Raw genomic sequence first — 72089 nt, 5'->3', positions numbered from 1 at the left:
GGAGTTTGATAGTTTTCTCTGTCTAGAAACAGACACTGAGGAGGGTGATGTCCAGACAGATGGACATTCATGGGGACACGATGATAAAGAGGTAACAATAATAAAGACCATTGGTTGCCTGATGCTTGGTAATTTGCTAAGTACATTTTATACACTATTTTTCATTTTGATAGAATACTGAGGCTAAAGAAATCTAACTTTCCTTTCTTGTTTCTACATCATGAATGATTAAAGATGATCCAACCATAAAGAAGCTATTGTTTGTTTGTTTGTTTAGAAGCTATTGTTAAATTTAAAAGAGTGTCTTTGGATCATTAGCAATGAAATGAGGACTTTTACAGAAACAGTGGCTGACACATAGCATGATTTCATGTCACGTGGCTCTACTTGGCTCGGATCACAGTTGTAGGAAGCAATACCATTTTAGCAAGGATCAGAGGTGAAGAAGCAATAAAGCTTTTAACAATATGAGGGAGTACGTGCAAAATTAGCCTAAATACAATTTGCTGTGAATAAACTGGAGGTGTATGACTGGATCCAACTACCTTAGAAGGTAAAAACACCTACCCAGGAACTAGTGGGATGACCAGCTCTTCTTAGAATTTTCTTTTGAGAAAAGAATTTTTTATTTCACCTATTAATTAAAAAAATAAAATAAGTATGATTATAAAATAAGCTTTGTATTAGTCATGTTGGGTTTTAAAAATCTAAAATGCTTTATTACAGTCTTTCGTCTACTCTAACAGGGACACATACTCAGGATTTGTTTGAGGTGTAATTGACATGCAAGCAACCGCACACTTTGGAAATGGCCAATTTAAAATTTTTGTATAATCGTGTACAAAAATAGTACAATTTTCAAGGTTTTGGCCTATGTATACAACTGTGAAGTCATTACCACAAACAAGACAGTGACCGTATCCCTTACTCCCAAAAGCTTCCTGTCATTCTTTCTAATCCATACCTGCCTCTCTCCGCGCTCTACTTCTGCCCCCAAGCAATCACTAACTTACTTTCTGTCAGCGTAGGGTAATTTGCATTTTTTTCAAGAATTTTAAATAAATGACATCATACAATATGTGTTTTTTCATGTCTGGCTTCTTTCACTCAGTATAAATATTTTGTGATTCACCAATGTCACTGCATGTGCCAGTTGTTTGTTTCTTTTTATTCCTGAGTAGTTTTCTATTACATGGATAAATCACAATTCATCTAGAGATGACATTTGAATTATTTCCAGTTTGAGGATATCTTTAATGGGGCTGCTGTGAACATTTGTATTTAATTCTTCGCATGGGAAAATGCTTTCTTTTCTCACAGGTAAAAATGTGAGAGGACTGGCTGGATCATATAGAAGGGGTGTGTTTATCTTTTTAATAAACTGATGAATTTTTTCCAAAAAGCCATACCATTTTATATTCCCACCAGCGGTGAATAAGAGTGCCCATTCTTCCATATTTTGTCAGGGCTTAACATTAATTTTAGCATTCTGACAGGTATCTAATTATGGTTTTAATTTGGGTTTCCCTGATGACTAAAGATGCTGAGCATCTTTCCGTATGCTTTTTTGCCATCCCTATGTCTTCTTTGGTGAAATGTCTGGCCAAATATTTTGATCATTTTTTTTAAGTAGGCTCCATGCCTAATATGGGAGTTGAACCCATGACCCCGAAATCAAGAGTCACATGCTCTACCAACTGAGCCAGGCAGGCATCCTGATCATTTTTTAATTGCCATTTTTTCCTTATTATTGGGTTTTGAGGATTTTCTATATACTGGATACAAGTTCCTTATCATGTATATCTTCCAAATACATCCAATCTCTAGTGTGTCTTTACATTCTCCTAATAGCATGTTTTGACGAACTAAGGGTTTTCATTTTGATGAAATCTGGTTATCATTTTTTTCTTTTATGTTTGGGGCTCCGAGTGTAGAATCTAAGAAATCTTTGTCTAACCCAAAGTCACCATAATTTAGCCTATGTTTTCTTCAGAAAATTTTATCATTTCAGGTTTGACATTTAGTTCCATGATTCACTTTGATCTAATTTTTGAATATGGTGTGACGTATAGCTCGAAGTTCATTTCGGCGGAGAGAGCATGTGGATGTACCATTATTCCAGCACGATTTCTTGAGAACAGTATTCTTTCTCTACTGAATTGCCTTGAACCTTTGTCAGATACCTGTTGCCCATATATGAGCAGTCTATTTCTGGATTCTCTATTCTGTTCCCTTTGTCTACTTATCTGTTTTTAGGTTAACACCACACTATGTTGATTACCATCACTCTATAAAAAAAATCTTGAAAAATTATCCAAATTTGTTCTTTTTCAAATTTGTTTCACATATTCTTGGTTCTTTGCACTCGCATATGAATTTTAGAATCCGATTGTCAATCCTTACTAAAATAGACTGCTGGAGTTTTGATTGGGATTGTTTGCAAACAATCCCGAGTTTGTTTGGGATTGTTCCCAAAATTGTTGCAATTTTGAGAGAATTAGTATCTTCATATTGAGTCTTCTAACACATGAACAAGGTAGTATGTCTACAATTATTTAGATATCCGTTATTTAATTTCTCTCAGAAACATTTTATAGTTATCAGTATACAAGTTTTGCACATATTTTGTCAGATTTATCACTAAGCAGTTCATGTATTCTTTAAAATTTCAATTTCTGGTTGTTCATTGCTTGTGTATACCAATACAGTTGGCTTTGTATATTGAGCTCATCTACAGTTGTGTAAAACTCAGTTCTTGTTCTAGTGATGAGAGTGGACATCACATGTGGTTTTGTTGAAGAATGGAAGATTGGTTAACATTTGAAAGTCAATCAATGTAATCACCAATTTATTAAACTAAAAATATATTCTCTTAAACGATGAAGGAAAAACATTTGACAAAGTCTAATATCTATTTCTGAAAAAAAAAATCTCTCGATACGCTAGAAATAGAAGGGAATTTCCTCAGCTTGAGAAAGAATAACCAGGAAAAACAAAGAGCTAATATCACAGTTAAGTGTGAAAGATTGAACGCATTCTTCCTAAAATCAGAAATAAAGGTGCTGTCACCTCCGTACTGAAACCACTACCGCCTTTCACATGGAGGGCTTCAATGACCTAACCAGCCTTGTTACTTCCACTATTTCTCCTTAAAAAGGATTCTCCACACAGCACTCAGAGTGATATATTTTAATTTCTTTTTTAAACTAACTCCAGAGTTACAAAAGAATTCCAGTAGTTCAATAAACTCCTGCTTAACTTTACCCCAATATATGAATTTACTAATATTTTGCCACATTTACATTCTTTCACTCCTCTTTATCCCCAAGTGCTTTAGTATTAGTTTCCTAAGAACAAGGATATTCTCTGACATAAATACTGTGCAATGACCAAATTTGGGACTTTTGCATTGATCCTATAATAGTATTTAATAATACATACTTAAAATTTGCCAGTTTCCCAGTGATGTTCTCTATAGCAACCCCACTGCCTTCAATCCAGTATCCAATGTCAGTACTGCACATTGCATTTCATTGTGTTGTTGTCTTTTTAAATCTCTTTTAATCTGGAAGTGTTCTCCATCTTCCTTTGTTCTTTGACTTTGACATTTTAAAAGATTACATATCAGAATCTGGGCTTATCTTTTCTTTCCTCGCAATTAGATTCAGGTAATGTATTACCAGCAGAAATATAGCATGATGTATAGTGACATGACACATATGTAATGACTCCACATTGGCTGGCTTCTTTTCCCTACTGCACCCAGTCTTGCTCACTCTACTCCAGCTGCCCTTGCTCTGCCCACCACAGAGCTTGGGTCATTAGATTCTCACTGCCCGGCCCCTCCTAGGATAGGTTTCTTGAAGTCCCTGTTTGAATATTCTCTCAGATCAGTATATGCCCCGTAATATCCAAGTAGCACCACCTTGCCCCCCTCCACCCCCCCCTCAGCCATTGCTTTCTCTCTTACCACCCAATTTCCTTCATGATGTTTCATATGTTTGAAATGATTGTTTTTATCTATGTGTTTACTTCTTCGCTGTCTCCCCAGATAAGAAGCTCTTCGGGAGTGGGAACTCCTCCGTTTTATTAACTACTGAGTTTCCAGCATCTAGAATGCAGAGAAAAAAAAAAAAAAAAGTTGTGACTTTCTATTTCTCCTTCTGCACTTTGCTGTCATTTTAATTTCAAATATGAAATAAGAATGGGCAATACATTACTGAAGCAAGATTTAGAGTTCGATGCCTAGTATTTTAAACATCAGGCAAGGGGCACCTGGGTGGCTCAGTCTGTTACGTGCTGACTTTGGCTCAGGTCATGATCTTACGTTCTGTGAGTTTGAGCCCCCGCGTCGGACTCTGTGCTGACAGCTCAGAACCAGGGGCCTCCTTCGGATTCTGTGTCTCCCTCTCTCTCTGACCCTCCCCCGTTCATGCTCTGTCTCTCTCTGTCTCAAAAATAAATAAACATTAAAAAAGTTTTTTTAATGTTTAAAAAAATTTTTTTTAATGTTTAAAAAAATTTTTTTCATGTTTTAAAAAAAAACATCAGGCAAGATATCACAGTTGTTCATGTAACCAAATTTGTATTTCCATGAAATTTTTCTCTTCTAGATGTTCCTAAGTGTCCTACAACCACTTCTTTTTCTACTTTGTGCCATAGCAAACACACACTTGGCAATGAAAATAAGACAGTAATTTTCTTTTTTATTTATTAAAAAAATTATTTTCTTTTACTTTAGGGAGAGAGCACGCACGAGCAGGCGAGACTGGAAGAGGGAGAGAGAAAGATTATCCCAAGCAGGCTCCAAGCTCAGCACAGAGCCCAACACGGAGCTTGATCTCACGCCCCTGGCATCATGACCTGAGCCGAAATCAGGAGTCAGTCGCTCAATGAACTGAGCCACCCAGGTGCCTCAAGACTAATTTTCTTACCCAATTCCGATTCTATTACAGACAAAGTTTTGAATAGTTTTATAGTTTTGAATAAGTTACTTTCTATAGCTTTAGTACTTAACTCAATCACTGGATTTGATGGAAGGAAGGAAGGAAAAGAGAAAAAGAGAAAGAAAGAAAGAAAGAAAGAAAGAAAGAAAGAAGAAAGGAAGGAAGGAAGGAAGGAAGGAAAGAGAGAGACAAAGAAAAAATAAAAGGAAAAGAAAAGAAAAGAGAAGAAAAGAAAACAATTTTCCCAATCATAGGTATAAACATTCATTTACTTTAAAGACCAGAACATTTTGTCTGTCTGTTTCAGGATAAAATCAGGCCCTCCAATCACTTCCTGGACCCAGAAGTTTCTTTAGAGTTTTAAGCATAGAGTATAGAATAGCAACCTGAACATATTACAAAATGTCTCTGTTGGAATCATTCTGGAAATACACACTTAATGTGATGGGAGTCATGCTCAGTTGCTAGGAAATAGGAGGTTTAAAAATATATTGGAATAGTGTAACTATAGAAAATTTCCAAATACTGTGTTCAAATGCTCATTTAAAAAAAGAAAGAAAACCTGGACAAAGATTCACTTATTTTTTTAAAGTTTTTATTTAAATTCCAGCTAGTTAACATATAGTGTAATATTGTTTTCAGGTGTACAATTTAATGATTCAACACTTCAATACAACACCTAGTGCTCATCACAACAAATGCCTTCCTTAATCCTGTCACCTATTTAACCCATCTCCCATCTACCTCCCTTCTGGTAACCATCAGTTTGTTCTCTATAGTTGAATCTGTTTCTTGATTTGCCTCTCTCTCTCTTTTTTTTCTTTTGCTCATTTGTTTTGTTTTCTGAAATTCCACATATGAGTGAAATCACATGGTATTTGTTTTTCTCTGGCTAATGTATTTTGCTTAGCATATTATTCTCTAGCTCCATCCATGTCATTGCAAATGGAAGGATTTCATTCTTCTTTTATGGCTCAGTAACATTCCCTTGTGTATATACCGCATCATCTTTATCCATTTATCAGTCGATGGACTTCTGCACTGTTTTCATAATTTGGCTGTTGTAGATAATGCTGCTATAAACATTGGGGTGTATGTATTCCTTTAAATTAGTGTTTCTGTATTCTTTGGATAAATACCTAGTAATGCAGTTGCTAGATCATAGGGATCTTTAATTTGGGGGGAACCTCCATACTATTTTCCAGAATGCACCAATGTGCATTCCCACCAATTATGAGAGGGTTCCCCTTTCTCCCCATCCTTGCCAACACCTGATGTTTCTGCTGTTCTTGATCTATTCTAAAGAGATGAATTTTAATTAAGATTGTTGCTTATCCTTTCATTTATAGTTAACTTAATCCATTTATTTCCTAAAATCACCATATAAACTCATCAGTACTCTGGGTGCTTGTGCATTCTTTAAGTCATTTCTCATTTGTAACTGCTACCAGTTAACGGAAACTGGACTAAAGCTTACCTGATTTTTTTTTTAGTTCTAGCATTGCAATTCTTTATTCACACACTGACCTGAGAAAAATCTCTTTAAGTTGATAAAATCATGCTATCTTCTCTTATCAACTTATAAACATGTTTCTAAGATTTTTTTTACCTCCATAGATGTAGATGGAGGCAACTTTTTTCCTCCTTCATTCATTATTCAACCAATCATTCAAGAACACGCGTTGAGTATCTCCTATAGACATAAGACCTAAGTCTGTCCCTTGTAAACTAAGAATCCAGGACAGTTCAGGCTTGTGCACAGCATGGCAATTACTATGACAGCACTATGGGTGAGTTACTCTGGAAAGTCAGGAAAACAAATGGAGCTAACTGAGGCAGGGAAAGTAGGAAAGCCATCACAGGGGAGGTACTGGACTTGACACACGATGTATGCGTTCATCAGAAGGGAATGAGGAAAAAGTAGTTCTGGCTGACACTGCATAAGAAAACAGACATGAGAAAGGGCAGTCAGTGGCACTGCCACTTACTGAAATTAGACAACAGATAAACTGGAAGATTAACATGTCAGTTAATCTCCAAATAGTTGTGTAACACCCACTAATTGAAAGCTCTGGGCCAAGTGCCGGGTGTGGGGAAAGTGGATTGTGGGAACCATTCCTGTCTTCCAGGTTATATTCTAAATGGGAAAAGAAGACATAAGGACATTAAACGTAAGCAATGACACAAGGCTATAATGAATGCTAAAACATTTAGGAAAATGGAAACTATACTGATTAAAGCAGTTGGTTCTCAATGTCCTCATTACTCATCCCTACCAGTAAGAAGTGTTTGAGGGTGCATGCCTTTAGATGCGTATTTATTTACTTAGAAACAGTGCACTTACACTATTGCCCCGATTCATTGAGATTAATAAAGTTTAGTTTTTCTTTTTAGATGAAAGCAAATAGAAATAGAAATTCTCCAATGGATGTCCTTGTACAACTCTTAGGCTGCACACACCTCCTTGGAAGACCACTAACTTTGAGCATTTAGACAGAGTTTCACAGAGAGCATATTTTTCTTTTTCACAGCATGGCATAGATTTGGCCCAGAAATGAGTGACATTTTTGAGGAAGAGTGAAAATGGGAACAGGGTGTGTTCTAGAAAATTCAGGAAGAAAGAACTTACTAGATCTTTGATTAAAAGAGCCCATTATATGAAGCATAGTACATGTAGCACAGGATTTCTCAAGTGCAATCCATGTACCCTCTGCATCAGAATGACTTGGGCCCATTTATGATACATGCTGACCCCTGGGTCCCAGCCAAGACTCACTGAATCAGAATATCTGGAAATGGGGACAAGGAATGTAATAAGCTGATTTTTTTTCATCACTAACATTTAAAAACAAATAATCTTAATAATTTTTTAAGTTTACTTATTTATTTTGAAAGAGAGAGAGAGCGGTGGAGGGGCAGAGAGAGAGAGGGAGAGAGAGAATCCCAACCAGGCTCCATGCCGTCAGCGCAGAGCCCAATGTGGGGCTCAAACTCACGAACCGTGAGATCATGACCTGAGCCAAAAGCAAGAGTCAGATGTCTAAACGACTGAGCCACCCAGGTGCCGCTAAAAACAAATAATCTAAACAATAAAGACTTCAAGTAGCCTAAATGACATTTCAGTTATGTAATCTTAAAGAGTCACAGAGATTATAGATATGTAAAAACAGTCTCTCACAGAATCCATAGGTCACACTCTATATCGAATCTGTGAAAAAGACCTCTTGTCATTGTTTAGTTTTGCCAAATAAGGGAAAACTTGCTATTTTGATCTTCACTCAAAATAAAAAATACTTTCTCTGAGAGTAGTGTGCACATTTGCAATTAAGGTTATACTTTTTCCTGCCTCCCCATCCCCACCCCCCCCAGCAGACAAGATGCTATATTATGCAGGAAAGTGGTTTTAAGTCTCTGGAGCTACTTGCTTTTCACGTAGATGAGTATAGACAAATAGTGATGCCTGATTGAACACTTCTCTGTAATGATCATTAGTAAAGCTTAGTCTTTGGTTTATAGCTCTTGTCATATTTTAGAAGTTCTGGTACAATTATACTTCAGATTCTGTGTCTCCCTCTCTCTCTCTCTCTCTGCCCCTTCCCTGCTTACTCTGTCTCTTTCTGTCTGTCAAAAATAAATAAATGTAAAATAAAAAATTTAAAAAGAAGTTCTGGTACCATTAGCTCTAAGGCTAATTATCTATGAGATAATGGAATTAGAACCAAAATTTCTGATTTGCTTATTTGATCAGTATATTTTGTTGCACATTGGAACTTTCACGCAATAATACAAACTGATCTTTTACCTTAAATTGAGAGGAAACCAAATATTCATGTTGCTATTCATGACCTAATTCTAATTTGTACTCTATGTCCCCTGATTGAATTGGAACACACACCTTGTTTGTGTCTCAATGACCCCATATTTAGATATATATTTTGTTGGGTTTAGAAAAACTGTGAGCAGCTTTTTAAAAAGTCACATCTGTACTACCTCCAACTGAAAGTAATGACTTTCTAAACTCCCTTAACACTTTATGTATACTTCTACGACACATGTCACGCTCTCACTTGTATGTCTCTGTATATATATGTCTCTGTGTATATCCCTGTGATGATGTATGCTTTACAGAAGCAGTGCTTGGGTTTATTCACCTTTGTAAATCCCACCATAATTAACAGTAACTTAAAAGATAAGTCTCAAAAGTATTTATTTAATATGAAATTTGCCCCCAACGTCTAATCAAGGGTCAGAGAAAATCAAGTTCATACCTACAAAAGTAATGCCTGCTTTTAGGTCCTATTTTGTACCCTCCAAGTTCAAACCATAAGCCTGCAGCTCTACGCCAGGCAAGGCAGGGACTTGAGTGTACCACGTACCCACTCTTGGCCACCCATTTGTGTCTTAATTACTAAACGATAATTAATCTTTACTGTGTTACTTTATAGAGTTGAAGAAACTGATACTTACGGAGTTTAAACAAGTTGTAAGGGTCACATAACATAAAGTGGACAGAGCCAGTCTTTCAAACCAGGTCTGTTTGCCACCAGAAACCACTACCATATTCTACCTGTTCTCTGTTGTTGACTCATCCATTTCTCTATTCTGGTCTCTGCTGCTTCCTAAATTTACGCAACAGAAGCAAAACATATTTACAGTATATTTACAGTGTTTAACACCGAATCATCATGGTCGGCGAGAAAATGTTATTTATCAATTAACTTGTGCATTACATTGGTTTGCTCATAAAAAGTGAAGAACGTTGGCCACATTAGACAAACACATAGCAGAAGCACTATATTATTTACACCCCGAAGTCTGAGAAACACCCCAAGCATTTGCTGGGAAGTTATATTTAAAGGTATGAACATTCTCTGAAATAACTATAGGTACTATTTGTTGAGCATCGATCATACATCAGGCATTATACTATCCATTTTCAGAGATAACAAAACTGCAAAGAGAGAGTGGATAAATTGCCCGTTTTATATAAAAGCAAGCAGACTCTGGTTGAGGGTGGGTTGGGAGAAGGCTTTGTGCTCCTTGAGGCACAGTTGGGAAGCGATTCTCAAATCTTTCCCCCTCCAAAGCCTTCTTCCCTCCAATAAACCACATTCTGCTCCCCCGCATGTGTTTCTCTTTCACTCCAAAGTCCTCCCTCCGCAGGGCGGAAAGGGGTGCCATCCCTGAACATTTGCTGTGCATGAAGTATCAAAACTCTCCTGTGCTCATTTCTTAATTTTCTACATTGGAGAAGTTCTGTAACTCTTTAGTTTGTACTTCTTTCCCTCTGACTAAGACATATATTTTCTCAATTAGCTGGGCATCCAACATCTGATTAATCTCATAATCTTGTTCTACTCCGTTTTTTTTCCTCTCTGGCACGTATTCCCCATATATTTATAATTCTGTGCCCCCCCCGCCCCCAAGAACGGGCAGATCCTTCCCATTCTCTTTTGCTATTTTTGAAAATCATTTTTCTGCTGAGTCTTTCCTTATTGCATTTCTTTATTCCTCACACATTGGCATTCTCCTCAGCACCAGTACCAATGAAAACAAGCAGTATGAGGCGAACTGCGAGCCTGCCTCCCATCACCTGGTCTATAGAGAAATCCACATCCTTGCTTAATCAAAATCCATTCTAGGGCTGAAGGAACACTGGCCATATAAAATATTAACAGTCCAAACTCCTGCCAGTTACACATCTAGAGTAAGTTGCTCTTTTCCCCAAAGGATTCAAATTATGCTTAACATGCTCTCACAGGGAAGACTTTTACTGAATTCTCTCTCCTCTGATTGTGACCAAGAAGAAATAGGAAAGAAAAAAAAAAAAAGCTTGCTATTTTAGCTCTGGTGGAGGCTATATTTGGAGAGGAAGCTTGTGTTCTATTGGAGGCTAATTTTGGAGAAGATTACAGTGGAAATTAAGGATAACTAAGATGGAGGGCATTAAGTGCATAAACTTTAAAATGTTACTTTCCCTTTAATGAGTCAAACTGGGAAACACTAGTACCTGTGTGTAATACTTCTTCAATGCCCTTTTGGAGATGCTATAGATTCTTTATTAGAGATATAATGCATTCGCCAGTTTTTTAAATTTTTTTAAGTTTATTTATTTATTTTGAGAGAGAGAGAGAGAGAGAGAGAGAGAATCCCAAGCAGGCTCCACAGGGCAGTGGGGAGCCCGATGTGGGAGTCAAACCCATGCACCATGAGATCATGACCTGAGCCAAAACCAAGAGTTAGACACTTAACTCGTTGAGCCACCCAGGCTCCCCTCACCAGTTTAAACCCTCCCATCCCTCATTCAAAAAACTGAAGCCTACTTTTTAAACAGCACACTTGCATTGGAGAAGATGAAATATTCTGAGAGGATAAATGAATAGTAATTTACCACCCAAAGAATAGGTGGTAGGCAGGCTAGGTGGACACGCAATGGCCATGAACATCTGCTCCTGACATACTCAGACCACCTGTACATCTCCTGGTCTGGAATGGAAAATATGAAATGTTTGCCACACCATTTCACTCCTCCCAGATGAATACTACACTGCGTGAACAGTGTTTTACTTCGGGAGAGATTTAACACTGGAGATTTAACTGCTTTTTGCTTGTGAAGGGTGGAGGGAAACGTGGTCCATGAAGGATGTCAGTGATGGAGAATTATAGGCCACGTAAGTAGAATGTTGTAGGAGCTGATAGAATACGCAGCAAATGTGTATTTTTCTCAATTAAAATTGATAGTTAAAAATCAAAAGCAGTATCTTTTTATTTAAAAAAACTAGAAAATTTAGATAAACAAAAAGAGAGAAAAGAAAAAAAACACCTATGATTTTTCCTATATGTAGAGAAAATTATATGATATTCCAGGAATTTTCCAATGCATAAATCTATATTTTTCCTAAAATATTTAACATATGATTTGCAAATTGTCTATTTCACTTAAATATATATCATAAACAGGCTTTTAACATTAAATATGCCTATTCTCTTATTCATTAATTTCATATTTAGCAATATATTTATATATTTATATTATATAGAATATATTTAGCTATATTAAATTTAGTAATTTTTAAAAAGAATTAAAAATTTATTTATTTGTTTTTGAAAGAGAGAGAGAGAGAGAGACAGAGCATGAGCTGGGGAGGGTCAGGGAGAGAGAGGGACAGACAGAATCCGAAGCGGGCTCCAGGCTCTGAGCTGTCAGCACAGAGTCTGATGTGGGCTTGAACTCACGAGCTGCGAGATCATGACCTGAGCTGAAGTCAGACGCTTAACGGACTGAGCCACCCAGGCGCCCCAAAACTTAATAAATTTTTAAATCTAATTCCTTTGCTTCCAGTTTTTAAAATTATTAATAGTGTTGTGATGAATAATTATATAATTTAATCTTTCTACTTAAAAATTATTCTCTTTAGTGGAATTACTCAGAGCAAATATTCAAAATCACAAAATTTGAGGGCTTCTCTATATGCAATAAAATTATTAATTATTTTGAAACAGATAATTGTATAAACAGCATTTACAACCCCCTTTCAAAAAAGTTGCAAAATTATTTAAATCCATTTCAAGTCAAATTGTTTGCAGTGAAGAAATTCAGAGGTAATTTTCAATTTACAAATGAGTGTGCTCCAAAGGACAACTTCTAATCCAGTTATTCTTTCCTTTGGACATGTTTTGTGTTTTAGGTTTGCACAGACTAGTGCAGTCTCTAGGTCATTCCTCATTTATTATTCATTGACAGATCTATTCCTTTGGGCTTTCTGCTTACAGAGGTATGGTTAAAGTCTTATCTCTGCTGGGGAAATGGTAACAAGAGCTTCTGGAAAGATGAAAAGGAGTAAAACAGAGGAAGAGGCAGACATGAGGCTACTGTAGATGAGCCCCCCTACCACCCCATGCTCCAACCTTGGCCCAGCCTTTCATTTGTGTACTGCACCCTGTCTTCTCTTTTAGTCTCAAGGCCACCGCTTTACAACTCTCCCCTCTAATTGTGCCATCCGATTACTGCTTCTTTATTGGGTCAGTGGGTCACTTACACCAATATACAAACATGTTTTCCTATTTCCCATCTTAAAACAAACAAAACAACACACACACACACACACACACACACACACACACACGCACACACATGCACACACACACACACAAATAAAACAAAACAAAAAAAACCCCAACCCTCTTTTGACTCAATTCCCTAAGGGCTTGTGCCCTATTTCTCTGTTCTCCTCTACAGAAAATCCCTCAAAAGCATTGACTATACTTTCCAATTCCTCTCCTCCATCTCCTCCTTTAAAACTCAGCTCAGGCATCTCTTCAACCCCAAAATCTCATACATAGGACTCTCTGAATTTGAGATAGATGGTCTTCCCCTGTCTTCTTCTGCCCATCACGGTTCCTACTACCTGGTGTGGTAATGATCTGCTTACTGGACACTTCTCTCAGTAAACTGCAAGTATATCCTGAACAGATACAATGTCTTATAAAATATTGAGTCCCCAGTGCCTATAGTAGTGTCTGGGCAATTATAAGCAACCAATAAGTGTTGCTGAATAAATGGAGTCTTGAAAGATGATCCGGAGTCCACAGTGAACCATGAGAAGAGTATTCCAGACAGAAAGAACAGTATGTGCAGGAGAAAAAGGCCAGATAGAACATAGCAGGTACAGTCAGTACAAGTCATTCAGTTGTGGTGGGAACACAGGATGGGTGTGTGAGGACGCAGAAGAACAAAGTCGAATTTGTTCCATCATAGGTCGTTAAGATTCTAATACCCAATGGTAAGGAGATTAGGCTTCATCTTATTCACAATAAAGACTCACAAATGAAGTATAAGCTGGCTAGTAATGTGATCAAATTTTTATTTTAATTGTGTTAACATTTATTGAGCTGCCCTATGCTTATTTTACATAGAAGGACATTAACAGAAAATTTATTTGAGTTACTAGGGTACATAACCAAGAAGTAGGAGAGGAGGCATGCAAAGCCAGATCTCTCAGAGTACAGAAGACTCTTTAATCTCCATATTCAGTACAGAAATATCACTTTGGCAATAATAAGGTACATTGGAGAAATGCACCCGTTAGGAGGCTATTGCATAGGCTGGCGAGACATCATGATGGCATGAACTAAGCTAAGCACGCTGAGGGCAGAGACCACATGTTCGTCACCATTGTCTGCCATGATGTTCCCGACACATTTATATGTTTAATAAATATTTTCTTAACTAAAAAGTGACTGAGAAGAGGACAGCATAAATTTACTTAAGAAGTAGAGTTGACAGGGGCGCCTGGGTAGCTCAGTCGGTTGGGTGACCGACTTCGTCTCAGGTCGTGATCTTGTGGTTTATGGGTTCAAGTCCTGCATGGGCTCTCTGCTGTGGGCGTGGAGCTCACTCCCTTTCTCTAAGAATAAATAAACATTAAAAACAAAAAGAAGTAGAGCTGACAGATGGGAGGTAAACTGTGAGGGTTACTGAAAAGAAGTTGAAGAGACTAGTTTCGAGTAGAAGCCATGAAGTCAATAGTGATATCGTTAACTGAGATGTGAAGCCCCGGAAAAGGAGCAGCTTCAGTGTTGTTGAGGAGGATAGCTCCATTTTGGGTTTTAGGAACTTGTGTAATGCTTGGATGGAGATGTCTAATTGGTAGCTGCAAATACAGATCTGGAGTTTGGGAGAGAGGTCTGAAAATAGTCATCAACATATTGGCAGGCATCAGTATAGATTACAATATAAATGAACATGTGTGGATAGAACTTTATGGGCAAAATGTGCAATAAAAGAAGTCTTCCAAGGATCAGATCTGAAGTATGGAAACATTTTACAAATGGGCACAGGGTGCTGAACCTGTGAAGGACACTAAGAAGGAGTAAGAAAACTCAGAAAAGAACAATGCCATCAAAGCCAAAGGGAGAAGTTCAAGGAGAGAGTGGTTCACTCTGTCAGATTCTGCAAGAGTCCTTACTTAAGTGTATCATCCAAAGAAGGTAACAGAAAACACGGCAGGTATTATAAGCAGGAAGGGATGGAATTCAGGGCGCCTGGGTGGCTCAGGTGGTTGAGTGTCTCACTCTTGATTTTGGCTCAGGTCATGATCCCAGGGTTGTGGGATCAAGCCCTGTGCTGAGCATGGAACCTACTTAAGATTCTCTCTCTCAGGGTACCTGATTGGTTCAGTCAGTTGAGTTTTCAACTTTGTCTCAGGTCATGATCTCACAGTTCGTGAGTTCGAGCCCCACGTTGAGCTCTGTGCTGACAGCTCAGAGCCTAAAGCCTGCTTCAGATTCTGTGTCTCCCTCTCATCTGCCCCTCCCCTGTTCATGCTCTGTCTCTCCCAAAAATAAATAAACATTAAATGTTTTTTTAAAAAAAGATTCTCTCTTTCCCTCCATCCCTCTTTCTCCCCCCCCCCTCTCAAAGAAGAAGAAGAAGGAGGAGGAGGAGGAGGAGAAGAAGGAGAAGGAGAAGAAATAGAATTCACTGAATTAGCTACTTACAAAATTGTGGGAAGAGCTGAAGCAGTAGATTCTAGGCTATGCTTTCCAATCAATACTGGAACTGGGTCATGTCTCTTTATCCTGGGTCCCAGGCTGATGGAGCATCTCTGGTTTGGCAAGGGGGAGGGAACAAGGACATAGGAAACACTGCTTCCTAAAACTTGGTCCAGTAATGGCATATGTTGCCTCTATTCATATTTTATTGGACAAAGCAAGTCAAATGGTGACACCTACCTTCAGGAAGCAGAAGTGTGCTGACCATGCACTTTGGAGGGGAACTATAGTAGTGGTGGACAGACTTAATAACTCCCACGGGGAAGTTATTTAATTTTCTACACCTCCCCTTATTCATCTGTAATAATTCTACTGTACTTCTCTTTTAAGGTTGGTAGAGTATTAAATGAAGCAATGTGTGTAAGATTCTACAAACTGATTATTATAGATATTATAGATCAATATAATAAACCCCAAATAATTTTTAGGCATTGTTTTGTTTCTCTATTCTTTTTCCTTAATGCTTCCCCCCTCCGGTGCCTTCCTTTCAGCCCTGGACTTCATCTGGCCAATGTGCATTTTGTTTTGTTCTACCAGTGAATTCATTCTCCAAATGAGAAGAGCCCTTCTGTCCATCCCCCACCCCACAAAGCCACTGCTAGGGAAAAAGAGGAGAGCAGAAAATTCCTCTTCTTCCTTGTGAAAATAAATCAGGCTTCTTTCTTAAAAGATGAAAACTCAAGGAGATTGTAAAATGATATCTAGGAAACACCCTGTACCCTCTACATCCCCTAATCAGTAACAATGGCCTGGCGCAATGCGCACTGAACAAGAATTTGGGGCCACTTGATCCCTTACCTAGTTAGCTCTATGATAAGCCACTAAGAGAAATTTTACTTTTAATCAACCCTGAATGGCTTAGAACTTCATATTCTCTGAGGCAGTATCTCAGACAAGGTAGAATGGGTGTGGACAATCTTTCTCTCACTGTGAATTCTCTCTTTCTCTCTAAACCAGGGAATTGTCCCAACCTATTTTTGTCCTCTCCCTGAGAGCAACAGAATCCATCACAGCTATAGCCTGGAAGGGGAAGTATCCTGAGTACAAACAGCTGTGTGAGCTCCTCAGACTGGGAGAAATGCGGAAGAATTTACAGAGCCACACAAGGTCAGGGAAGGCCATTGCCCTGAGCCTGAGACCCTCTTTCCTTCCCACCCAACCCTTCTCTGAATCTCCAGCTCCATAGCAGTCTAAGGCACACTGGGTCGTCCCCTGATGCCATAAGGTTTTCTTCTTTTCCCTAGTCTCTTGGGAATCAAGAGACTGATGAAAACTATCTGGCAACAAAATACCACTTCTTGGTTCTGACCTTGCATTCTTAATGTCATCCCCTTCAGAAAGACATTGTCTGGGATGTCTGAACGCTCCTACTGCTTTCTTATAGAGTGCTTCAGAATGAGTAAAGACATCAGTCATAAGGCTGTCCCTACCAACCCTGCCCCCCCTTCTTATAGGCCTGAGTGCCCTACCAGTTTATCTCCTGCAAGGCACCTGCCATAGCACACACTCTAATGGCATCAATTAGTCCACTGGTTGACTAGGCACCGAATTAAGCATCGACTACATCAGCATGCCCTAGATACTGAGGATATGGAAGAGACATGATACTTTGTTTTGCTTTCAAGAAATTAATTTTTTTTAAATAATTTAAGTAGTCAAAAAATACACCAATTAATATAATACTAAACAGATATAAACATCAAAATTTGGCCAAATTTTCTAGAGACTTTATATTGGTAAAAAAGAAAATGTAACCATGAGAATCAAAGAGACAACAGTTTAATTTTCCTTCCTCCCTCTTTCCTTCCCCCTCTCCCTCCATCCTTTTCCCCAAGGTAACTACTAGCCTAGTTACCTGGTGGTCATGTGTTACAAAATGCATGATTTTGGTTTTTAAGGATATATCAAAGTGGTATCTTACTTTATAAGCCCTCTCAGACACTACATCTTCCATTCAAGATTATGTTTGTGACATTTTTCCAATTTGACACATGTAGAGTTAATAACAGTATATTCTGCCAGTTTACTGTTAATCTGTTCTATGAGTTTACCTTAATCTATCCTTTCTACTTTTGATGAATATTTACAGATTTAAAATTTTTTAATGTTTATTTATTTTTGAGACAGAGAGAGAGAGAGAGAGACAAAGGATGAGGAGCAGACAGAGAGAGAGGGGACACAGAATCCAAAGCAGGCTCCAGGCTCTGAGCTGTCAGCACAGAGCCCAACATGGGGCTCGAACTCATGAACCGTGAGATCATGACCTGAGCCGAAGTTGGACACTTAACTGACTGAACCTCCCAGGCGCCCCAGAATATTTACACATTTAAAACTTTTCACCATTAAGAATAGTGCTGTAGTGAGCATTCTTGTATATGTCTCCTTGCTCGTGTGTGTGAGAATTTTCCTAGGGTGGTATTTTTCAACGTTGTTTTGACAAGGACACAGTTTGACTACATTTTACATCATCGTCCACAAGCCCAAGTGCAAACACACATAAACATATACATGTGCATCTAACTTAGACAAAATTGAGGTGCAATCTGATACATTTCTATTCTATTCTATTCTATTCCTTTCTATTCCTTTCTAAATTCTGAGAGTGACTTACTATATTGATTCTATAACCCAGCAATGAATCAATGCCTAAGGTTTGAAAAGCACTGGCTTGTTTTCAAAGAATTGCTCACAGAGTATGATTGTCCTCAACTTTATTAGGTATTATAATATCTATATAATATCAAGGTATTATAATATCAAACTGTCCTTTCAGTAGCAAGGTGTATCCAGATTTAGAGATATTAAAATATGAGAAAATGTGTATTTTATAATTTAGGTTATGTGAGATCTGAATGCTAATTCTTTGCCCATTGTGTGAGTTTCCAGTATTTTGTTTACTTGCTTTTTACTTTCTTTACGTGCATTTTTTTTTAGTGGAAGTTTTTAATTTTAGAGTAGTCAAATATATACTTTTTTTCTATAAAGTTTATTTATTTATTAGGCTTTAAGGTATTCCTACTTGGTATCATAAAGATAATCTCCATCTTTTTCTGAACTTCTGCAGCTTTAATTTTTTTACTGTAGATCTTTAATTCATTTGGGGTTAATGTTTTGTTACAGTGTGACATAGGGATTAATGAGAATAACTAATTATCAGATAAAAAAAACATTTTGAGCAAACTATCCTTTCCCTATTCATTAAATATTTTTTTAACTTTTATTCATCTTTTGAGAGACAGAGACAGAGCACAAGTGGGAGAGAGGCAGAGAGAGAAGGAGACACAGAATCTGAAGCAGGCTCCAGGCTCTGAGCTGTCAGCACAGAGCCCAACGCAGGGCTTGAAGTCATGAGCCTTGAGATCACGACCTGAGCTGAAGTTGCCTGCTTAACCGACTGAGCCACCCAGGCGCCCCTCCTCATGCATCTTTCATGCCATCTCAGTCATGTACCAAGTACCCCAAATAATGTGAGTTTGTTTCTGCTCCATTTTTTTTCCAGTTGATGTATTTATTTATCTCCACGCCAATATCACAGTATTATTTAATAAGGCTTTTAAAAAAATCTCCTGTCAAATTGTGTTGTATCATCTTGATGATTCATTTTCTCATAATCTTTTAGAATCAGTTTGTCTAATTCCATGAAAAACCGTACTGAGGGGCGCCTGGGTGGCGCAGTCGGTTAAGCGTCCGACTTCAGCCAGGTCCGTGAGTTCGAGCCCCGCGTCGGGCTCTGGGCTGATGGCTCAGAGCCTGGAGCCTGCTTCCGATTCTGTGTCTCCCTCTCTCTCTGCCCCTCCCCCATTCATGCTCTGTCTCTCTCTGTCCCAAAAATAAATAAACGTTGAAAAAAAAATTTTTTTTAAAAAATAAATAAATAAAAAAAATAAAAAAAAAACCGTACTGAGACTGACTGGAATTACATTGAATTTATAGATCAATTTCACGAGAACTGTCAGTTTAACTATTTATTTTTCCAGTCCATGAATGTAGTATATTTCCTTATGCATTTAGTTATCCTTTTAGGTCCTACAATAAAGTTTTTATAAATTTCTCCATAAGTCTTGCATATTTTTGTTAGATTTCCTTCTATTGTTTTTACATTTTGATAAGTGACATCTTACTTTGTTATTGCATTTTCAAGTCAATGCAGTTGAGTAAAAATATGATATTTTTATCTTTTATCTAGCAAAATTGCTTAACTATGTAATTGGCTTTAGTAGTTGGTCTGTGCACTGTCTTCGATTTTCTATGTAGATAAGCATTATCTATGAAATAAGATAACTTACTGTATCCATTCCAATTCTTAAACTTTACTTCCTGACTTACATTGTCTTGTTGCTCTGACTAGGCTCCCATTACAAATATTAAAAGCACATCTTCTACAAATGGATATACTGAACCATTTGAGGCACTGAGAAGGACACAACCTTATTTCTGTGTTAATCGTACCAAAAATGCATAATCTCAGCCCAGTTGTTAAACAAAACGGAACAGCAAACAAATCAAACTAAGACACCTTCAACAAAATAACTGATCAACATTTGTTAATGTGTCCAGATCGTGAAAGACAAGCAAACACTGGGGAACGAGTGCAAATTGCTGGAGACAGTTATGTCTAAACAAGGAAGTGTGACAGAAACCTCTTTAGGAAAGTAGACCAGAAAAAAGGGTATTATGGAGAAATTTGAATAAGGTCTTTAGTTGATAGCATTATACTGATGTTAATTTCCTGGCTTGATAATTGTACTCTGGGTCACATAAAATGTTAATATTAGGGGATCCTGGTGAGAGATATAAAAAAAATTCTGTACTTTTGTTTTTCAACTTTTCTGTAAGCTTAGAATTTGTTGAAACTAAAACGTTAAAAAATCATAAGGTTGTAAATCAGCATCCTTGTGTTATTTGGGACTTTGCAGAAATACCTTTAATGTTTGACAAATAAAGTATGTTGTTTGCTATTAAGTGTTTGTTAGGTAGATATCCTTCACCTGTTTAAGGGGTTTCCTTCTTATTCCTAGTTAGCTAAGTAAGTGTGTCTGTGTGTATTTGTGTGTGTAATAACATCTGAATGTTGATTTTCACCTGATACTTTTTCTACATCAACTCATATATTCAAGTACTTTGTTTTCCTCTTCTTTTTCCTTTTAAAATGTGGTTACTACACATTTCTGATCTTACTACATTTGTTAATATCAACATATCCTTATCTTTCTGTGATAAGCCCTCTTTTGTCACATGTATTTCTTTAAGATGTCAGTATTTTAGAGAAGTTTTCGATTCATAACAAAAATGAGAGGAAGGTACAGGGATTTCCTACATACCTCTGCCCCCATGTGTGGATAGCCTCCCACATAATCAATATCCCCCATCATAATGGTACATTTTTTACAATTGGTGAACTTACTTTGACACCATATTATCATCCAAAGTCTGTAGTTTACATTGGGTTTCATTCTTGGTGTTGTGTATTCTATAACTTTGGACAAATGTATAATGACACGTATCTATCACTATCCACAATGACATGGTGGTGAGTATTCTATAATTTGTGACAAATGTGTATTCATCCCATAATTTCACTCCCCTGTACTATTCATCTTTTGCCCCAATCTCTGTCTTTATTCTTAACATCCACTGCTAGATTTGGTAAGCTAATGTATCATGCACTGTTTTTATACCTATGTTGATTAGATAGATTACTAGTAATTTTACTTTCTAAAATTTCTATTGCTTCATGGGCCATGGTCCTACTCTTTTTTTTTTCCCCTCCCTGGGTTTCATTTTACTTCCTCAGTTATGGTTTTCATATTGCTTATGACTCATTCTCTGATGGATTGATTGATTGATTCATTCATTCATTTATTCATTCATTCATTTATTCATTTATTTAGCAGTTTAGCCTTCTCTCACCCTCCTGCTTGAATCACCTGTTGTAGAAATCTAGTTGACTGTATTTTCCTTGGTGCTTTAAAGGTATTATCTTATTGTCTCCCGGTCTTTACTCTTACTGACAATAAATTTTGTTGTCAGTCCCATTGATCTTTCTTTTTAGGTGACCTGTTCTTTCTGTCAAGTTAGTGTGTTTGTTTAAGATTTTTTCTCTGTCTTTGATAGCCCACAGGCTACTGAGCGTCTGTGATGCTCAGGGATGAATCTGAGGGTCATAACTTTTCTTAATTCTAGGAAATTATCAGTCGTTATCTTTTAAAATATTGCTCAAATACATTAATTCTCCTTTCTTCTCTGGAATTATTTGAATATATATTAGATTTCTTCTTCAGTCTTTCATGCTTCTTTCTCAGTCTTTTAAATATTATTTTTATGTTTGGTCTGTTTGTGCTTTTTTCTGAGCACGTGCACCAGACTCATCTTCCAATGAATTGGTACTTTCTCTCCAGTTATGGTTAATCTATTGTTTAACCAATTTATTGAGTTTGTTAGCTTAATAACTACATATTTTTATTTCTAGAATACCTATTTTCTCTTTTCTAAGTCCACACTATTCTCCCTCCCCTCTTTATTTCCTGTTTATATATATCTTAAACACTTCAGTAACTATTTTATGGTGTATGTTTTTCATAATTTCGGACTCTGGGGATTTTTTTTTATCTTTTCCAATTCTTGTTCCTTATTGTTGTGCTTGCTATTTCTTCCTTGTGGTAGATCATTTCCTTGTGAGCTCTGTAATGTTTTTTTACTGTTCCCTCATCTTTAGGTGTGGGTTTGTATATTTTGTATATGCCTTGATAGGAGGAGATTGTTCCAGTAAGATATTTTATATTTGTTTTGAAGTAGCATTATAGGTGATTTACTACTCTGGGACCAAATTTCGTATTAATGTTCTTGTTAGTGGGTTGAATTGTGCCCCCTCCCAAATGATGTGTTTTAAATCATAACCCCTTATATCTGTGAATGTGACCTTATTTGGAAATAGGATCTTGATAGATGTAATCAAAATAAGATGAGGGGCGCCTGGGTGGCGCAGTCGGTTAAGCGTCCGACTTCAGCCAGGTCACGATCTCGCGGTCCGTGAGTTCGAGCCCCGCAACAGGCTCTGGGCTGATGGCTCGGAGCCTGGAGCCTGCTTCCGATTCTGTGCCTCCCTCTCTCTCTGCCCCTCCCCCGTTCATGCTCTGTCTCTCTCTGTCCCAAAAATAAAATAAACGTTGAAAAAAAATTAAAAAAAAAAAATAAGATGAGCTATACTGGATTAACATGGACCCTAAATCTAATGACTAGTATCTTTATAAGCGAAAGCAGAGGGAGATTTTAATACAGAGTCCCAGAGAGAGACACAGAAAGGAAGGCCATGTGACAATGGAGACCAGGATTGGGGTGATGTTGCCACAAATTAAGGACCACCAAGGATCACAAGTCACCACCAGGAGTCAGGTGAGTGGCCTGGAACAGATTCTCCCTCAAAGCTTTCAGAAGGAGCCAACAGTGTCAGAACTTGGATTTTGGACTCCTGGCATCCAGATCTGTGACAGAAAGACATTTCTGTTGTTTTAAGCCACTCAGTTTCTGCCATAATATGGTCATGGCTTGAAATTTCCTGTAAGGATATTAAACTTCCAGTTTTTAGCCTTTAGAGTTTTATCTGGGTTAGATACTCCCTGGCGTCAGCTTAGACATTCACTGCTTTGACTTTAAAATCTCATTTTACTCCTAGCACTTGAGGGTTTCCTTTTTCCTTATGAATGAATTCTATAGTATTATAATTTTGTTTTAAATATTTTATCCGGTAGAAACAAGTGCATCTAAAAGGAAAGATATCTACGTGTGGTAACTCAGTCTTCCGTATTTCTGGGCCCTGAATCTGATTCTCATTTACAGGCTTAGAAGAGAAATCCCAGTGGAGTGCTACTCAGGAAGAGTAAAATGCCCTATGGATACAAAGAGGTAGAAAGAGGTGGAAAGTAGGAAGTGGGAAGGGATGTCATGCACCTCCCCAAAGTCTTCCACGCCTTCAATTACTCTCATGTTAGAGAAAGCACAAGCTCCTACATAATCTCTAAGACCCTGCCTGCATTTCCTGCCTCGCCTCTCACTGCCTCCTCCCTCTCATGCAGGCACAGAGGGAGTGTGTTTCATTTCTTCAAATGTACCATTGTGTCTTTCACTTGCTTGTCTCACATGTGAATTTCTTCTGAGAACATGCTTAGTTCCCTTGAGGAGTCTAAGTCCTGCATAAGCTTCAGGTTTTGTCCAGATGAGAAATGCCCACCAGCTACTAATTCAAGAATGGACAAGAGAGAAGCAAGACTGGTCAGGAGACCAGTCAGGGCATATGCGGTCGAAACTAAGGTTTGGGGATAGAGAGAAATAGATGGCACTTGGTTGGGAAGCATCATTGACTTCCTGTTATTAAACATGCGGTGCTGTCCCATCAGCAAATATCTTCCATATATTTTGTCTTTACCTTTCTTAACAGATCAGAGATTCCTTTAGGTCAGGATTATTATGGAAACACATTTTTACCCTACATAGAACCTATTCCAGGACTTTGTGCTGACACAATAAACACTTTTTGAGCGAGGAGATAAAAGGATAAGTTCATGAACATGTATTCACAGAAAACATATTTTCCCGCATATTCTAGTACATGTGGTCTGACTATCAATCAATGTGACTCACTAGGGGGTTGCATTTTGGTTTTTATTTGGGGAGGAGTGGTATTTTGTGTTGTTTGGAAAATGGCTGGTGGAATTCATTGTATAATTCTGTAGTTATGTCTCTCGTTTTAATCTTTTATTTTTCTAACCTCATTGTGTCTTGTGAGACCTCAGAGAAAGGGCTTTGCTCATTCTATGTAACCGTGGAGGGCTTAGCGTATTTTTGGCCCTCATTAAATGTTAACATCAACAAGAGCATCATGAAGAACGATTACACAAGAGGGAAGTAAACAGAAAGCAAGAGTTGGCAAGCGCCAAATGGATACACCCACTTCTGTCCCCAAACTCATGATTATAGAAGGTATTCATGTTTTCAGCATCTTTAACTCTCTCATTTCTGGCTACGAGCGTGGAACTGAACAGATTGCAAAACTCGTTTTTCTAAAGAATTCATCAAGAACTCAAACTATTTTTTCACAGCAGCAGCTATTCCAAGAATCATAAAACAACATTTATTCTTTTGAAACCTCCAAGGTCAGCAGCATCCATATTGGTAGGAATAGTACACACAGCTCTAGTTTTCCTTTCCCTCTAGTTTTCCTTTTGCTCCAGTGGGAAAGAAACTCTCTGGTGCCAAAGGACTGTGCTTCTTCCCTCCCGTCTGTAGCAAAACCAGGGAAATATATATATATATATATATATATATATATACATATATATATGCGGGATCCAGCTACCAAACACCTTGTCTCCATCAACAGTTCTGGCTGGATCAGCTGCTTTCTGATTCTAATTAAGTCTTTCCCAAAAAATTTATATGTCAGCAGAAGTGAGAGAAATAAAGGAAGCATTTTTACTTGGCAACGGTGAAACTTTTCGTTGGCCAAAAAATATGTGAATGAAGTAAGCTTTTAAGGGCTTATGGTTTCTTTGTCAACATGAGCCTAATAAATTAAAATTGGAAATATTTTCTGCCATTCCCCAAGATCTCATCAATCATCAGTGTTCTTGGTCTCCCCACATCCTCCCTCCGATCCAATGAGGAAAGATACCTGGCAGGCTCTGGGGCTTAGATAAGTCAAGCCACATTTTTAGTAAAGAAACAGGACTCTTGCTAAAGGAATTCGAAATGCTAGCTGCAGGTTTACTTAATTTTTTTTTTAATTTTTATTTATTTTTGAGAGAGAGAGAGAGAGAGAGAGAACGAGCATGAGCAGGGGAGGGCCAGAGAGAGAGAGAGAGAGAGAGAGAGAATCTGAAGCAGGCTCCATGATGTCAGTGCAGACCCCGACAGGTGGCTCATATTCATGAACTGTGACATCATGACCTGAACCAAAATCAAGAGTTGAACGCTGAACCGACTGAGCCACCCACACATCCCAGGCTTACTTTTTAAATGTGCAAATGGAAGAAAGGATGTTTTTTGATGAGACAGAGGGAGAAAAAGAAAAAAGAAAACCTTTGGAACCTTCAAAGTTGGTGTTTGTTGAGCTCACAGCTCAGTATTAGCACAAAACCCCCAAAGACAAGAAAATGCGAGTAATGAATTAAATATTGTCCTCACATCTACATCCTTCTGCTTGAATGGTGCATCGCATCACCCAGACAGAGAAGTAGGTGTTCTCTGAGGATAAATGTCAAAAACTATTTACTAGGTAAAATTTACACTCTAGTTAAATCATAAAACTTTTTTTTTCCCTCCCAAATATCTTCTTAGGCTCCAATATCATTAACCTGTTTGTGTATAGTGTAAATATAATATGGACTGAAGTCCTCACTGCCCCCCTTGTTTTTCAAAAAGGAAAAGAAATGAAACGGCTTTTTTATTTGGATCACTTGGATATTAAGCACTAAACCTATCGAATCGTGAAATTCAGAACATTGTAAGAAATTATGGAAGGCCTAGACCAGGAGTTATAAACCGACGTGTCTGCAAATCTTAAATGAGTGCTGCTGGGCCAGTACAAATTATTGCCAAGTGTTGAGGACTATGTCCAAGTGTAGAGCCCAATTCTTATCTTCAAGGTGTGATTCTTAAAAGTTACCAAATAAGTGAAAAGTGTTTTAGAAAGTACATTGAAGACCAAGAAAGACTCATCTGCAAAGTCTCTGGCTTTTAACTTATAACCTCTGATCTGATAAAAGACCTGCAGAGTTTCAGACCATTTTCAGATTTCCAACCAGAAAGGCCAGTTTCTTAGAAGACTGGGTAGAATACTCTGATGCCAACCTGGCTTTTGCAGCCACATTTGCTCGTCTTTATAACTTATATATATTCTAATGCTGACATATCAACCAAAACAAGAGATTTTCTTTACTTCTCTAGCTAAAATAAAATCTCATGTTGCAAAAGCCCTTCCCTACTGAGAAATCCACAATTGTCTTCTACACTAAAGAGAAATGATTATATCCTAATAACACTGCAGCTGCTCCATAGGAAACCAGAATCTAGAACCCAGAGTTCCCATTCGAGCTCTGCAGACAACATTGCATGAGGAAATGACTTCCCCCAGTGTACATATGTTAGCCAACATTGAAGAAGTAATGATGTGTGTTCAGTAGACAGATCATTGGCTATGAATAGGACAGATGTGAGTTCAAATTCTGACTCTGCTTACCATCTGATGAGCACGCATATCTATCTAACTTTATGGGTTTAGGAACATAACTTAAGCCCCAAACTTACTAAATGTGGAGCCTGGGATATTTAAATGTCTTACATATGGTTTGGTCCTTGTCTGGAGAAAGGTTGAGTCTGCAAAAGACAAAACCCATAGTAAGGAATTTGGAATCTAAGCTGGCAAAGACCTGGAAATGAGATGGGGGCTGACATCAGCTCCCTTGCAAGAATTTAACGGGAACATCATTTGCCCAGTTTTTGTAGCAGTTTTTGATAATGCTGTTTCTTATAAATGCAGTTGCATAAAATCTCATTTAAAGAGCTGGCTTTGCTATGATCTAAATATTTTCCCCTCATATTCAAATAAATATTTCCTTTGATCTCCCTTTGTTTGTATATTAATTAATTGACACTGATAACTCAAATTAGAAGTCACACCTTAGGGGTGCCTGAGTGGCTCAGTCAGTTAAGTGTTTGACTTTTCTTGGCTCAGGCTCTTTTCTATATCAGGCTCTGCACAGCCGTACTTGGGATTCCCTCTCTCTCTGCCCCTCCCCCACTTGCTCGTTTGCTCTCCCTCTCCCTCTCTCTCTCTCTCCCTCTCTCAAAATAAATAAACATAAAAAACAAAAAGAAGTCATACTCTATCTCTAAGGAAGAAGTATGATTTACTTTGCTTCCTGGAAAAAGGGATAAAAGAAATCTTTAGCATAGTCAGATGGGCTATGGTAGAATTTTCATTTGCCCCTCCAAACCCACTCTTTAACTTTTTCCACACATTGTTTGGTACCCTAGGAGGCTGATCTGTAAGGAGTAAACAAAGGAATCCATTGACCTCTGGCCTCCAGGTTAGTTCTACCAATGGTAGGAACCAGCAAAAGTTCAAAGAGTGGGGGGGATGAGAGGTGGGGGTTGGCTGGTCTTGGCCTTGTTCTTCTGCTAGAATTCTTACAACCTATCAGTTGCGTTTTCCTATCTAGCTTTTATTCCAGGCTCCTTTTCTTATCCCTTCAGGCCTGGAGGCGGTAACAGCTACCCTTTTACTTCCCTAAACCTTTCTTCTATCTTTGTAAATTGATCCGTCCCAGGGAATGGCCCCTGGGAAGCAGACTCCAAGATGGAGATGTGTTAGCATGAAGTTTGTTAAGGAGTGCTATTAGGATCAAAGCCTGTGAAAAGGAATAACAGAAAGCAAGAAAGGACAGAGGAAGAGATTGGGCCAACCCAAAGCAATTGGGAGCTCAGAAGCTGGGAGGGACATTCAGTTACCTCGTTGAGGAAGAGGGGTAAGTCCTTATGCCCCTGTGCTGACAAGTTACTGGATACAGACAGCCCCAGTAAAGAAGTATGACACTGGGTGAGTGACTGGCTTCAGCCTATGGGAAATAGGTCCTGCAAACCTGACAAGAAACTTGAGCAGGGCAGTGCAACAACCATGGAAATCCACTCTTTGTTCTTCCTGGATCAACGTCTTTTTATAAATTATGGAGAAGCTCCTCCAGGATACCAGTTAACCTCTTTTCCTGGGTGAGATTTATAAGAAAGCTAATGGGTAATAAACCTTTGTTTCAGCTGGCCTCAGGGTCACATTGTGACTTATTATCTTCCTCTTTAATTTTACATTTTAGATTCCCTCTCTCTTGGTTAGCACTTTGGCTGGTCTAGTTGGCAGGTGGGGTGACCAAGATTCTCGTTCCTGAGGACTCCAAGCCCCTCATCACCATGGCTTTATCACATTAAGGCCGTTGCCATTGTACATTTATCACCAAAATGGGAAAGGAGATTCTAAGGGACACCCAGCTAATTTGCTTAGGTGCCAAATATAATTCCCCTCTACTCCCATTGTGTAAAAACAGCCCCATCTCCTTTTGAAGGTCAGTCCGATCTCTTGACGGGGTAGAGATTCCTCTTCTTAAGTTCAGGTCTCTTGACATGAGAAACCTAATGTTTCCAGATGGCAGCCTTAGCTTAATATTCAGTTGGATGCTTGTTGTATTCCCTGGTGGAAACATGTCCCCTTTGGGCACCAGGACCTCTAAACCCACAGAGCCTAGGCACAAACTACCCAATATGGTTGGTTATATTAATGGGAAGTGAAACTATTACTACTTATGCCCCTTGGTTCCCAGACACATTTGTTTTACCTGTTGGGGACACAGCACCATATAATGGCTGTTTATTTAGTGTATATACTACATCTGGGAGGATGGTGCTCCATCCTTACAAGATAATGGCTCCATGATGGCACATCTGCTATGTCTTCAACAAGCCTTTCCATCACTCGCTAGTCTGGCAACTCCAAGATGGTGCAGTATGTGATAACACCCATAGATCCCATCATGGTCACTTGCCCATTATTTCACCTCTTTTCCTGTGAAGTGACTCACTTGTTTTGATGGAAGGTTATATGAGATACCATGTTAATGGATCAATCACTCCCTCAGCCTTCAAACAGTGGTGCCAGCTGAGTCTCTTCAGGCAGGAAAGGTACACTCAACCCACAAATATAAATCAATTCTCATAAAAATAAATCACCACTCTTTCTAACATAGATGGTATCCAATGTAGCCAACTTTCTGCCAAGTGGCTAATTGGTCTCAAAATAGAATTCCATACCAAGGAAGAGTGTGTATGTGGGGAGTAGGTGGGAGGGAGTCATCACTGTTTTCTGTTACTGGGAGGTTGGATACTTGTCAATATCAATGGCTATATTAGCACTGGAGAGTGGGAGCTCATGTTGTTGGACCTATGCAGAGCCTCCATTTCTGCCACCAGGGCATTCACACAATGTTTAGCACTGACATCTGACGATAGAGACTGGCTGTTACCAACTGGTCAAGTTATTCTTTCCTGTCTACTTCTTGATTTAGTGATAAACGGGTTTTGTTTTGTTTTGTTTTGTTTCGTTTTTACATAATGGATGCTCTCAGATGATCATTATCATGGAATACAAAGATCTTTGTACTTCCTTCTCATTCCCTTAAGTTCATACATAGCTTTCTGATCCAGACCCTCTTAATCCTGATCTTTCCACTTGTCTTGACCCACTGGCAAAGTCATTTGCTTGTCCATGAATCTGCATATATTCTTATCCAGAGAAGAAGAAGGATGAAAGAGAAGAAAGGAGGAAAGAAAGAGAAAGAACCATTGAAATATTGGTTACTCATTTCATCACAGCGCTACGGGCAGGTATCGCATATTCCCACATAGTTTAAGCATCTGAAGACTCTAAAGACAAATTTTTTTTTTCATGCTTGAAATATTCAGCAGGACAAATAATGCTGATATTGAAGTTACTTCAAACATGAATTATTTGACACATCCATAAATCATCTTCTTTTTTAAAATTTCCAACAAATTAAAAACAGGCAGATAGAAACAGTGTTCAGAATGAGGTAATTCCAAATAAATTTACATGAATTTACAGGAAAGAAATACTTCCTCCTTTGTAAAATGTTAAAGTAGAGAAGAGGAGGAGGAAGAGGAAGAGGGATGAAGAAATGTGCAGGACTTCACTCGTGATGTAACACACCTCACCCTCCTTCTGCAGCTCACAGTAGAAGGGAGCAGAACACAGGGAACTGCCACTTCCTTCCCAGGTCCAAACATTCTGAGCAGCTCGGGGTTTTCTGCATGATGGTTCCTCTGGCATTTTCAGCCTTCTTCCCCAGTATCAATTATGGCTTCAGCTCTTAAATCAGTTTTTATCCCTGTGAAAAAGCAAGCACACACTCTATAGAGAGAGGATAAAACTTTAGTGTCCTTTTTGACATTTATTATTAAGATTCTTAATAACTTTTGGTTGAGTGTCTCATAAAATGTTGGGTTCTGGGCGTGTATGGATGAGCAACACAGCCTGTCCAGTCCCAAATATAACAACAGATCTTGCGCATGATAAAAGAAGTAGAAGGGATTATAGAAACAAATATTGGGGCATTTGTTCCAGTCTGGAGGGCATATAAGGGTGGGGTCAGAGACTTGAAATTGAAGCTGAGACCCGAAGGGTACTTAGGAGTAAGACCAGAGAGATATAGAGGCAGCAAAACAGGTAATAAAAGACTGGAGTCTATCACAAAGCCAGTAGGAAGCCACTGATGGGTTTTCAGCATCTTTCTTTCTTCTCTCCCTCTTCCCCTTCCTTTTCTCCCTCTTCCTGATTACCTTCATTCTCTCTCTCTCTCTCTCTCTCTCTCTGTTTCTCCCTTTCTTTCTTCCTTCTTTCTTCTCCTTCTTCTTCTTTGGTTGTGTGTGTGTGTGTGTGTGTGTGTGTCCTTTTAAGTCGGCTCCATGCTGGGCATGAGCTCACAACCCTGAGATCAACACCTGAGCCGGAATCAAGAGTTGGATTTTTAACCAACTGAGCCACCCAGGCGCCTCCTTTTTTTGGGGGGGGGCATTTTTGAAAAACAGCTCTTACTGACCCTTTGAAAATGGAAGAAGTGCATCGATTTAAGAGTTGTTTTGAAAGTGGATTCAACAAAACTTGGTTACAACTGATGTTGGAGTAAAAAAAACAGGCAGGTACAAAGAAGAACACTCTGGTTTCTCTTTCCGTCTGCGAGTAGATGGCGGCTTTGCAGACTGAGATTGGTAGCAGAGGAAGAGGAGTGGGTTCCCTTTCTGTTCCCCATCACAAGTATAAATACACCGTTTATATGACAGACTAGAGTGAGGATTCTTTCGTTCACGTGTTTTTACCCTCAGCACCTAGTCATAGATCTCATTTCAGATTTCATTTCAAAACGAATTGATGTGGAGCCTAATTCCTACGTGATGGCAGGGAATAAATTCTTTTCATTCAAAAGTCTATTAAATTGAAAATTCACTTTCTCATTTATGTATGTATTTATGTATGTATGTATGTATTTATGTATTTATTTTTTAGAGAGAAAGCACAAGCAAGGAAGGGGGCAGAGGGAGGGGGACAGAGAGAGAGAGAGAGAGAGAGAGAGAATCTTAAGCAGCCTCCATGTTCAGCACAGAGTCTGATGAAGGCCTCTATCCTACTACCCTGGGATCATGACCGAGCCAAAATCAGGAGTTAGATGCTTAATTCACTGTGCCAGCCTGGTGCCCCCAAAATTCATTTTCATGTAGAATACAAGTGTGGGATAACCTAGAGAAGAAGAAGAAGAGAAAAAATAACAATAAGAATTAAATAAACACTATGGTGCATTTACACTGGGCCTGGGAAATAATGTCTTTTAGTTTTGGAGTGTTCCAGGATTTGGGCTTGGATTTCCTTGTCTTCAATACCTATGCTCATATTCATCTGATTCAATATCATGGATTTTAATACCATCCACACTTTGAGAACTCCTAAGTTTGTATCTTCAGCTCCAATCTGTCTGTTCAACTCCAGAGTCATATATTCAACTCCCTAATCAATGTCTCCACATGACATCTAACAGAGGTCTTAAACTTAGCATGTACAAAACCTTGTCTTCCCCCAGATTCCACTTCACCTGAATTCTGCTCCATTTCTATTCTTAGAAGGTAGAGGAGGGACAGTAAACTATCCCCCAAATTGAGAAGGCGCCTTGAAACCAGAAAGTGAAGCAGGTCACTCCATACAGTTGACACAGAGTTTTATTCGGGGTAGCTTACTGACAGCAGGGCTCTGGCAGAAGACAATCTATGGCAGCTGTGTGGTTATCCTCCACAAAATCGAGACCTTGGTCCATAAATTTTACAGAGCAAGGGGACATGTGGAAGAGTATTGCAGCAAGATTAAAGGGTTCACACACACCTCGATGGGAGGCTTGCATGCACCTAAATAACAACTAATCTTCAATTAGATCTATGCCACAGACCACCTATGCCTCAGGAAGGGGAAAGATGATGACATATCTCACAGATTCCTGGGAGGCCAAAGCAAGCCTTCCCCCATCCTGGCCTTGGTGGCATTCCTAAAGTGTATATATTTATGTCCAAGGGATCCAGAACACGTAGTGCCAGGAGAGGTCATTGAGCAAACATGAACAAGACAGAGGACCAAAATGGAGTCAGTATCGTCAGCACTCCTACACTAGCCATCTAGTCTTTGAAGACACCGAGTCTTCAAAATGACAAAATGACCTGCCTGTCCATTGTTTTGCAGCCAGTGGAGACATTCTTAAAGCCTACAAAGAGCTCAATTTGATAAACTTAGAACCAGGGACTAGTTGAGCAATGGATGGCTATAGCCCCAGACCAATTACCTCTAGCCGTGGGCAACTTTATTCAATTAGCCCAATGATTGATTCAAATATTTTATTTTTTTTGTGCATTTTATGAGCTGAAAAAAATCAGAAATGATTACATAAATTGTGATAAATTTAATATAAATTTAACTCTTAATATAAATAAAACTCTTCAGTACATAAACTTTCCCTCACATCCCACATTCAGTCCTTCCCCAAATTTGTTGTCTCCACCTTCAGGAAATGTCCAGACTCTGACTATTTCCCAACATCTCCAATGCTGCCACGCTGGTCTGAGCTGCCGTCATATGTCACCCGGATTCCTGAGATAACTTTCTAATGTGTCGCCTTTCCTTCATCCTGAAACATACAGTCCATGTTCAACAGAGAACTTCCTTTTAAAACAGAAGTCACATGGTAATGCCACTTCTTTGTTCAAAGCCATCAATGGTTTCCTAACTCACTCAAAATGAAGGCCAAGGAAGCCCTCTACGACCATATATACACTTAAGTAACTCCCTGACCTACTTCAAGTTTTTGCTGAAGTTTTACTTATTTGGTGAGTTCTTCCCTGACAATTTTATTGAAAATCACCTCAAAGGAGGCTCAAAGGAGGCTCCAATATCCTGGCTTTCTCAGTGTTGATGGTGAAGAGGGCCCTCTTGCAGATCATCATGGAAATGCAGTTTAATGACAAATGAACTTTGGTGTTATAAACTATCCTCCCTGATACAGAATCAAAGTCTGGGATCTTCATACTCAAGTTTGATATTATGGGGTGGCCGGACTGCATTGCGTTCTATTAACATTTCCGTGTGTTATGCTCTCGCAGTTAAGGTAGAATATCAGAGAGTTCCTCTAGACCTGTAGAATCGAGGGTGATTGGAATGTAGGTGAGAAAAGGTTTACATGTTCTCATTGTCTCTTGAAACATCAGTGTGTATGGAGACCGTGATGCCAGAGGAACTGCAGTAGTGATTCACTTCCCAAGGCAGCGTGCACATAGTGGCCAGGAAAAGGATAAACCAGATGTGGCAGTTAAGCAATCACAGTGTAAATGAACCTTGCCTAGATTGGGATCGATGTGTCATCAAGTCAATTCAGGTCTCTACACAATGACACTTTTAATCTGTTTGCAGAGCATTGTCCACCTGTCAGTGTTCCACACTATGCTTATATAAGAGGGACACCGAGTCTTCAAAAGGACAAAAATGACCTGCCTGTCCATTGCTTTGCAGCCAGTGGAGACATTCTTAAAGCCTACAAAGAGCTCAATTTGATAAACTTAGAACCAGGGACTAGTTGAGCAATGGATGGCTATAGCCCCAGACCAATTACCTCTAGCCATGGGCAACTTTATTCAATTAGCCCAATGATTGATTCAAATATTTTACTTTTTTGTGCCTTTTATGAGCTGAAAAAAAATCAGAAATGACTACATAAATTGTGATAAATGACACAAGGACATAAAATACTTTAGAAGTCACAGAGGGACAGCCCATCCATATACCTTGATTTCATTAAAAAATTAAAAATCAAAATTTCTGTCTGAATCCAACCATAGTGCAACTGTACATGACTTCTCAGGAGTTTACATTACAGCCATTTGAATTCTTGTCAAAATCTTTGCTTAGTTTTTAAAATTAAATAGATAGATAGATAGATAGATAGATAGAATGTGATAGGGATTCTAATGAAAGAGCATTCCAGAAACGTAATTGAATTTATCAGTGACTAGAGAGGAAGTTTTCCCAGAGTTTGGAGGACTAGTGGACAGAAATCTTATATGCAGAAGTCTGTAACATCATCAACAGCCATGCCCCTCTAGTGTGCTCATGGCGGCCAGATGAACACTTCTCCGTCAACCAACAACAGTTCACTGAAGGCTATGACCCTTCTGTTTGTAGCGAAGTTTCTACTCTCTTCTCTCCACCATTCCCATCCTTATCCATTACCGCTTGTCCAAAGGTCCAGAGAACACATGTGACCAGACATTTTGGGGCAGTACAAGGAAGAGGACCTGCACTCATGTTTCCTTCTTTCCCCACCTCAAGCCTGACCCAAGAGTCCCAGGGGGTGATCTTCCCTACTCAAAGTGGGGCAAAACCCCAGGTGGCCACAGGCTGCTGTCACACTTATTCTGACCCACATCTCTGCTTAGTGTGGGCGAGAATGTGGGAGAGTCCCAAAGTGGTATCCAGTCTCCTAACATTGATGCAACATCTGTGAAACATTGTTGGATAATTGGAAACATTGCTGAGATACAAAGACCTTGGAGCACATGTTGCTGCCTCAATGTTCAACAAAAGGTCTGGGAAAGGTTATATGGTAATTCACTTACCTATAGCCTGTGTTGGAAAGTAAGTAAAGGATGCACCCACATTTTAAAAAATAATATATGATAGTTCCCAGGGACTGTGAGCACTGAGACATAGGTGGCTTCCCTAGAAAAAAAAAGGTCAAATTGGGATGGGGCATCTTATGACACTCCCCTTCTCACCTGATCTTGGTTATCAGATAAAGTAACATACCATTTGACCCCTTCAACATCCCAATTGGATAGCTTCTCTATGCCTCACTTGGGCTTCTGGAAAAAGCACACTGTCTGGGGCATGAAGAAGGGCTGCAACATGTTCACCTCTTGCTAGAGCCAAGCTCATTGAGACATATGGGATGGCCATACACTTCTGAGCTCCAACCCCAGTGTGAAAACAAGGTTCTGGTTGAATACACACACACACACACACACACACACACACACACACAGTGCTCAGAAAAAAAATGTGAAAGCCCTGAAACTTGGGCATTGTGTATAAATCTATGTGGGATGGAGACTATGAAGCAGTCACATCTAGAGATACTTTTGAATTCAGCCAACTTCATAACTTGCTGGAGAGGTGTTCCTGTATTCTGTATTCCTTTTCTTGTACTTCTTTGTAATGTGTAGAACATTTTTCTCATATACACCCATTCACTAGTGGTGAATGTCTTAAACTTCAAGGTACAACATTTAATGGCATGTTTTTTTTTTATTTTAAAAGAACATATCTATTCAAGTGTTATTTATTGAAGAGACTTTACTGAAACCTCTCTTGGTTTACTGGGGCTCTGTAGGTATTCTCTCGGAGCTTATTTAGAGTGAGCCTCTCTCTCCAGAGTCCTTAAAAGACAATCTCTGTGGGGGACTTTGGTAGAATCTGTGGTAACTGTCATCCATTCTATTGTCCCTGTTTCAGGATCATCCACCAAGCAGGACAGGCCTACCCTCATCTGTGTGCTCACTGGCATGCACACACCCATATACAAGCATAGACATGCATTCGTGCACATGTATTCACGTGTGTGCGCACACACACACACACACACACACACACATACACAAGGTGCTTTAAGGATAATGCAGCCTTTTAGTATGTAATCCCACTTCTGAATTCAAAGCATATGGTTAAGTTCTGATTTTTTAAAAAATGGCCAATTTGTATGTTTGCTGCACGCAAAACTGGTTTGACTTAGCTTGACTTTTTCCGGCTGAAAACTTTCAGTTGCTGCCATCAATGGGAAACAGATTAAGAGACAAATTTCAAATGAACGCTTGAAGCCCTTTCTTGAAAGGGGGAAAACAGAAGGGGAATGCTGTGCCGAGTCTGGTTTTTGCAAGGCTTGCTGTCATCAATACCGGCCTTATTCCTCCACAGTCACAGTATATATTTAACTGGTGCTGAAGTGTGCTGGGTTGTGAAAATGTGATTGAGCCCACCCCAGGAAAATTTCAGGGTCACATCATTTACTGGAATGCAATGATTTTTTTGCACAGAAGTTACCTATGTGTCTTTAGATTAAATGTACCAACTCCCCCCCCAAACTACTCCACATCATTATTGAATTGCCATTTCATGCACTTAACCTGAAATTTCCATTCAGTCAGTATCACTCATATTACCCACAGCTTCAAAAGACTAAAATCATTTGCACTGTAACTATATATTTTTTTCAATACTAACCCAAGGATAAATGTGGTTACATTGATTTCTCACAAATGAACCTCAAACCCCTGATTTAAAATGAGAAAAACATTGCTCACCATCATTTTCAATCTGAGGTCCCCTTAATTGGCTTTTAAAGAAACATCGCCAACTCATTTGCAAAAAAACTTTTTGGACTGGCTCTCACTCCCAATGCCCTAGAACAAGCTTGACCATGAAATAACCTCTCCTTCTCCCCTGATTTGATCTACTTCATCCTTGCGGTTGTTTCTCTAGGAAAGTGAAAGCCATTGACCTCCTGCTGGATTCCCTTCTGAGTGCCCCATACGCTTTGGCCCAGGGTTGTTAACGTACAAGCCACAACTGGAATGGTCCCAGCCCAGACTCCAGATTCAGACAGTGATGTTTACTCTTTGATTCAGAGGGTGTTATTAACAGCAGATCTCTGCTCCCAGGAGCCATTCGTTTAAAGAATAATTATCAAATATTCTTCAGTCAGATAGGACCAGCATTGGTCCACCAAAAAAGTCAATTTGTCTTAACCTCACTCACTGCCATCAGCTGCACTGGGCACTGTCTACCCCTCAGATGCACTCCCCTTACCTGCTCCTGAGGCTCTTGGAGAATGACCTCCATGTCTGCATCAAAGGGTCTCTTGACATCTGGCTTCCGATTGTGCTTAGGAACGGAAGCACCGGCTAGAGATGAGTGAGGGGGTAGAGTAACATCAGGGTGGGTATGTTTCCCTGAACTTGGTCCTGCCGGGTCATTACTAGGGTTGCTTGAGTTTTTTCTTTTCTTCCTTGTTTGCTCACTGAAGCCTGCAGCTCATGTCTGACAACTTGTTTACAAAGGCCTAACCACTGCACTTTCTTTAGATTCTGTTAGCTTTGTAGTATCTTTGTCCCTTAGACAAAGTGTGGTGATATCATGCCTGGGAGCTTTGTAACTGTGTTCCCTCAGTCCCACTAATTCCCTTATAAAACTCAATTCAACAGCTTCTTTCAATGACTTCTCTGTTTCTGACGAAGATAGCACTGATTTCTTACTGTAACCTACAACCTGTTCCTTTACCTATACCTTCCCAGAAATTAGAATGCAGGATATACCTGCCACTCACTAACAAGTAAGTTCATTAGTCACTTAGAGATACAAAACCTGATAATTACCCATGCATGCGTAAGGGAAGAAAAAGACATGACCAACTCTCACGGTATTTCTTGTTACCTATCTGAGGATGCCCTGGCTAACTGCTGCACTCCCTTTAAGGCTATTCTTGAATGTTTTTGTTTGTTTTTTGTTTTTTGTTTTTTGTTGTTTTTTTTTTTGCCTTGGAACTGGAAATAAAGCTTATTTATTTGTCTGATTAGCATTCCTTCTCAGAAGATTAAAAGATCAATGATTAATTTAAGAAAGGTACACATAATTGAATTCGAAGCTACAAATTCGAAGTGTAGCTGATCTGGGTAACATAGACACATATATGAAGGGAATATCAAACACCTCAAGTTTCTGCTTTGAAAGGCGATCAAACAATGACAAAGTAGTTCAGATGCAGATTGTTTCAATGTGATCTACAGATGGAAGCAAACCGGAAGCAAGGGATCCAAAATTAGTATTGATATTTCAGAATCGGATCATCTGGGTTTAGATGCTACTCTTAACAGCTCTATTTTTTTTTTTTTTGAGTTTGTATTTATTTTTGAGAGAGATAAAGTGTGAGTGGGGGAGAGGCAGAGAGAGAGAGAGAGTCCCAAGCAGGATCTGCCCTGTCAAGGAAGAGCCCAACTCAGGGCTCAATCTCAGGAACCTGTGAGTTCATGAGTTGAGCTGAAATCAAGAGTTGGATGCTAAACCCACAGGGCCACACAGGTGCCCACCAAACAGTGGGATCGTAATCATTGCATTCCCTACTCTATACCATAGCTACTAAAACATATGTTTTGATTCCTGTAATTTAAAACATTTAAATTAATAGTAGGCTTTTGTTTATTTTTCTAGAATACCTAAGACCAAATTCCAAATATCTCACATTGACATTTAATCTAACCTTTCCTCTTCACCAGATCAAATGTCCTCCACTCTTCAGATTTCTGGCATTCTCACCATACGCAAATACATTGACAGGGACATTTTAAGAGAAGGCTAACCCTAAACCCTCCTTCCTACTCATTTCTCTCACTGGTTAGAGAATAGGGATCCCCCCAAACATCTTATACTTGATTTCTTCTACACATTCCACTCTATTAAAATTCTGAAGGCTCCAGTATTCTTTGCAATGGCCTATCTCAAATCATTGGCTTCCTTCATTAATAACAGTTACATCAAATTGAGGGCCCTCATGGGGGACACTGGCAGCTTGTCATGGCTTACTGGCTTTCTCCTTGATCTTGTTCACATGCGCCATGAAGGTTTTTAGGAAATAAGTCTTCTGAATCAGGGTTTATAGATTGTATAATAGAAAAACCTGCTGGCTCTCTGAGGTAATGCTGAAAAAGCTGACTTCATTTTACTATTGACAAATATACAAGATAGAGCTAATAAGTTAGCCAGTGAGTTTAATAGGGGTATATTTCTTTATAAACAAACCAACAGATGAATAAGTATAGATACATGTGCTAGGGGCCAGTTCAGACCTATCTATTCACATTTATTACTCCAGTAAATAGAGTATTCACAACTTACTCCATAAGAACCACCCTGCTGGGAAAGAGGCATCCTTCCACACACACAGGAACAGCAAGTCACAAAGCAAGAATGGCCATTCTGTGGTCATTAGCATACCTCCTGGACCCTTTTGCTTGTGCTCCCTGACATTGTTGCTAATTTGCATAATCAAGATCAAATCCATTATTCACAATATAATTTCTCTCCCCAATTCCTTAATTCTCATTGAAATCTCCATCATCCTGATCATCCAAAATGTGTTGCCTTTTTCATATTCCTATCTTTCATCCATATACCTATTTCATTACTGGTCCTGACATTCTTACAATCAATGAAAAGTTCTTCAAAATGTCTATCATATTATTGCTGAAAACAGCCATGATGTAAGAAGACTATATCATTTTTAAGAGGCTGTAAGCAAGAATGCCATTCTGAAAGCTGATATTCAGGAATAGAATTCCAGAGTCTTTCAAAAATAAATACCAGCTGCCAGCTGAATTATTATATTTGCGTGTGGCATATTGATAAAATAAAATAATTTTAAATAAATATTGATTAAGATTTTATATCTCCTTCCATATTCTTTAGTGTGGTATCTTTGACAATAGTTTTTCTTTTTATATATAGTTTTAAAATTTTTGTTTATTTTCGAGAGAGAGAGAAAGAGTGTGAGCAGGGGAGGGGCAGAGAGAGAGAGGGAGACACAGAATCTGAAGCAGGCTCCAGGCTCTGAGCTGCCAGCACAGAGCCCAACTCAGGGCTCGAACCCACAAACTGTGAGATCATGATCTGAGCTGAAGTCAGACGCAGCTTAACTGAATTTGGACATTTAACTACTGAGCCACCCAGAGGCCCCTTGACAGTGGTTTTCCTTAAGCCTTTGTGTGATTTCCATTTTACTTCCTTCAGCTCTTTTCCAAGGTTGGCTCTCTGTCCTATAAGCACTGACAGTTTTGGGTTTTTTTCTCTTTTTTGTAATGCAAGTGCCTGACTTAAGCTTTGATTACATAACATTCACTTCAAAGAGGCATCCACTTTAAGGATGGCTATCTCAAATAAACACTTGGCCAGCCTCAGGACTAGACAAGGAATCAGCCTGCCTTCCCACCTTGAAGTGCCTTTGGTTTAGATGTTGGTTGATTTCAATAACTGATCACTTAGGCCACTTGTTTTTTTTCTGTTCTGCTTTAAACTCCTGCTATTACACTTTAAACTCACCAGTAAAGAGTAAACCCAGAAATGCTAAGTCCCCCCCTTGATCCCAATAAAAGCAGAACCCCAGACCCATGCACACTCTCCCTCTTTTTCTCTTTCTTTCTTTTTACCCTTGAACTCACTGTGTGAACTCAGGTGTGCTATGTAACTTCCAAGTCCTATAAGCAATAAGCCTTTGTTTTGTAAAAGTTACCTGATGGTTATTACTGCAAAACATCTTGCAATGATAAAAAGAACCACGAGGGCTGGTCCAGCCACAACACTGGCTATCGACGGGCAGTGACCAACACATAACAACTGGTGTAGTTGGCAGGATCACACCATTGCCCTTGGAATTAACCAAGTGGAATGCCCTTTACTTGCAACTTGCTTGCGAACCACCTAACTCAGGTGGGTAACACCATCTGGAAAAGGAGCCCCACTTGCTGTGGGTCTGTCACACGCTATGCATTTTCGCATACGGCCTCCATTCTGTGTTGCCTGTGATATCCGGCCCAAAAGGCGTCCCAGTAATCCAACGGTCTCCCCAGAGTAGCATGATCAAGGCCATATGGTCTAACAAGATGATTAGGCTACTGATAATAAAGGCCTTAATTGACTATTAATGTGTGCAAGTGTTCTCAAGGCCTCAAGGCCAAGGAGAGCTAAGGAGAGTGGATTGGATTGCAAGGCTATTGTCTGTCACCACCCAAAGAGAGGTTCTGGGGTTGTTATGCCCAGAATTCGTGATCCCCAAAGACCGCCAGGGAGCCGAGTCCGATGTAAAAGCAAAAGAGCCTTTATTAGCTCGAGCTCAATCCCCTACCTGCACCGCCGCAGCGGTGAGATACCCGGGAGAGAGAGCGAGTTTCAAAAGGACAAAGGTTTTATTGGGGCCTAGGGGCAGTTGGTGAGGTAATGGCTGTGGCCTCAGCCGATTGGCTGGGGAAGGGTCCGAGTCCTGTTAGGCAGGTGGGGGGGGAGTTACTCAAGGGGAGGAGGTGTGGTCAAGGTGAAGGACAAAGAACAAGATGGAGTCGGCCGGTGTAGGCCCGCCCTTTCAGGGTAAAGGCCCACAGAAAAGACTTCCAAAGGTGAAAAGGACAATGGGAGAATTTTACCAGCAACCACTGAGCTGGTGGGTCATGCCAGGACTACATGTCCTAAACCAGAAAAGTAAAGTAGTCTTGCAACTGGAAACTAATAACATCTCTAAAGGGAAAATATCTCCTAGGCCTATGGTCTATGTGTCACCATTTCAACTCACTGTTGTTGTTCTTTGCCCTCTGACCCGCTGGGATATCGTGGGTCCAATCCCTGCTGTGATGTTGCTAAAAGATTAATGGATAAATACAAATGTCCTAAACCTCTGGTGCTAGCGTCTCCTAAGAACCCTGAGGAGATACACCAGCTCTTTGATAAGTGCAAAACCCCACGAACACTTCCTGGGTGCTCTTCAGTGCCATGCACACCAGCATCCCCAGACTCGGATATTATACTCCAGACGCCTAGGAGCTTTTCCCAAAGACTCTGTGCATATCTCACTAATGGAGATGGACCCTAATCCCAGAGCAGTCTCTTGGGACACCCTAAAAAGGAAAACATCTACCTATGAAGAAGGTTCACAGTGAGGGAGGTTATCCAAAATTTTCTGGTAATTACACATAAGATTAAGGTAACAAGATAAAAACAAGAAATAGAAACTGAGATCAAAAGCTATAGCTTACCTGAAATTCAAACCTTTCTTTAAGATTTTATGCAGCAGGAAGGAGAGAGGGGAACTAATTGCCTAGTGTGGGTTTTCTCATTTGTTTGGAATAGGCTCTGAATTGTTACAGTTGCCAAAATGCAACTGACCAATACCTCTAAAGACCCTAAAATCCGTCATTTTCCTGAAGATCCAACTGGGCTATCTGCTTGTGTCCTCTGAGATACCACAGGTGCTGAGCCACCTCAGCTTTTCCTTTAACAGGGTAGAGCCAGAAGCACACTTCACAGGGCATCAACCCGTCACCAAGAGAAGAGCTGACAGGGTGATTGAGGCTTCTAGTGAGAAGGAAGGCAAAAGCCCTGGGGCCACTGATATTCATAGCAGGGCCCTCCCTCTGCTCATTTGGATATTTATTACCGGTGCACTGTGCCCATTCCTCCTTCCCAATGACTGCTGCTAAGGCTCACAGGGAAGGAAAAACATTAAGATGAAGCCCATCTCCTGTTGCACAAAACTGACACGGTCCAGGGGATTTATCATTTTCATGACCACAGTGACCCAAAAGACCCGCTCTTTGTTTCTAACCCTGAAGAGGTCCCATTTGACCTGGAGTCAAGAGAATTACTTTTATAGGGCACTCTCCCTAGCTACAAGGCAGTGCTACCGCGTTTTATTGGGACTGCTGAAACCATCCAAAAGACCATAAAACTCCAGGGAGAACACTTACATTGTTTGGCTGTCCCTTTCAGATGTAAATCTTACAATGTCTTTGAAATGTAACCACCTTAGAAAGTAACAAAAACTGCCCACAGTTGCTGGAGACCGAAGGAAAAAAAAAGGTGGGGTGAGAGGAGAGGGCTAAGGGAGAGGCCTTTTAAATTACAAAACGCTGCACTGTGAGCACAGCATAATGTATAAACTTGTGGAATCACTATGTTGTACACCTGAAATTAATGTAACATTATGTGTCAACTACACTCCAATATACACAAAATGCTATGAAAGCTTTTGCCCCAAATTCAGTCCTTAGCCTCCTCAAGATTGCAAGTACCAATCTTGAAAGTCTTCTCCGCGAGTATTAGTAAAATGCTTTAGCCATAGGAGGAGATAAGCTTAACTTGTTTCATCTGGAAATTTAGATTCAACTGTTATTACAAACTTCTGAGTTTTATATTGTTGTACCTGATTTGTGCTGAAAAGTTTGGAATGCAGGCTGTAGAGTCTCTGTTTCTGCTATGTTTACGCATGTCTATGGATGTATGTTATGTATATGTGCTTTGTCCCCCCTTTTACTTCCAAAAAGTACTACCAGAGTTAATTTGTAAAAGAGCTCTAATTGGCTTAAAAATTAGTGCTTATGAGCCATAAGAGACTCTTAAACACAGAGAACAAACAGGGTTGCTGGAGGAGTATTGAGTGGGGGGATTGGCTAAATGGGTGACCACTTGTTGGCATGCGCACTGGGTGTTATATATAAGTGATGAATCACTAAATTCTACTCCTGCAACCATTATTATATTATACGTTAACTAACTTGGATTTATATAAAACTTTAAAAAGGTAAAAAAAAAAGTGCTTATGAATTAAGTATTTCTAAAACTCAGAAATATAGAAATTAACTCAAGTATTTTTCAAGGTCACATCATCTGGGATAATCTTTGGCAAATAAAATCTACTTTAAATTTGTTTTAATTAAAATAGGTATGCCTTCAGAGTTATAAATATTAAATATTATGCAGAGAAGCAACTGTAATTCTACCTGTGTTTACTAGTCAAATAATTTCATGCTATCTCTATTACAGATCTTGTCAATAAGAAAAGTAGCTTGGGACAATGGCTGGCTTTGGCTACTATTGTAATAAATTTTCATTGGTAGTCAAAACATAATCCTTGGAAACAACTGACTTACATAGATTTAAGTGGCATAAGAATTTAGGTAAGCTTTTCAGCAATAATTGTATGTTATGCTATATCTACTTCAAAATAGTTTCCTAAATCTCTTTGATAACTTGAAACTTTAGAATTTTGCTAAATTAATTGATGGGAATTCCTTGAATGTCTAGATCATTTCCAAATAAAATTAAATACAAAAACATTAGGGGCGCCTGGTTGGCTCAGTCGGTTAAGTATCCAACTTGGGCTCAGGTCATGATCTCACAGTTCGTGGGTTTGAGCCCCGCGTCAGGCTCTGTGCTGACAGCTCAGAGCCTGGAGCCTGCTTCGGATTCTGTGTCTCCCTCTCTCTCTGCCCCTTCCTTGCTCACACTCTGTCTCTCTGTCTCTTAAAAATAAATAAACATTAAAAAAAATTTTTTTAATCTCTTGTCACCTTGGTTAAGTAGATAATTAAGTATTGTTTAATAATGAGCTGTGATCCCATAGAGTCAAGTGTCCAAAACCTTTAATACTTTTCACAGACTTCCCCAAATCAAATCCTAAATGAAATCTTTTTGACCTGGAAATAACTTTGTGATTTTCCAAAGGGTCACTGGAACATCTCAAAGGAGTTGTGTTCTCTCCACGTAAAGAGACATTAAACTAATTAGGCTTATTTGATATGTTAAGTTACATGGGAAGCATTGTCACATAAGTGCATACCCTGTGGATATGTGTAATTAATATAAGTGTTCCAAAAATTATATGAAATTCTTAAAAATCTGATATGAAATGTTATTAGTTGTAATCCCAGTTATCTTGAAACACTGTGTGTCACAGCAATAATCAAATTTCCCTGTTAATTGCATTATAATGAACTCTCATCAAATCTTTAACCATGGATGTTTTTAAGTCTTTTGTCATTTGCAGTTATGGCTTTACTCTGATGCTTTTTCAAAAGTATTTCATCTGCAAGGAGATTCATGAAAAGGACTCTGCTAGGTACAATTTTCTGATAACTTTCAGAAAATACCACTGGACTGGGTAAGAATTTACAGAGCTCTAAGGAAATTTTGGGTTCTTAAAACTGCTAACAAAAGATTAAGATCAAGAATTAATTACATAGGGACGCCTGAGTGGCTCGGTTGGTTAAGCATTGGACTTCTCAAGGTTCTGAGTTCAAGTCCCAGACTGAACTGAGAGCACAAAGCCTGCTTCAGATCCTCTGTCTCCCTCTCTCTCTGCCCCTCTCTCACTCATGCTCTGTCTCTCAAAAATAAATAAACATAAAAAAATAATAAAAACAATTCCATTAAAGAAAGAATTAATTACATAGGGCTGGTTGATCTCATGAGGATAATTATAATTTTTATGACTTTTTTAAAAACTTTGTTGGTAATCAGTCTGGTACCATGCTTACAGGGTTCCCAGCAGCCTTACTTCCAGGAAATTCACTCCCTTCCAGGTTCCTAGGCCAAGGTTCAGAATATCTTGGAGGATCTCAAGAAGTCATCCAAATCTATAGGTACTGCAGGCAAGGTCTGATGGGAAGTCCTTGGCTGGGCTTCCTAGCCTGGAGAGGTTTGTTTGTTTGTTTGTTTGTTTATTATTTATTTATAGAGTGCACAAGTGGGGGAGGGACAGAGAAAAGGAGAAACAGAATCCTAAGCAGCCTCTGATGTGGGGCTTGAACTCACAAACTGTGAGATCATGACCAGAGCTGAGATCAAAACTCAAGACACTTAACCAACTTCGCCACCCAGGCACTCCATGGAGACGTTATTAAAAGTTGAATCTGAGGTTTTTTATGAAAGATTCCAACAAAGCGGACTTAAAAGAGCCTATATGGTCAATCGCTACTGTTGCAGCACTTACGTAAACAGGCCAAGTTTATTTAAAACTAAACTTAATTTGCACACAAGTTAGTCTTACTATGGGTATCTTTGACAGAAATGGGGATGATTATGAAGAGAAAAATTATTTTTCAGTAGCAATTATAATATACGCTTGTGAATATTAGATTCTAGTTCTGTTAATTGTCTGTAAGATTTTGTTTTCCACCTGTAACCTGGACTGGACTCCTCTTATTCCTCCAATATCTGGCTGCAACTCTCCAAACTAATGTTTCCAATTCCCACCTTAGCCCCCCCCCCAACCCCACTTATGACTTGGAATCCTTGAGAAGTAAAACTGCCCTTTCCCAAATCCGTGGAAGTTAAAGTGGCACAGATTGATAGTAACTTCAGAGAAATCCCCACAACAGCTCCTGGATGGACAGTCTTCATGCCTGTTGCTGTCGAGTTGACTCAGAAAGATCACCAGACACGGGGCACCTGGGTGGCTCAGTGGGTTAAACGTCAGACTTTGGCTCAGGTCATGATCTTGCAGTTCATGGGTTTGAACCATGGGTGGTGATCTCCCAGTTTGTGGGGTCGAGCCCTGCATCGGGCTCTGTGCTGACAGCTCAGAACCTGGAGCCTTCTTTAGATTCTGTGTCTGCCTCTCTCTCTGCTCTTTCCCTGCTTACGCTGTGACTCTGTCTCTCAAAAATAAATAAACATTAAAAAAATTGTTTTTTCCAAGAATGATCACCAGACACATAATCTATCAGATTGTCCCTGTCTGCCATCACTCCATCTGAAGAGGTTTCGAGCCATCTGACATCTAGAAATATTCTCGACTGGCTGTCTTTAGAACTCAGAAACTGGGATTACTAACCTCTGTGGGTTTTTTTCTTTTGTTTCTATAGAAATGCCTCTTGTTAAATACCTGATGCAAATACTTGCATCATACAGGCCTAACTTTGGAAGCCCACCGTCATCAGTGCCTCTTGAAATAAGACACAATGCTTTAACTGAACTGACCAGTTTTTAAGACTAAGAGATTAGTTTGATGAGACATGAAATAGTCTATCAACTCAGGGCAGGTTCAAATCTCCTTATCGCTGATGGCTCAAGATGTTAAAATATTTCACATTACTCAGATCTTTGTACAGATTCCCAGGGCCAGCCCACAAGATCACTGGCTTGTTTTCATGGCTGAACACTCTCAAGTTGGGGACAGTGGCTACAGACTGGATTTCAGACTATTGCCTGTATAATGGTTATAGGATTTGTAATTATGATGCTATTTAGATGTGCACTTTCTGGGTTACAATGTGCCCCACCCCTGACTTTTAACATATCAGCTACCAGGCAGTCGATGTCCTCACCATTGACTCTTATGCCATGGCATCACAGTGTAGCCAAGTGTAGCCCATTATACTGTAAGCCCTGACTTTAAATCTTCTTTTTTTGTAATGTAAGTGCCTAACTTAAGCTTTGATTGATGAGGCATCCACTTCAAAGATGGCTATCTCCAATAAACACAGGGCCAACCACATGATTAGATAAAGAACCACGCTGTCTCCCTGAACTGAGGCTTTTGGTCTAGAGATGTAGGTTGATTTCAGTAACTGATCATTAGGTCACTCGTTTTTTTCTCTTCTGTTTTAAATTCCCTCCCCTGTGTTTTCAAGATTCCTTTTTTTGTAAGTTCATCTATTTGTTTTCAGAGAGACAGAGAGAGCGAGCAAGGCAGGGGCAGAGAGAGAAGGGGAGAGAGAATCCCAAGCAGGCCTGCACTGTCAGAGCAGAGGCTGACACGGGGCTCGAACCCACAATTTGCAAGGTCATGACCGAAACCAAGGGTCAGATGCTCAATCGACTGAGCCACCCGGAGCCCCTCCCATTCTTACGTTTTAAATTCATCAATAAAGAGAGAGCCTGGGAAACCCTAGGCACCAACCCTCAACCTCGGGTCCATGCAGGTCTTTGTCTCTACCTGAGACCTTGCTATGTGGCCCCAGGTGTGCTGTGTAATTTCCAGGTCCTGTAAGTAATAAATCTTTATTTTTTTCAAAGTTTCCTGATGAGTATTGCCAAAGGCGTCTTTCAGTGATAGATCCACAGGGCTGGTCCAGCCATAATATTGGTTACTGATAGGCTGAGACCAGCACACAACACTCACTTTATGGTCCCTTTGCAGAAATATTGGGCGAGGGGGCATCCAGAGAAGGGAGCCAGGTTTTAGTAATCATTGGTTTGCGTCACCATGTGGCCACATGGAAATTCTAACCTGCCTTTATCCTAACTCCCTCTGCACCTGGAACACTTGAAACATGGCAAGCATGATTCACTTGGACCTATGTAAACTGACCACTTATTTCCTTTAAAAAAAACTTATTCCCATTATATCTACACTCTTAGTTTAATATCAGGGAATTATAGAAGGGAAAATATTGTAATCTTCGATTAAAGAAAAAACTCGTCAGACAAGAACCTCATTATCTGCAAATGTATAATAAAATAACCTCTCGGCTGTCCCAAGCCCTGAATTCAGCTTCTTTAGACTCAACTTTTCATAATGTTTTCAACCCCTAATAGCTATACCCTAGCATCTAAAGTTCAAGTCTTGACATCTAGTTGTTAAGGCCCACCACAACTGAGGCTCACCCTACTTAAACTATGGAAAAATAATGAAAAATAATGGAAAAATAATCCATCACTTCTTGTTGTATGTTTGTCAGCCAATCTTCTAAATGTCCTCTTCTCTCCCAAGAAACATGTCCCTGCTTTTTTTTTTTTGCCTCTATTTAATTGTTCCCCTTCCCTATATGCCTTGCTCTTTTCTTCTCTTCATTAAATCGTCTAGTCCTCAGAAACCACCATTGCTATATTACTGAAACTGTATCCTTCTCATTCTTCCCTATACTTCTTGGTTTCTTATTGACAGCATCATGTGATTTAGCACCTAGCTTAGCACCCTTACATTATTCCAGAATTAATGAATGTGTGCTAGTCTTGTCTCCTCAAGTAGACTGCAATCAGGGACTGTGAGGAAAGTTATTTGTTTATATATAGCCACGTGTGAGATCAAGTTCGTTTTAACATATGTTGTGCATAAAACTAACTTTGGTATTTTTAAAAGATGCCAAGTGATGACGTCATTCACCTAGTATCAGACTTAAAGATTTGCAAGACCAAAGTCATCGGCACTGGCCAGCGTAGGCATGGGGTACAGAAAACTATCTCAGAATGTAGAGTACCAGTTTTGATCAAGGGGAGGGTTTTTAAGGTTCTTCTAGGAAGGGGCGACAGACTTCTTTGCAACCCAACAAATAAGCAAAACTGGGATAGAAGGTATTTGAACTCTAAGCAGTATTAATTTATAAATTTTATTGGGACTTGAATCATTTAGAACAGAAGATAGTAAGAAAAAAATGATAAACTGGCCAGGGGCCCAGATGGAATTAGGTCAAAATAAGCAATTACACATCCTGCAAAGAGGCAATATGTGTCGGCTTTCAGTTGTGTGTGTATCGGGGTGAGTGGCCAGGGTGTGCAAACCCAGCAGGGGGAAATGAGAGAAGATGAATACCGGGAGGCAGAGAGGGTACCACGAGAGCACGCTGACAGGTGAGAGGCGGCAGACAGGTAGGCTGGGAAGCAGCTCGAGGAATGTTTGGCGGCAGGTGCCAGGTAACTATTTATGTGAGTGTTGGTAAGAGGCAAAATATGGTCTCTCCACGACCTCAAAAGAGGAAACAAGAGGCTAGTTCCAAGGAAATTTGGTCAAGGCGAAATGGTCAAGGTAAGTGTCTGCTTACTTTTTTTTGGAAGGCAAGGTCAGGTTTAGTGCAGAGGACTGATGGCCTGTCACTGGCTAAGGACCCTTGGAGTGCTTGAACCAGGAAGAGGGCTAAGTCTTAGGTGTTAAGAACGCAGACTGGTGTAGGAGCTGGAAGGATGCAAAGACAATTGGTAAAACCGCTTACTTTGCTTTGCCTTTAGATATTATTCATGCCCGCTGCCTTTAGAGTTGAAAATAAACTAATAATTTTGCTTCTTTTAAGATCATTTTTTCCTTACTATGGGTAATGGTGGCTTGGTACTTCCCCAGAGGATTTTAACTCGTTCAGCACCAAATCATCTGTCTTCCCTTCTGCACTCTGTTCTCCTTTCTCATAGATGGCACTATTTACCCTGGAGGGTCGTGGATGGGGAAAGGGCTGCATTCAGAAGAAAAACTCTGCTGCACTGTCAGGGCTGGATTCGGCCCTCACTGTTCTGGCAAAGTCTCGGGGGCCCTTCTGTATGCTGTTTCTGAACGCAGCCTCTTCCCACCACCAGGCTGAGCACATGGCAGGGGCTCAGAAAACACTTGGAGGGGTTGATTCGCTCCACACAACTGTTAAAAGATGATCTCATTTGCAAAGTTTACTTGCAGGAGTCCCGTTCATTGAATAAAAGATTTTTGCCTTAGTTGCAGGAATTTAAACGTTACCATGTTCTTTCAGGGGTGCACATTTTACTTTAAACCAGCCTGCATGTGTCCATTTTGCTTTCATTCTGTGAGGCTGACCTTCGGATTTCATGGCCCTGCAATTCTACTGCGTGCCGAGGGGCTTCTAGGAATAAGGGTCAGTCTGAAGCTTAAAATCACATAAAACCTCGGCCATCTTCATCTTCTACTAGCTACTTGGGGACACTTCACAGCCTTTCATAAATTCATCTCTCCACTGGTAGAGGAGATAAATCTGCTGGCACAGCTCTTAGCAAAGACCATGTTCCATCCGTGAGAATACATGTTTAAATATTTAATAAAAGCATACATTTGAAGAGTGTCTAGCAGCTGTAGAGAGAGCAACTGAATAGAAGGCAAAAACAGTCTTCATTGGGGGAGATTAAGAGAGTGAAGGAAATGGCCGAGGTATTACACAGCTCTATGGGAAACAAACACTCCAGGCAAATGGGAAGGGGAAAAAAATACATGGAATGCTCGCCCCACGCAAGGGAGTGAAGGCAGCACAGAATATTCCGGAGGTTCAAACCTGAGGTAAAATCCAAGCTACGACACTGCCGAACACTGTCTGTAGCCTTGCTTGTAAATCAGCCTGGCCCCTCGGGAAGACAGATGGCTCGCTGGATAACACTTACGTAACCACAACCTGAGCTGAGCTGAAGCTGCCAGAAGCAACAGAAAGAACAAGGATGCCTCTGAGAAAAGATAAATCGTGGTCTCTTTAAAACCCACTGGAACTGCTCTCCCTGGCAACCCGGGTTTCAGCAGGGGGCATCCGAATCTTCCAACACACAGGCAACCAGCTGTACAACCTTGGCACAGCAGCCCGTAACCACAGCCAGGCGGTTGTGTGTCATTAGCTCGAGCCTCCAAGCCCCAGGGAGGCTCCCCTGTCCCCCCCGGGCCTGTTCAGGGGTGTGGCAGGAGCCGCCTTCCGAAGGTGGAGAGAAGTGGGCATTCCGGTGCCTCCGGATGGGGAATGTTAGTCAGCCTTCCCGAGCACAGGCAGTACCAGACTTGCACATTCCCAGTTTATAAAGAAATGATCCAAGAGAGACACAGAGGGTCACTCCTGCCCAGGCTGGAGGCAGCACCGGCGTTTCTGTTTCCAGGAAAGTCAGAGTGAAATAACAGAGCATTGAGAGACACTGTGGGTCCTCAAAGCCAGACAAAATGTGGGAAACTGGAGAATAGTTTAGAGGATTCACCTCAATCACCACTCAAGAGAGCAAGCATCTCACAGATAAGTCGTTCACTTTTGTGGGATTCATTTGGATCAGCTTGTTTTATGCTGAATGCAAGCGTGAGATGTTGTACAGTAAGAAAATCTGTGTTATGATTGAAGTTAAAGGGGATATTTTTAAAGTGCAGCATTTTAGGAACTAGGACAGATCTAGGATGAGGCAAAAATCATGTTTTAAGATAAATGGGGAGAGTCTCAAATATTCCCTTTTCCAAAATGTTGCCAAGGACCAGCCCAGCCCAGATGGGAGAAGCTAGGGCCCTTCTCTTCATTTCTGCATTATGAACCCCCCACGTCCAGACTTCAGGCTTGTTACATGTGTCTTTTGATGTGGTGACATTCGTTGTTAGGTCGAATTTTATAGCTTGAGTGGGAACTTACCCACCACATATAAAAAATATTTCTCCAAAAAACCCTTTCCAAGCCTTCCACAACTGACTTGATAAAATGAACTTTCGGAAAGCCACGTTTGTAAATTGGGGGCGGCCTATCTAGTCTATAACATACCAGCTTCTCATCTGTTGTGAATAAAATACATCTAATAGAGGAATATAATAAACATTCTCCCAATTTTATATTCTTCATCAACAGCCATTTGATAGTTTCTTGGGTGCTTGCAAGATAGCTATGCAGAAGTGTGTAAGACATGATCCCAGCTCTCAAGGAGTTTATCCGTACTCTGAAAAAGCAGTTACCACATGATACATGAGGGCTGTGGTTGAAGAGAGAGTAAGATGCTTTCTTGAGAAGGGGGGAGTGGGGATCGGGGGCAAGCATAACAGAAAACTTTTAGGAGGAAGTGGATCCGGATTTGTACCTTGAAGGACAAGTATATTAGATTTCTCCTGAGGAATGTCTCAAATGATACTCTCTTAAAGGGTGGGTCTTGAGTCTGTAACTCTAGTGACCATTTAAAGCAATTATTAAGTGCTGCAATGATCTGAAACCCCCCTAGGCAACACCTTTTAGCTACTTTCCTCCAAGTCTCCCTCCCATGCCACCATGTCCAGTGGGTTGTTTGATTTACTTTTTCGAACTTAGCTAAGATTTATTTCAGTGGAGGTAACTAAATAGAAACATTTCTACCAAGTTCCTGGATACTTTGAAAACAGTGGGTCCATGGTTTAGAGACATCTGGTAGTAATGAAACCTTGACGTATTTTGTGACAGCTTCCTCTTTTCCCTTCAGTCTGTATGTGCCTTTAGGGTCAACTGAACTGCTAGAACTCATGGAGAAGCAATGAGTGGAATTTAGCATTTTGTTGAATATTTAAATGCCTTCATTAATTTAGGGGCATAGAATCTTCACATATTATAGGCACAGAGTTTTGTCAGTAGGTACACATGTGTTTCACCAATATAAGTAATGTAGATTAGCACTTCTCAACTGGTAGATAGTAACACAATGCTGTGCCATGGACCAAGGGAGTGCCGAGATACTGCTTTCCTTGCCTTATGACAGCCATGTGTGACCTGGAGTTGCCAAAGTTCCTGGACTGGTGGCCTCGGGCCAAAAGCATCTTTATGCATTTATCCAAATGCCATAAAATATTACCATTTTCTAATTTTGCATGAATGGAGAAAGATTGGAACGGCTTCATTGGTACTCTAAACTTGGTAATGGGACTTGACCTCACATCGTGCTGGACCGAGGGCAAGTTACAGGCTGACTGTCGTGCCCCAGAACAGTTCTCAGAAACACTGAACTGAGCATTGGGTCGTTCATTCCAACCATGCACCAACAGTGCTTACAAATTGTGTTTGGTGATGATGATGGTGAAGACAAACATGTAATTGTGTTTGATGATGGTGAAGTCTAGATTTCACACTCCCCACTCACATACTCATCTGAGGCCAAGGAGCTCAATGAGTTGCTATCCACTCTGTACTCTTCCATTTGCCTCAAACACCCCCAATTCACAGAAGCAATTTCAAAAACCTGCTTCGGATTCTGTGTCTCCCTCTCTCTCTGCCCCTCCCCTACTTGTGCTCTGACTCTCTCTCTTTCTCTCAAAAATAAATCAACATTTAAAAAAATTTTACTTTGTTCTGACTTGTGAGCAATCAAATAAAAGATTGAGAAAAATATACAATGACAAAGATAGGGATAATAGTCATATAAACTTGAGGCCAATAGAATGTCAAAGCTCAGGCTTAATGATCCAATGGGAAAATTAGTCATCAAAATCCTGCCGTGGGGGTGCCTGGGTGGCTCAGTCGGTTGTGCACCCAACTCTTGATTTTGGCTCAGGTTGTGATCGCAGGGTCATGGAATCAAGCCCCATGTCGGGCTCCACACTGAGTCTAAAATAAAATAAAATAAAATAAAATAAAATAAAATAAAATAAAATAAAAACAATCCTTCCAGGGACAACAGTAAATAAGAGAAGGAAAACCGTGGTACTGTTCAGTGTAGACGGGTGTTACCGGTGGTAATGATGGCTCTGGGGCAGCCTAGGGAGCCCTTGTAACAGAGCGTTTCAACACTGGAACTCTGGACACCTGGCATCCATTTGCTACACAGTCCAGAGGTGTGAGGGACAATGGTAAGGTAGCTACGTGGAAGCTACCTCATCTAAGCTATTTTAGTTTTACCCACATGTGTCTTCTACTTCAGACTGAGGAGTTGCCCCAGCCACACAGCACTTCTCTTCCTCAACTTGTTTAGCCGTCCCAGTATTGCCTCTGCAATGAGAAGTCGTAGGCTTAGGATGCAGGAAGTCACCACAGTAGGCTTACAACCAGGAAGACTGGCTCAGCAGATGGGCAGCATATTGCCCTGAGACACGTGCTATAACGACAAGTGGACAAATCTGTGCTTTTGAAAAATAGAGATCTGTACATCACGTAGCCCTAGACTGATGGGGAATATATTTTCCTAGGTCTTAAAAGGTAGCCATATATAAGAATTTTCCTGGAACAGAAGCCTAGATGGTCCAGGTTTTGAGATGACAGTTGGCACTTAAAGGAAAATTCTCAGAAAGTGCTGTTCAATATTGGTTCTGAGTGAGATTAGTGTATATTTTGAAACAGAATGGAAAGAAAAATACTATGTTGGGTGTTCACAAGAGCTGTAGAGGAGTCATAAGACAAATCAAAGGTTTAAGAATAATGATTTGTTTCATATTGATCTTATTGAAAATGCCTCTAGAGTATATATACATATGTAGATATGTACATATATATGCTCTACATATGGGCATATATAATTTACATGTATGCACATTATATACACATGCATGTATATATATATATATATAATTCATATATACATGAGATGATTTCATCTACAAGAGAAATGAAGTCATAGGAATAAATAGCCTTACTTCTTTACTGTAGATGTGTGTGTGTGGGAGGGTGTGTATTATAGTATATTTATCCATAGGTGGTTCATTCATCCTTAAGACATGAAAAGATACTTCTTTCTGTTGTGAAAAAAAGAGAGGCCTGTGAACTTAAAAGAAAAAAATGCAAAAAAAAAAGAAAGAAAATAATAAAATTCAATTGCATTAACTCAAAAGTTAAAACAGAAAATTTCTAAAACCTTAGAAAAATCATATGAGTGAATTATGAATGTTGTTACATGACATCTTAAAGGCAAGAATTGATTTATAATTAATTTGTATAGGCTACTAGACATTAGGTACAAGGTTCACCCAGACCTCTTTTACATGTGTTGCTCTTGAAGCCAAGCAAATAATTAAGTAACATCAACTAAATGCCAAAAGTAAAAAAAAAAAAAAAAAAAAAAAAATTAACAGTTCTAAACTCCTCTCACCCAATTTACACTACCCGTAGGGAGGCAGCATCATGTAGAGAACAGACATAGGTTGGCAGATCAGACACAACGGACTGAAATGATGGCTTCATCACTTACTAGCTAGATATGGATATTTAAGTATTTTGAGGCTTGGCTGATCTATATAAGTTACAGACTATTACCTCACAGAGCTATTGTAAATAGTAGATGAGAAACATAGGTATTTCTAACATGTGTATGTATTTCAAGTACTCGCTAAATGTTCATTTTTTTCCCAGAAATTCTTCACCTCAAAATGATAAAGATATACTGATTTTTCTCTAAGTGACCAGAATAGCGTAGGGAAAAATCTTCAGGACAGCATTAGGCAGTACACTAGATGCTTTTCCAACAGCAATGACCTATAGTACTATTTAACACGTCCTCCAATTATGTATGTTTCCATATCCCATTTTATAAATGAGTATGCTGAAGCACTGAAGTTCTGTATTCAAAATCTAGGTCATTGCAATCACAAAGCTTTTCTTCTGTTTATATCAAGGTACCCTGACTTTCTGTTGAAGAGAAAGTCCTATGGCAGCATTTGCTCCAACAGCTGCAGGAGGTGTCAACAGTGTTAGGCTGGGGTTTCACAGCCTTGGATGCAAAGAGTCCTCCCCAAGCTCTGCCTAGGCTAAGCGTTCCTTTGTCACTCTTTCAACAGACATTCATTGAGCATATCCTATATGTCAGGCACTGCCATAAACACTGAAAAACTAAGGGACTAGCCTCTTAAGATACTTAGGTAATCCAGTTGGTTAAGGCTTAAATCTTTAATTTTTTCATTCTACTGCTGTCCTTCCAGAGCATAATGGTGGCTTTGATGGTAACCATGGGATCTTTCCATGATCAACATTGCTGCACACCTTGTGACTCTACTGTTTCCTTAAGCTTCTGTGGATGCCATGTAATAGCAAACTTATTTCAGATGCCACTTTGAGAACTGGAACTCAGACTCTTAAAAAAAAAGCTTACTCTTTTCTGTAGTCTGATAAGTTCTGAGTGAAAAATTGCTTGGATAATGGACTTAATGCAAATGGTTAATGCAACATGTAAGTGCAGCCTCTAGTGCATGGGGAACATTAAGAAATGAATAGACATCAAACAGCAATGCAACATTACAGAGCACCTTTTTCTTGACTATCAAGCTCAAATCCCAGTAATGTGGCAAGGGATTTTAGTGAACAGAAACCCAGGGTGCTCCTCACAGCAGATAATGTTAGCAAAAGTACAACACAAGTTATCATCCTTCAGAGTAAGAGTTATCATCAGTCAAGGGGAACTTCTGACACTCAGCTGAAATTCCAAGGTGCTCTTAGCTCGTGGGGTAGTAAGTGGATGAGAATGATTACAGAATTTGTAGTGACCCAAAATTATCTTGGGAAGGATTTTCCAGCCTGAAAGCTTTTGGCCATATGGAACAGCCTCAAACCCTTTTTTTTCTCTCCATGGGAACTCTACCAGTATCCTAAAGTTCCTGGAATTCTATGGTTCCCTCACACCATACTACCCTAAAGAAGTCTTCTTATCTCTTTCTGATGAAAACGATTCCCCCTGGTTGCCAGTCAGTCTTAGTCAACGCATTGGGCTCTTTGGGAGAAATATCTGCCTAATAGCCCAACATGCCCACTAGCCCAGAAGTGAGTATCAGAAGCATAAGAATCAAGGGCAATAAAGAAAATCACCACAGGCCACTCAGAACATTCCGTGAGCAGGACTCTAATTTTAAGTGAAGAACCTTCTTTGCCAGTTGTCTCATCACCCTTTTTGCTTTATGGATGCTTCAAGTATTGGCCCCTTTGTTCCAAATTCTATTCCTGAAAGCTCTTTGACATGGCCCGTAATTTCTTCCATTTGTTGGATTAGTGTGTACCACATAAACCCACATATGCAACTGTGGGAAATGAACAGGAAAATGATGTCACAAAGGAAAGGAAGTAAGGCTGCTGCAAACCACAAGTCAATACAGAAGCATCAGCAAACCATTTATGAACAATCATTAGTTTTTGTCTCCAGGTAGAACAGATATGGAAAAGACAGAGAGTTCTCTTCCTGTCTGTGAATCAACTTACCTTAATCGACATTTCTTTTAGTAGAGGGAAAGAAAAACAAAAAATAAACAAAACCTCTTTTTCTGCTTAATTTTCTCTGGATTGTCTCTCTGTAACTCTTTACAGAATCAAATAATGTTTAGCATGAGAGCACAGAGTTGCTGATACAGATAACAGGAGATCTCTCAAATACTTAAGGACTATTTAGAAAGGTCTCTGATGCAGGCAATATTATGGGTTGTGATGATTTTGTATTCAAGTCTTGAGAGTTGATGAAGGAGAGTGGATGTAATTGAAAAGGATTTAGGGCAGTGGCTCCGCCACACACACACACACACACACACACACACACACACACCTCAGTCACCAGAAGTGTCGTCAAGAAACTTCCAAGGTCTTCTGAGCAGTTTCACACCTAGAACACCAACTAAAAAAAATATTTGGGGACAAATACAAAATCAATAGAGCAACACTTTCCCATTTACACACAGATCATTCTCACGATGTGATCTCAGTGGCCCTAAAGTTTATTTTAGTTGCCACCATTGCAAACATTTCACCTTAAAAAAAAAAAGAGGGGCTCCTGGGTGGCTCCGTCGGTTAAGCTTGTGACTCAGGTGAGATCTTTTGGCTTAGATCATGATCTCACAGTTTGTGAGTTTGAGCCCCCATTGGGCTCCATGCTGTCAGCGCAGAGCCCGTTTCAGATCCTGTCTCCCTCTGTCTGCCCCTCCCCAACTTGCACGCTCCATCTCTCTCTCTCAAAAATAAATTAAAAAAAAGAAAAAGAAAAAGAAAGAAAGGACTGCTTGGTCTCTAATCAATTTAATCACAAAGTAATTGTGCAGAGATAATCCCCAGGAGACTGGAGAGCATCCTAATACCCTGTAGGGCAAATCCAGTAGTGAGGGATGAAGGGGAGCAACCCAAGGCAGCCACACAGGCACTGGTGAGCTTGTCCCTAAGGCTTGGGACACTGCAGTTTCTGGGGGGGTTATCGCTTTCGCTCTCTGTCTCACCTGCAGGTCTCTTGCCTAATCCAAGTAACCGTTTCAGATATCGGGGGCCTTGCTAATATTTCCCATCAATTCTCTGTCTTCTTCCCTTTGGAGGTACTTGCTGCTCTGATCTGAGGGCAAAACCTCAGTGAAAATCTCCCAATGTTCACAGCTTTATCAACCAATCCTCCCCATCCCCAAACTGGATGAGGCTCCTAAGGCTTTCTAATGCTCAGGGACACTCCTCAAAAGAAAAACAAATGCAAAAAAAAAAAGGGCCTAAAATTGTCTCCCTCACAGGATGCTCAGAGCATTGAGAGAAAGATGAGACTTCATTAAGATTATGTGCAAAAGGACCTCCCTCAGGGGCAGGCTCAGTGCTGGAATTCACAGGGCGTGACTTCATAATACTAGAGGGAGCAGTCCTAGAGTTTGTAGTCAGATAAAACCAGGTTAGAATCCTGGTCCTATTTATATGTTTGTTTGTTTGTTTTTAGCTATGTGACCTTGAGTAATTACTCAACTCCGAGATTCAGTTTCTTTATCCATAAAATAAGAATAAGAAAATTTATCTTCCTGGATTGTTGCACAGACTTAATTGAGTAATAACTGAAAAGTACTTTGCATTGTACCTGCCATACAATGGGTACTCAACAGATGATAACCACTTCAAAAATAGGATCTTTGGTGCTTCTCAACACGTTGGTTGAAAAATGCTAATGGTGGTATTCTATGATCTCAACTCATACAGATATAGAATTATAATAATAGCTACCACATAGTGTTTCTGTGTGCCTCGTGATAGTCAGCACTTTACATACGTAAAGCGTTTAATCTTTATTTCAAATAGCTAGTTTTACTCTCATCCCCATTTAAATATGAACAAATGGGGTCAAAGGGAATTTAAGTAGCTTGCCCAAGGTCCCATGGTTAGTACATATTGGAAACCAGATACATTTATGGGTAGTTTGACTAAAACTAAACTCAATGCTTTTAATCACTACACCCTCACTACACTCTCAGAACACCTGATGGTTTCAAATAAAACATCTATTTATTGCTTTCAGATCTACCTATTATAACTGTCCATAGACTTCTCTGACTTTAATTCTGATCCTTGGACTTATAAATTTATTCCTGCTCCAGCCTTCTTATACAAAAACACATACAAATAGTTCACCTTCTTAGGTGTAACTGAGAGTCAGCTGTCCCTGCTGCTTTCAAATAGGCAATATTTTGCTTCACTTCCATAGTAAAGCTCATTTTTTAAAAAAAAGTTCTACCCAATTGTATGACTCCTTTGCCCATAGTGATAAAAATCCTAAATAGGTATCCTCTCTCTCTTTCTTTTGTGCTGCTTGTCATTTTCTTTCCCGTATGAATAGACTTAAATGTTATAAAGTGAGAAAGCTTGAGTATAAAACATTTCTTAGAACACTCCAGAAAACAATCACTTCTTAAATTCAAAAAAAGAATGACTCCAAGGTAAAATGACTGCTGTGTTTAACATACTCAATAAAACCTAAGAATCTAGGGGCTCCTGGGTGGCTCAGTCCCTCAAGCATCTGACTCTTGATTTCGGCTCAGGTCATGATCTCACCGTTGTGGGATCTAGCCGTGAGTCAGGCTCCGTGTTCATAGCACTGAGCCCGCTTGGGATTCTCTCTCTCCCTATCTCTCTGCGCCTCCCCTGCTCACGCTTTCTCTCAAAATAAATAAATAAACGTTTTAAAAAATTATTTTTTAAAGAAGAACTTAGGCATCTAAAACTACCTTTTGCCTGGATCTTCCTGGAAAACGGGTCCTGCTACTATCTCTGCTAGGACATAGAGTGCTCTAAGACGGGCACTGAAACATCTGCCCAATGCTCAGGAAGGACTCTTGTGGATTCAGATCTTCCGTCTGACCGATGGTTAAGATACTGTCCAGTTGGCATGTTTCCTTTCTTTCTACTTTGTGTTAATTCCTGTGGTAGATTTGTATTGTGTCAATTTAGCTAATCTACATTTTCTAGAATTTCCATCACTGCATAGTTCTGGATTGGCATGAGCCACATGAGACATTTTGCATGAGATCTGACAGGTAATACTTTTTTTTTTTTTTTTTAATGCTTGGAAGGTTGGCACAGACCATGAAGGATTGTTGGTGCTCAGATATATTGTCACTTATCTGCTGGGTCATTTAGCATAGGGCAGGAGCCAGACCCACAGCCCCTTTGGCTTTGCCAAATCTTTTCCACTTTGCCAAGTGCACGTTTAGGTCTGTGACAAAAGGGTATCAGCTGATTCTTTAGATCATCTCATCATCAAAGTTGGTGGCCTACAGGTGGTGAGGGACCGACAAGTTCCGGAGCATCCCTGGGACTTCTAATTCATCTTCATAGTTTCTAGTTTGTCCTTGCTTTTTTTACTTCATGCCTGTCTTTTCTTCCTGACTACAGACTGCATTATCTGCAACTTTAGGATTCAGTACCAGATATAGAAGCAGTAGCCTCATATGGATTATTTAACCAGTTCCAATAGTTGTGTTTGGAGAAAATTATTACATATGTTAGTCTTCTCAGGCTACCATAACAGAATACTACAGACTGGGTGGCTTAAAGAAAACACTTATTTTCTCAGTTTTAGAGGCTAGATGCCTAAGATCAAGTGCCAGTAGGATTGGTTTCTGGTGAGAACTCTCTGCCTGGCTTATAGACCTCCACCTTCTCTCCGTGTTTTCAAAGTATTTTATTTTTTTAAAGTTTTTTTTTCAACGTTTTTTTTATTTATTTTTGGGACAGAGAGAGACAGAGCATGAACGGGGGAGGGGCAGAGAGAGAGGGAGACACAGAATCGGAAACAGGCTCCAGGCTCCGAGCCATCAGCCCAGAGCCTGACGCGGGGCTCAAACTCACGGACCGCGAGATCGTGACCTGGCTGAAGTCGGACGCTTAACCGACTGCGCCACCCAGGCGCCCCCTCTCCGTGTTTTCAAATGGAGTTTCCTCTATGTGCATGTGTAAAGAGAAAGAGAAAGAGCTCTGATATCTCTTCCTGTCCTTACAAGGACATGAGTCCTATCAGGTTAGCGTCCCATCTTAATGACCTCACTTAAATTTAATTACCTCTTTGAAAGCCCTCCTCCCAACTACACTCAAATTGGAGATTAGGCTTCATCATAGAAATTTTGGGTGGACCAAATCCAGTTCATAACATTCTGTCTTCTGGTCCCTCAGGATTCATGTCCTTGCATATAAAATACATTCACCCCATCCCAACAGCTCCAAGAGTCTTAACCCATTCCAGCACCAATTCCAAGTCTAACATCTCATCTAGACATCACCTCAATCAGGAATGGGTGAGACTAAAGGTGTGATTCATCCTGAGACAAAATTCTTCTCCAGCTGTGATCCTATGAAATCAGTCAAGTTATGTGTTTCCAAAATACATTGGTGGGACATATATACATTAAGCATTGCTTTTCCAAAGAGGGGAAATGAGAAAGGAGAAAGAGGTGACAGCTTCCAAGCAAGTACAAAAGCTAGCAGGAAAAATTCCATTAGGACTTAAGCCTCAAGAATAATCTCTTTGAGGGCACCCGGGTGGCTCAGTGGGTTGAGTGCCTGTCCAACTCTTGATTTCGGCTCAAGTCATGATCCCAGTGTCATGGGATCAAACCCCATATTGGGCTCCATGCTCAGCCTGCTTAAGATTCTCTCTTTTAAGAGAGAATCTCTGTCTCTCTCCCCTGCCTGTGTGTGCTCTCTCTTTCTCAAATAAAAAGGTTAAAAATTTAAAAATTAAAAAAAAAAGAATAATCCTCTTCGGATAAATGCTCTCCCCTTTGGGATCACTTCATGGGGGGATGGCATTGCCGCCCATGGCCCTAGGCAGTGGCCCTATCCTCATGGCTCTTTCCAGTGGCTCTGCTCACATAGATCTTTCCTGGTGGCCCTGCCCCTGAGGCACTAGGTGGGCATGTGATGCATCACTCTCTGAAACCAAGGAGAACCAGTGCTGTCCCCTGGGCCTTTATAGTCTGGGCCTGTGTTATAAGTGACAGACCCAATGATCTCTAAATCACCTTGAGAGTCACTCTTACCTTTGCTTGAAGAATAAAGTATGTTCATAGTTAGATACTTCTTTTGTCCTCTTCTGTAGAATCCCAGGGGCTTAAAAGCCTTCCTTTATTCCATCCTGTCTCTATTCACTTTAGTTCAAACTAGCAGTATCTCCCCTAGTATAATCCCAGCTCTGTTCTTGGCTTCTGCTGATTTGGCTGATTAAAATCATGGGTAATCTCTTTATGGAGTGATTGTCCAACCACACCCTTGGTATTTTGTCCAGATCATGCCTTCTCATTTTTTTCAAATATGAATAGGCTAATTTTCTAAATCTCCAAGTTCTCGTTCCTTTTTGCCTAATGATTCCTTCAATTTCTCTCTCTCCTGTCATGTTTTACCGTAAGAAGCAAGAAGAAGCCAAGCTAGACCTTCAACATTTGCTTACAAATCTCTTCAGCCACTGGGGTGCCTGAGGGGCTCAGTCAGTCAAGTGTCTGACTTTGGCTCAGGTCATGATCTCCTGGTTTATCAGTTTGAGCCCCATGTTGAGCTCTGTGCTGACAGCTCAGAGCCTGCTTTGGATTCTGTGTCTCCCTCTTTCTCTTACTCTCTCTTTCTCTCAAAAATAAATAAAACATTTTAAACATTTTTTTTTAAAAAAGAAATCTCCTCATCCAAATATCCAATTTTATCATTTGCAGATTCTACCTTCCACTGAACATTAGAACCATTCAGCCAAGTTCTTTGCCACTTTATAAGGAGGACCACCTTTCCTTCAGTTTCCAATAGTGTTTTTTTTTTTTTGTTACCATCTGAGTTCTTACCAAAATCACCTTTAATATTTCTATTTCTACCAGTAGTGTCTTCAAGGCAGTCTTGGCTTTTTCTAGAATGCACGTTAGATCTCTTCCAGCCTCTCACACTACCCAATTCCAATGCCATTGCTGCATTTTCAGGTATTTCTTATAGCAAAACCCCGCTTCTTGGTACCAAAAACTGCTCAGGTTGCTCAGGCTACCATAAAAAAAAAAAAAAAAAGTAGCATAGAGTGGATGGTTTAAAAAAACAGAAATTTATTTTCTCACAGTCTGGAGGCTGGAAGTCTGAGATCATGACCTTGTTTAATCATAATTATTTCCTTCAACATATGGAATGGGGTGGAATGTGTGTGTGTGTGTGTGTGTGTGTGTGTGTCTCCATCTCCTGGTGATTCTGCTTTTCTGATCAGATACTGATTGATACAGTTCCTTATGCCCCATAAGGAGTTAACTTCTCCCACTGTAGTGAGAGGCATCCATTCCTTTCATCCCTTTATTCCCAAACCTTAACTTTCTTATCCATTGAGCCATCCTTAGCTACAGGAGTGGACCCTGACTGACCTGAGCCAATCAGTAAATTCCCAAACTCTTACAGCAGAGATTGACTCAGGGCTGTGACCATTAATTTAGTTAATCTAGTCAGAGGGAAGCCCAGGTCTTTTATCGAATAATATGAATGAGAGAGCACATAGCCCTGGGATTTTTTTTTTGTTTTTAATTTTTTTCTAATGTTTATTTCCGAGAAAGAGAGAGAGAGAGAGAGAGAGAGAGCACAAGTGGGGGAGAGGCAGAGGGAGAGACAGAATCCAAAATAGGCTCCAGCCTTTGAGCTGTCAGCACAGAGCCCGACGTGGAACTCGAACTCACGAACTGTGAGATCATGACCTGAGCGGAAGTCAGACGCCTAACTGACTGAGCCATGCAGGCCCCAAGCCTTGGGATTCCATTGCAGCCATCTTACCAGCATGTGTGAAGTCAGTCTGAGGGCAAAGCATGCAGGAGGGGGAGGGCAGAACCAAGAGCACCAAAATCGAGCTATAGCTCTAATGACTTTGTGACTTCTGCATCCTGAACCCCATCTTGGCTTTCACTTAGATAATTCATTCCCTTTATTAAGAAAATAGGGGAAAATAGTTGAATGTTCTGTAATAAGGATCCTTTCTGGTACACTCATCCTTGTGGGAGTCATCAATATATAACCTCATCGCCTGATGCAGTAGCGAATCTCAGTACCAAACAGGGCCAAACAGAGTCTTTTTATGGATGGGTAAAGGTGGTGGGGAAGGAACAGAGACTCAGCCAAAGGGAAAAAGATGTCTCTTTTATGAGAGTCTAGCTTTATCTACCATGCAGACCTGGATGTCTTCTTCTGCAGCTCTGTGGAGAGAACTTAGAGGATATAGACAACAAATTTTAACCAAACCTGAAAGATGAAAAAAGAGACAATTCCTGTTGACATTTTCTGAACATCTACATCTGGTCCTACTTCAGACCAGACCCTTACATTTTAAAGATACATAAACAAAAGATTCTCATTTTTGCTTTAGTTAGAGTTGCGTTTCTGTTGATTCCAACCTAACGATTTTCTGATGAATGTATATTATCCTCAAGATGGCTCTGCTTAAATACAAATATAGCCTTTAAGATACCAAAGAGGAGTCCACATGCACAGTGAGTTTATCACAGTAGTTGCTTAACTGCTCCATGGGGCTGCCTCCCCAAAGAGGCCAAATGGATATGGCTGCAGGTTCTCCTCCATTCAAGCTAAGCAGTACTTCTGTTTTACGTACTGGGCTTCTGCATGAAATGCTATCTGGAAAAAGGATTTTGCAATTAGAAGTATTTGAAAATAGCTTGTCAGATTTAATAGAAGAGAGCAGAACAAGAAGACAATGGGATGCAGAGCAATCTGTTTTCCAAGGGAAATTCTGTAGACTTTCTGCCTAGAAAAGGCAGCAGTACAGGCAGGGACAGCCAGAGGGCAATCTAGAGACACAGGAAAGCTGAGCCCTGGTTATAAAAAGGTAGGCTGGAGGGCATTGAGAAAAGGGCTGGCTCAGACTGCCTGCCTTACAATTTTTTTTCTTAATTTTATTTTTATTTATTAGTCCTATGGTGATTCTCTGAATTCAACTATAGTGAGAACAGATGCCACAGTATTTTCCGCTGCCTTTGTTGTTAGTCAGTATGCTTCTTGGCATATATTGGCCAAAGTAATTTATGTGCATTTTTTTTTCTGCTTTACCAAAATCATCATTCTGGCAAAAGGGCAAACACCTCTGTACCTGTATGTTGTTCTTTCCAAATTATTCACCAGATTTTATGTGTTTGCCTAAGCCCATTTCCCACCACAACCCATATTGGATAATTAACCACTCTGGGTTCTTCTAATAATGGGGACCACAAAATCAATCTCTCAGCCATTTCAACCTAAGATCCAAATACTCAGGCTGAAGCCAAGGTTTTTAGATTTCCTATAAATCCAGGCAAGTTTCCCCCTGGATGTTCTTCAGTCTTGGAAACACCAATTCAGCTGGAATGGTTTCTACGTAAGTGAATAAAAGTCTGTGATGAGAACACTAATTTCCCAGTCACCTGGCTCTCCCTGTGTCACAAGGTCTTCTAGCAGAATAAACATTCTTGGTCTAACTACTGACAGGAGTATGGTGCTCTCTCTCTTTCCCTTGGCTCCCCAAATCTCCATTAGTCATTTCCTCACTGAGACCATTTGCAAAATTCTCCATAGCTTGAAAGTTGAATCTATTCTTGCTGCTTAATAGGCCATCTTATGATCTGGTTTTCTTTTCAAAAGCTTTTTATGTTCCCTCTTCTCAAAATCATTTCCACTTTGCCAAATGATACTATTTTGAATAACAGTAAGAGCATTCTAGAAGTAAATTATGATTCTAAAATTGGCTTCATCAAAATAGGAGCAGATGAAAAAAAAAATTAATGGGTCTAACTCAAAGAACCTGAGCCAAGGAGGAGAAGCAGAAATCAACTGAATTTCTAGAACTTCATTTCTCAAAGAAGACCACCTACTTCAGAATCTCCTGGACTGCTGGTAAGAAATGCAAAGTTCTGGGCCTGACATCCAACTTTTTATTTTTTTAATTTTTTATTCACTTTTACATTTTTATTATTGAAGTATAGTTCACATGCAATGTTATGTTAGTTTCGGGTGTACAACATAATTATTGGACAATTCTATACATGATGCAGTGCTCACCATGATAAGTGTAGTTACCATCTGTCAACATACAACATTATTACAGTTATTGGCTGTTCCTTATGTCGTATTTTTCATCCTCATGACAGTGACATTTATTTTACAACTCGCTCAACTTTTTAAATCGAAATGTCTGGGAATAGGGTCTAGACGTTTGCACTGTGAACACCTTCCCCAGGGGCACTATTATTGCATGTGGACTTTTGAGAACCATTGTCCCAACAGCTGGGTCCATGCCTGCTGAACCTTCATTATGTGGCCCTTTCCTCAGCTGGATAGCTACCACATCCAGAGGGCCAAAAACAAGACTTTGAGCCCTCTTTAGCTTAATACTCTTTCATGACCACAGACTATGCCTGAGCTACTCAGAAATCCTATTTCAAAGATCACAAAGAGGGTATTGTGATGCATCAGCCAAAAGCCATCTCCAGTATTGGAAAGACCATGTGAGAACATCCCCTTCTGATCACAGGGCACTGGTATCATGAGAGAATACTGTGTAGCTGGCTATGCAATTCAGCATGGCCCTGTGTGTATAGGGGAGTCTAAAGAACACCTCTCTCAATTCTTATATTTTCCTATCAAGTGATCATACCTCACACATTTCTCTCTGCTTACCAGCATCATTCTCAGCCTCTTCTCACATCGTTATTGTTTCTTAGACACCTAATTTGAATTCACATATTTATTATTACCTACAGTAGATGTGCTCCTGAAGAATTTTATGAAAAGGTGGGGTTTTTTTTGTTTTTGATTTTGCTTTTGTTTTGTAAATCAAATCATTCTCCACTGACTCAAAATTTTATACAATCTCAAGAAAAAATATACTTCAACAACCATTCTAACTTCATATGTTACAAATGAGGAGAGTGAGTTCTTCCTAGTTCTAGAATTATAGGATTCTAGATGTCTTTGCTCTTCAGTTAAAAATTTTATTTTTAAAGACTAGTCTCTTTGTAGAAATATGTGGGTTTAGTTTATTATTTAGATATCCCTGGATCTTAAGCTATTTTTTTTATGATCTGCACCTTTAAGGAGGTCTTTTAAAAGGCCAGATTTGAAGGGCACCTGGGTGGCTCAGTCATTTAAGTGTCTGATTCTTGATTTCAGCTCAGGTTGTAATCTCACGATTCATGGGTTTGAGCTCCACATTGGGCTCCATGCTGACAGTGTGGAGTCTGCTTAGGATTCTTTCTCTCCCTCTCTCTCTCTGCCCCTCTCCTGCTTGCATTTTCTCCAAGTAAATAAATAAACTTAAAAGAATAAATAAAAGGCCAAATTTGAGACAAAGAGAGAAAATGCTAACTCCTGTCTCTCCCTACCCACAATAGTCCAATATTAACCCAGAAACTTTTACAGCCTTAAGTCCTTAGGCTTTATAATTTCCAAAGGTAATTTGCCCATAGGCAAAATAGCTCCTTTCTTTCCTAAAAGTCAATTGATTTGATTCTTTTTGGTGGAAGGGCTTAATATTTCAATAGATATCTACTTCTTATTCTAAAATTGATAATGACACATAGCTTACCTCTTCCTAATCAATTCTTTCTTCTAAATTACTCTTCCCATTTCAGCCTAGAATCACTTTTTAGAGTATGCATTATCAAAACTCAAAAGTTCCAAAGTTCTATTTCCCTTGAGCCTGTGAGCAGGAAAGGTGAAGGAGCTGGGCTTACTGGTGGGGCAGAAGAAGAGAAGAAAAGTGTGATTGGATATCTAATGACATAAGCAATAGACCTGTGGGGTAGCTCATAGTACTGCAGTATTATCTTCTTGAGCTCTTCAACTGCAATGCTATGCACTTAACACAATTCATTAAACAATACTTCCTTCCATCTACCTCTGCTCTAGGTGCTGGGTGATGATGAAATCAATAGGCAGTATAGTCCTCAAATGACGCATTGTTAGTGAAAAAGAGAGACATATGAGTAGTAATACAATGTGATGAGTGACATTAGAGTTTGAAAAAAAGGAACTTCAAAGCAAAGAAAGAACTCTCTTCTCAAGAAGAGACCAAATGTTTCTTCAAATAATGAATAACATAAAGAAGGGGGACTTGGAAGGTTTTGAGATTTTTAGATGATACAGAATAAGCTGCAACAATCGATGGTTAAGGGTAAATATCAGGTAGACAAAAAGGTATGTAACTATTGCCACTGTTTATTCAGAAGGCATTTGAGACAGGCTGATGTCACATACAGGAGGATAATGGAAGTTGAAGTACATGAAAACATAAGATAAAATGGACTTTAGAGCCAAGGAGGGATTGGGTCACACATAAAAAGATGTCAATTTTAAGAATACATAGAATGTGTTACACTCTTCTATTTCTCTGAGCATTGCATCAAATAACTTTATACAGAGACTGGCTGCTACTGAGAAGCCAGAATCTTGAAAGAATGAATGTTGATTTAAAAAAAAAAATAGATTCTCTTATTCAGGGACTATGGTAAGTCACAAGGAGAAGATGGCCATTCTAAAATGCAATTCAACAATTTGTACATGGGTGACTAAAGTAAAATGTTTCTTAAAAAAGAAAATAAAAATAAACTAAAAGGTTTCTTACAATCAAGTGACCAAAGAAATTCTAGGTCAGTTTTGGTCTTGACAATGTCTGGTATCCTTTTCATTGTCATGACTCGGGGGGTGGGGGAGGGTGGGGAGAAGGTGCTACTGGCATCAAGCAGGTAGAAGTCAGGTATGTTGCTAAATGTCCTGCAATGCACAGGATGACCCCCACAACAAAGAATTATTCAGCCCAAGATGTTGATAGCGCAAAGGTTAAGAAACCTTGCTCTAGAGTTTAACCAAAATACTATGGCACTGGTATATTAAGTCTGTTGAATTTGCATGTTTATAAAGAAAATAAAAATTGTCACTAGTAGATAACCTGAATGGAACATTGGAAAAAGGCCTGCGTTAGAATGTTGTCAAGAGTGTATTTGGAACCACCCAAGTGAGAATATTCGTGGCCTTTGGGCTATAAGTACCTTATCCTATGAGCAAGATTATCCCTCTTTCAGCTGAAGGACTCTTTATGAGATCATCTGAATTTTTTTTTAATTGACCTCTGTGTTCACCTAAGAAACATTCTGCTTATGATCTTGCTTCTTACATAACTCACCAATAGTGAGAAAATGGTGAGAGTTTGCCTTCTGCGTTCTGGAGAAATCCTTTACCTTCTTCAGTTTTAGCCAATGACATTTTGGTCTCCCTTTGTTTCAGAAAATCCCCCACCCCGTAAGTTCTTTAATAAGAGCACTACATAAGGATGCCTGTGTGGCTCAGTTGGCTGAGTGTCCTTTGGCTTAGGTCATGATCTCATGGCTTGTGGGTTCAAGCCCAACATTGGGCTCTGTGTTGACAGCTCAGAACCTGAAGCCTGCTTCAGATTCTGTGTCTGTCTCTGTACCTCCCCACTGGCGTGCTCTCTTTCTCTCTCTCTCTCTCTCTCTGTCTCTCTCATCCATAAATAAATAAACGTTAAAAAATTGTTTTTAACTAAAAAAAGAGCACTACATAGCATTAAACAAAAACTTCTGGGCTACCTCTTTCTTTTCTTTGATTTCTTTTTTTCTTTTCTTTTCTTTCCTTTTTTTTTTTTTTTTTAGTTTGCTTCTGACTCATCAATGGGTGTGAAATAGAGCTGTAGAAGAAAAGAGATAACAAACTCTAATCAAACATCAAGTATCACACTTTCTTGAAATTCACAGAAGACACATAATGAGGTATCACCTTACATATTCTTCACAACTTGCATTTACCCAAAAGTACCAAAATGCAAAGCAGTCCCCAAAGAACTCCTTCCTTCTTATAGGCTGCACAGCCTCAGAGACTAAATAAATTGGGAGCATTTGAGCTTCAACTGAAACCTATAGCGGGCATTTCTACTTCTCTAAATTAAGATTTGCCACTGAATTCAAGCATCTATTTAAATTTCAAAAACTAATGATTAATATCTAAATTGCTGATTGGATATTTTTCTAACCCTGAACACTGCTGAACAAATGGCCTGACATTAAGAGCTGGAAGAGCAAGATTTATTTTCTAAGGGACTGTACTCAGAACTGAGAGGGAGGCAGGAAGGAAAGACGAGGAAGAGCCTAAGCAGCTGAATGATAAGTAAAGAACTCTTTTGTTCTTGGCTGTGCGCTATGGAATCAAAGGCATTTCAGCTCACTTCCCACACCTGAGATGTTGTCATTAAGGCACTTCCTTCTCTCTGAAGTGGTTTTAGACAGTTTGCTTCTCTACAACTCACATCCTATTCTTTTTCCAAACCACATCCATCCATGCTTTTCTCAGCTCATCCTCCCCAGAAACACTCTCACGGAGAGTTTGCATATGCAAGCGTAGAGCCTTATACAGCAGATAGAAAACAAATTAAACTAGGGGAAAAAGTCTCTTTCCAAGGAAGTTGTAAGACCTTTTGAAATGCAGCCTCTTTTGCCAGGTTTCTGATCTTTGGCAGCTTGAGGGCCAACCAAAGCAAATTACGTTGTGAAAAATATCGTCAATCCCATTGAGTTTTCTTTAAACTGAGAATGTTGATAGAAGCTGACAATTTAACCTTGTTTCACTGGGATGCTTACCCGAAACTCACCTCACACATTCCAATTACTGAAGTACATGACAAGTTTTGACTTGTTCATAATTTTCTCCTGAGCTTTGAAGAGTAGAAACCTGGTATTTAACTTTGTGGTTTGCTAGGGTTTAAATTTCTGTTGCTATTGCAGCTGTCGTAGTATGGCTAATCCCAAAGCAAAGAATGATGCAAAAAATTCATGCTCATTTTGAAAGTGTTAGAGAAAAATTTTTTAAACGTTGATTCCTTGGACTGTACAGGAAATGATGTCATCCAGTTCAAACAAACACCACTTTCCACAGAGCTGTTAGTCAAAGGCACACGCTGTTCTATGTTCTTGGAACTTACTAGGTTGGTGTTATGAAAGGTGGACAAAGCCATTAATAAATAACAGCAAAGAAAGATTCCTAAGGAATTTGGGGGATGGATGAGTTCTTAAGTGATTATCTAATTCATTCCCTTAACTTCAAACAGTTCTATTGATAAACTATCTCTGAAAAATATCTTTCTATATTGTTTTCAAATATTTTTAGGGAATATCTGCCTTTTGGGTTAGATAAAATAGGGAGTCAACCTTCAGATGGGCACTAAATGGATTAAATATATCCATTTTTCGTGTCTGTGAGCCAATTCTA

This window comes from Lynx rufus, unplaced genomic scaffold (genome assembly GCF_022079265.1).
Source record: "Lynx rufus isolate CCGP_SWC_20201006 ecotype Redwood Valley unplaced genomic scaffold, mLynRuf1.p SCAF_6, whole genome shotgun sequence".
Lineage (NCBI taxonomy): Eukaryota > Metazoa > Chordata > Mammalia > Carnivora > Felidae > Lynx > Lynx rufus.
The sequence above is the reverse complement of the archived record's forward strand: the minus strand, read 5'-3'. Positions refer to the sequence as shown.